At 43.5% G+C, this 72,089-nt stretch overlaps 1 long non-coding RNA gene across 2 annotated transcripts; it reads right to left on the bottom strand.

Moving 5' to 3' along the window:
* Positions 1 to 48,538: 48,538 nt before the first annotated feature.
* On the bottom strand, positions 48,539 to 66,949 carry LOC310826999. Of its 2 annotated transcripts, none has more exons than XR_014556118.1 (4): positions 66,729 to 66,948; positions 66,064 to 66,118; positions 61,002 to 61,162; positions 48,539 to 48,673 (listed from the first exon to the last, which is right to left on the bottom strand). It is a non-coding gene; the product is annotated as an uncharacterized lncRNA (long non-coding RNA). The 2 variants fall into 2 exon arrangements; XR_014556117.1 differs by lacking the exon at positions 48,539 to 48,673 and adding an exon at positions 51,684 to 52,315 and having other exon boundaries at positions 66,729 to 66,949.
* Between the last annotated feature and the right edge of the window lie 5,140 nt (positions 66,950 to 72,089).

Below are 72,089 nucleotides of genomic sequence, written 5' to 3'. Positions count from 1 at the left end.
CCAAAGTTTGACTTCCTTCCCCCTCTTTCTGTGGTTCCTTAAATTAAATTTAAAAAATATCTTCTGCATATCCAAATTCATTTGACTTGCTCGTTTAATTATCGTATTTTTCACTCTATAAGACATACCAGACCATAAGGCACAACTAGTTTTTGGAGGAGGAAAACAAGAAAAAAAATATTCTGAATCCCAGAAGCCAGAACAGCAAGAGGGATCGCTGCACAGCTTCTGGGATAGCTGCGTGAAGCCTCTTCAGGGCAGTGGGATGAAGGCTCTCCTTGCCCTGAAGAGGCTTTGCACTGCTAAGCCAGAAGCTAGAACAGCAAGAGGGAGTGCTGCGCAGCGATCCCTCTCGCTGTTCTGGCTCCTGGGATAGCTGCGCAGCCTGCATTCGCTCCATAAGACGCACACACATTTCCCCTTACTTTTTAGGAGGGAAAAAGCGTGTCTTATAGAGTGATAAATAAATGTTGGAGATAAGCAGTGTCCAGTGCACAGCGGAATGATGAAAAGTACGTGCCAACATGCTCTATATTACTTTATTTACACTTCAAAGCTGGTAATTTACAGAAAAACATTTTCCCTCTGCCGGAGCAGAGAAAGGCATCCTCTCTCCTCTAAAGCACGGAGAGAATCACACCACTGAACTGCAAAGAACAGTGAAAAAACAGGAAACCAGTGTACGTCACATCCAGTCTCCTTTCCCGTGAGAAAACCCAACAGCACTTGACTGTTGAATGTAAACATTGTCTTGTGACAAGCACTTCGCTGCTCAGTGAAGGAAGCAGAAACCAACATCCTCCCCCTTTCTGTGAACATCACTGGGCAGCGTGTTCGTACAATATCAGTACAAACCCAACTTCTGCACATAGGTACAGTGTTGATCCCTTGATACAATCTTGGACAATACATCAGCAGGAATTTCATTACCTGGCATATAGGACACCGTTACGAGTCCCTTTTGAATACGTTCCCTAGCATGTTGCAACTTTAATTGCAAGTGCTTCGTGCTTTGCTTACAACCTTCAGAATTCAGCAAAGCCAAACATGCTTTGTTGTCCTGGTAAACCTGGATTGGACATTTGACAGGAATTTTTATGTCTTTGCACAATTGTAACAACCATTCACAATCCTTAAGTGAATAAGACAGTGCATTCAGTTCAGCTTCACAAGTACTTAAGCTAACTGTTGTTTGCTTCTTGCATGACCAATCAAATAGACCCTGATTGTACTTATAGCAAACTCCAGACGTACTTTTCCTGTCTGTGGTGTCACTTCCAAAACTTGCATCTGCAAATATCTCAAGACCACCAGACTTCTGATTGTTAAATCTCAGTCTGTAATGCATAGTGCCTTTCAAATACCGCGCTATGCGTTTCAGAGCTTTCCAATCCTTAACAGTAGGATTGTTGACTTGTCTGCTTAGCAAATTACAGCTAACAGCAATGTCTGGTCTTGAACATCTGGCAATGAAGTTTAGCTTGCCTAGCACACTTCTGTACAGTGTAGTGTCAGAAAATGCTTCTCCAGTGTCATCTACCTGATAACCTGTTGTCATCGGTGTGTCTACAGGGTTAGCATCCATCAGGTTTAGTTTGCTTAACACATCAGCAATTTTCCGTGACTGGTGTATTAGAATGTTACCATCTTGATCTCTCTCTATTTCCAGAGATAGGTAGTTGTTTACCTCACCAAGATCTTTCATGTCAAAGTGCTCTTTCAATTGAGCTAGGGCATTATTGTACATTGTGACATCCTTCCAAAAGAATAAAAGATCATCAACATAAAACAAACAATACAGTTTCTTTTGCCCCTCCTCTTTGACAAATACACATGGATCAGCTTTCCCTTGCTTAAAACCTAGAGAAAACAATACTTCAGTGAGTTTTGTGTGCCAACACCGTGCACTTTGTTTGAGACCATAAAGGGACTTCTTCAGAGCACAAACAAATCCCTGTTTTACCTGTACGCCATCAGGTGGAAGCATATAAAGTGATTCATCTAGAGATCCGTACAGAAAAGCTGTATTCACATCATGGTGACTAATGTGTAGATTCTCTTCTGCAGCTAGCTTGAGCATAAGCCTAATGCTCTCATACCTCACGGTGGGTGAGTAGGTCTCGTGATAGTCTTCACCTGGTACCTGTGCAAAACCTCTGGCTACCAATCTGGCTTTGTGTCTGACTATCTTGCCATTTTGATCTGTCTTCGCTTTGAAGACCCATTTGCTTCCAAGCAGTTTCATTCCTGGAACTACTGGAACAAGGTCCCATGTCTTGTTCCTTTCCAAGGAATCAAGCTCAGCCTTCATGGCATTTAACCATGGCTCAGCTTCCTTTGAATCCAAATCCTGGATTTCTTGGAAACTTGAAGGTTCAAACACCTTCTTGGAGCTTTTAACAGCTGTTACTGCTATCTTAGCAAACTCATCAGCAAATCTCTTTGGAGGTCTGCCTTTTGTTGCTCTCTGTGACCTGCGAATTAGCCTTAAGTCTTCAACACTCTCCTCTTCCTTCTTAGGAGAAAAGTGACCTATTGTGAACAATGGTTCCTCTAATTCTTGATCAGAGCTTTCAGAGGGTCGCATAGAGGCTTTCGCACTCTTGAAATCCTCTGAATCACCCGATTCAGTTTCAGACTCAGAATCAGAACCTTCATCAGTGGGTGTGGGTTGTTGCGGTTGCTTTTGACTATCCTCAGTTTCATCACTGTCATCAGGATAACATTGGAAAATTCCCACATTCTCCCCCCACTTGGCATTGTACTCAACACTTCTTGTGAGCTTAATTTCCTTAGAGTCAGTCATCATTATTCTGTAAGACCCTTTCTGATAACCTAGAAAGATACCATGCAATCCACGCTTGTCTAACTTGGAGTTTTGTGGTGAGTGAACCCACATGTCAGAACCAAAAATTTTCATGTGTTTGATGTATGGCTTCTTGCCAAACATCTTCTCATAGGGGGTACAACCAATCGCTGAAGATAACCTGCGATTATAACTGTAAGTGAAACATGAGAGAGCTTCGGCCCAATAACTCTCTGGAAGATTGGCATCATGCAGCAAGGTTTTTAACCCTTGAAGCAATGTCTGATTTGCTCGTTCCGCAAGTCCATTCTGCCATGGCGAGCGAGGACTAGACAAATCGTGTTGAATTCCTTTCTCAGTCAGAAAAGCTTCAAACTGCTGAGAAGTGAATTCTCCCCCGCGATCACTGAAAAGAGTCTTTACCTTCTTACCATGCACATTTCCCAACCAAGCACAGAATTCCTTGAACCTTGGAAAAGCCTCTGATTTCTGCTTGAGATTGTACACATAAATATACTTGGAAAATGCATCAATGAGAACCATGAAGTACCTGTTTCCACCCAAAGAGGGCGCTAGTGGTCCAACCAAATCAGCATGAACAACCTGGTATGGTTCTGTAGCTTGCCTACTAGACACCTTACCTTTCGCAGCCATTTTTACCTTGTTTGCTGCGCATGCCTTGCACTTCATGTGGTACCTGCAGGGTTTAATAGTCATACCTTCAACCAAGGCAGGCATTTTAGATACTGCCTCAAAATGCAAATGACCAAATTTTCGATGAAAATCGTGAATACATTCTGCATGCAAACTTTTGTTAGAACCTGCAATGCAACAAGTGTCATCCTGCACAACATCATCAAAATACAAAACATACAAACGATCAACATATTCAGCATGCAATACATAATCATTTTTCTTTGTGATGATGCACCTTTTGTTCTTAAAGGAAACGTCAATTTTCCGCTCATTCAGCTGTCCAACGCTGAGCAGATTATGCTTGGCATCTGGCACATAAAGCACATCCTGTATCGATAAGTCCAAACTGTGAAGAACAACAGTTCCGTAGCCTTTACTGGGAATTGTGTGGTCATCCGCCTGGTGAATCGCACCTTCCTGCGGTGTAAAAGACACGAACAGTCGCTTATCGTTGCACATGTGATGCGTTGCAGCCGAATCAACAACGAAGAAAGATCTAGACGTCTTCTGGACCTCTGCAACCTTTGGAGTGAAGCGTGAGACCATTGCCTTGTGCTGCGTTGTCCTGGACACCGGACTTTTGCCTTTGCCTCGGCCTTTTCCACGCGATGAGCTTTCGCTGCGCTGCTCTGTCTTGGCCCTGGGATATCTGCATTCCCTCTTCATATGGCCTAGACGTCCACACGTGTAGCATTTCACTGCCTTCAAAGCTTTGGCGCCATCTGGTGGTTCCACTGCACTCTGGGATGACGTCTGTGAAGACTCCCCCTTGCCCATGCAGCTATCACCCTGGCGGTCTGCTTCATTCTGAATCATGGCAGTATCACAGGCTACTGTGAGTTGAGCATTTGGCTGATTGGCATCAAATTCCCCACTTGCCTCATCCAGCCTTCTGCAGCTAGCCATCATGACTATGGCATTAGCCTTCTGCGTCATCTCTGCTGCTTTAAATCAGGCTGCTTTATACATGCTGCGTCTGTGTACAGTGGCTTCAATCCAAAAGCAAATTCAAAAGTACTTTCGATTTCCAGCCTCTGCCTGTGAGCCTGTGCCTTTCTGCTTAACTGCTTTGCTTATCTGCAGCTGCTTCAAACCGCATTCCAAAGGCAAGGTCAAAAGTGAAAGTTCTCTCTGCTGTCTTAAATTCATGCTGCGACACTGCTGCAGCTGCTTTACTTTCGATTTCCCCCAGCATAGGAAAAATTTATCCTTCTAGCCTTTTGCCTGTGCCACGGCAAAACCGGCTATAAAAGTTCAAAGTCCAGCCATAAAGCCATTAATTAGAAGCTGGCAGGCTGCCCGGAGCTGTAGCACATACCTCATCAAATCATCTTGACGTGCAGAGATATCGTCCGATCCGGCCCTCTGCATTCCGATCCTTTGCCGGCACTCCAATTCTTTGCTCCTTTGTTCCTTTGCCAGGAGCCCGACTTCTGGAGTCCATTCTCAAAACACTGCGTTTTTCTGGGCCCATAACCAAATGTTGGAGATAAGCAGTGTCCAGTGCACAGCGGAATGATGAAAAGTACGTGCCAACATGCTCTATATTACTTTATTTACACTTCAAAGCTGGTAATTTACAGAAAAACATTTTCCCTCTGCCGGAGCAGAGAAAGGCATCCTCTCTCCTCTAAAGCACGGAGAGAATCACACCACTGAACTGCAAAGAACAGTGAAAAAACAGGAAACCAGTGTACGTCACATCCAGTCTCCTTTCCCGTGAGAAAACCCAACAGCACTTGACTGTTGAATGTAAACATTGTCTTGTGACAAGCACTTCGCTGCTCAGTGAAGGAAGCAGAAACCAACAAAATAAGGTATCTACTTTAAATATAAACTCTTACGAAACTGCAAGTTATTACAATAATCCTGCCAATGTTCTTATCTGTTTGCAATTTATCTGTCAATATTCAATAAACCACTTCCATTCTTTTATAAAAAGTTTGTTATCTTGATTTCTTATTCTTCCGGTAAGTATTGCCATTTTTGCATATTCCATAAGTTTGTGTACCCATACTTCCTTTTCTGGGACTTCTGCTTCTTTCCATTTTGGGGTGAGTAGCATTCTTGCTGCTGTAGTAAAGGTAAAGGTACCCCTGCCCGTACGGGCCAGTCTTACCAGACTCTAGGGTTGTGCGCTCATCTCACTCTATAGGCTGGGGGCCAGCGCTGTCCACAGACACTTCCGGGTCACATGGCCAGCGTGACAAGCTGCATCTGGCAAGCCAGCGCAGCACACGGAACGCCGTTTACCTTCCCGCCAGTAAGCGGTCCCTATTTATCTACTTGCACCCGGAGGTGCTTTCGAACTGCTAGGTTGGCAGGCGCTGGGACCGAGCAGCGGGAGCGCACCCCGCCGCAGGGATTCGAACCGCCGACCTTTCGATCGGCAAGTCCTAGGCGCTGAGGCTTTAACCCACAGCGCCACCCGCGTCCCAGGTGTATACATTTCTATACAATTTAGGTAGTTCTGTCCCTATAATTCCCCCCAAAAAAGCTTCTGGGTTTTGTTTTAGTTTTTTAAAAATGTTATTTAAATATTTCCACACACTTGTATATTACATACACAGTTTTACAGGTCTGGGTGCACACTGAAAGCTTCATGGGTGTATATGAAGTACGTTTCTGAGCACAATTCAAAGTGTTGGTTTTGACCTTTAAAGCCCTAAACGGCCTCGGCCCCGTATACCTGAAGGAGCGTCTCCACCCCCATCATTCAGCCCGGACGCTGAGGTCCAGCGCCAAGGGCCTTCTGGTGCTTCCCTCATTGCGAGAAGCAAAGCTACAGGGAACCAGGCAGAGGGACTTCTTGGTAGTGGCGCCCGCCCTGTGGAACACCCTCCCACCAGATGTCAAGGAGATAAACAACTACCTGACATTCAGAAGACATCTTAAGGCAGCCTGTTCAGGGAAGTTTATAGTGTATGACATATTAGTGTATTTTTGGTCTTTGTGGGAGCCGCCCAAAGTAGCTGAGGAAACCCAGCCAGATGGGCGGGGTACAAATAAATTATTATTATTATTATTATTATTATTATTATTATTATTATTTCCCAAAAACCTAGTTAGTGATGAGGATAAAGCACTTCTGTAAACTAAGCAAGAAGAGAAGGAAATGCACATTGCCTTTTCACCTTAGACAATTACTAGTTTTGGATATATATCCCTAGAGGAAAAGAAAACACTCTGTATTTCTACACTGTTGTTAAAATCAATTTCTAAAAGGAAAACAAAACCCAGGATCCCTTTCATTCTTTTATTATGACTGCATGTTTTGCCAACAATATGTTTATGGGTGGCTGGAAATATTCCTGCTATTGATGTTTTTGAAGCAGCGAGATAGATTCGTTTAGCTTTGCAGTTCCTCAAACTGGCCCCCCGCTGAGGAATATTATCAAGGTGGCAGCTTCCGCCGTGAAGATAGCTCATTGCACAGAGCTCTTGGAGCACTGACAGCCATTTGTAAAATATGCTCCGCGAAACTCCTCCTGCACCCAATATACACTGTGTGACACTCAATTTATGTTGTTTCATGAAGCCATCATTCATCGCTAATTGTTTCTGTTTTCCTTTAACCACAGTATAAGCCATACTGTGCAGCCTTAAGTACCATGATGCTCAAAGGCTGCAAGATAAAAAATTTAGGCATACACATAAATCCAGTTAGGGTGCTCCGCATAAGGAATCAGGCTCACACATGCAAATCAGGGTTGTTGTTCTTGTTGTTGCTGCTGCTGCTGTTTTAAAAAAGCAGGAAGCTGTGACTGTCGTTCTCCTTGTGGGATTTGAAATATACTCGGAGTCCTGTAGCGATTTCATGCTTTTTATTGTGGTTTGCAAAACAGTGACTGAATTGCCCCCCCAAACCTCAGGCTTTTATATACATTATTTACACAATGAGTCCCGTCTGATTGCCTGATTCTGCTTCCCTCCTGGAGCCTGATTGGTCTTTTCCTGCAGGCCAATCCGTTGTTCCATTCTACGATCCTACCAGCCTAATAGGCTGATTAACTTCCTCCTGGAGCCTGATTGATCTTTTCCTGCAAGCCAATCAGTTGTTGCATTCTAGGATCCTACTTGCCTATTGCTCTAGGATCCAAGCTTAGTACATAACAGGATTGCAGATGTACGGTATTTAAAACACTACTTGCATAGCGGACCACACTGTGACAAGTTAGATAATAAAGGTCTAAACCAGGGGTTCCTAATGTGCAGTTTGCAAGTGTTCCACACTAGCAACTCAGTGGTGTAGCAGAGCTTCGTGGGTGTGAAAAACGGTGGGCTCAGGAGCATTTCCCATTAATTCATGGAACCTGATGGTCCACCTCGAAAGTGAATGAGACAACTGGAGGAAGCTCTCCCTTCTTCCAGTGGAATGAAGCCATAGCTGGCAGCAATGGATAGGAAGGCCCCAAGCAGGGACAAAGGAGTGGAGAGTCAATACATGGGGATGAAGGAAGCCATAAAAAAGGAAGAGGCTAGGAGAGACAGCATGCAAGAGAAGGGGAATGATTCCAAGTGAGAATTGCTAGGCACATCCAACACATATTCATATTGATTTTTCCATTGTATTTTATTGCTTCTTTTATTTCTTATTGTACCTTATTGGATTAAAATTTGAATTGCATATATTTCTTTTTTAAAAAAAATACACAGTGCATTACAATTGCTAAACAACATGCAGAAAAATCATGGAAATTCCTAGGTATCAAAAAAGGTTATTTATGTATGCCACAACTGCAACTCGTGTTTTGTTAGCCCCTAAATAGAAAACAAGCGAAGTCGCAACTAAAGAAGAATGGCAACATAAACTGATGGAGTATGCACAGCTTGCGGATCTAGCATACAGAATAAGACAACAAGAACAAGGCAAGACACAGTGATAGCAGCAAAAACCTTTATTGAAATACATAATTGGATAACAGGGGCAAAGCAACTGCTTATATACATTTCTGATGGACTGGGCCACTCCCATTCCCAACGTGATTGGCTGTCTAAACTTCCCAGCTGTGAAACATGACTCAGAGTTTAAAGGCCAATGGCAGAGGCAGAAATCCTGAAATGTTCTTTGATTGGATATTGTTATGTACTGAAGTTCTCACCCTGGGCCAGCAGGGGGATACTGTAGATAGTTATGCAAATGAAGGATCGAAAAGTGACGTTCAGTGATTGGATAGTTTTGTATGCAAATGAAGGATCGAAAAGTGACGTTCAGTGATTGGATAGTTTTAGAAAATGGCAACAGTTACATTGTTCTGGAGCTCTATATAAGCAGGCTGACTGAGCCCCTCAGCTTAGTTCTGTTCTGGCATCTGAATAAAGAAGAGCTGTTTGAAGAATCGCTGTGTCGTCTGATATGTTTGCCCACAACTTAACAGATATCATGTATCGAATCAGAACACAGAGGCCCAGAATCCTTAGTCCAGACCATAGCTGTCAACGTTTCTCTTGTTTTAAGGGAAATTCCCTTGTTCCAAATAGGATTCCTCGCAAGAAAAGGGAAAAGTTGACAGCTATGGTCCAGACTCAAGCTTAGGCAAACATAGACCACTGAATACATAACAAAATCCTTTTTGAATCTGCAGTTATAAAACTCACCACAAATTCACCTGTTTGTTTCGCATTATACCCAGGTGTGTGTGTCACAGGGAAATGTTTGAGCGTTTTCCAGACTTATACCTTTAACCAACATTAAAGCTTCTTTGAAGAAAAGTTGGCCTTACATCTCTGCCAAGGCCGCAGCCCTGCAACTAGCGGAGCATATAATGGAAAGGGTGGAGGAGGGTTCTTAATGTTTTAAACCATCTTTATTACAGAAAAGAAGATATGCTCTTGCTGGACTAATTGAATTGCTATCTGATGGTGTCATTAATAGCTAAAATTTCCTGGGGGTGTATATTATTGACGATGGCCAGCGTGCAGTTACAGACAGTGATCGTTCTAAAATCATTTGGGGCCTCAGCAGCATTTTACAGGGGTTTTGCTTTAAATGCATATTAATTGGAGAGAAATGTTGTGCAGCCAGCTTTAGAAACTTAATTTCCTGCATCTTCTATACAACCAGGTAGCATCTTGTGGGCATTTTTAACTGGAGATCCAATATCAAAGAATCTTGTTCTACGCAGTAATGAAGTCTCATGGCCTCTGCGTGCAGATTGCCTTGTTAATTATTTTCTCTTGAGGCAGAGGGAAGCAATTCTTTCCTAGAAAGATCCAGAAAATCACCTGATGGATTCTTTCACCCAATATTTTAACATTGTCCCTTTAATGTGACAGATGCAGCTCACAGCTTCTTTCATGTTAGCATTTATATATGTATTTCACCTTCTCAAATAAGAAGGTCTGGTGGAATAAGCTGAAGACTGTTCAAAGCAGTGCAGATGAACAGTTTCAAAGCTTTCTCAAATGGTACACCTGGGGTGAGAGATTAAGATCATCCTCTCTCTTTAGTTCCCAGCTACCTATATTAGTTTCTCCTTGGTATACATATATGATTTAACTCGCACCCGTCTGGATATTATAGGGACTTTTGTACATATCCTTGAAAAAATAAATCAGACTGAAGGCCTCTCCACAGAACATAAGAAGATGCCTTATATTGAAGCAGACCATTGGTCCATATAGCTCATTATTGTCTCCACTGATTGGTGGTGACTGTCCATCTGTACCTAGAGATGCCAGGGACATCTTCCCCAGCCCCTGGGGTGGGTGGTAGGGTTTGGTCACTGTCTGAAGTACCACCATGCAGAAGCCTTGAGCAAAGGCTTCATGCGAAGGCTGTAACGCTTGAACAGAGACAATATTCAGTTGAGGGTCTGCAAAGGTTGTGGCAGTCCACAAGGCAATCTGACTTGCAGGTTTTCTTTGGAGCAAAATATAATGCATCTATTAGATCATAACTCCCCCTGCATGCGTAGAAAGGCTCTGGGAGATTGAACAGACGCAACTAAGTGTGGGTCCAATGGTCAAAAAAGTGGTTTCTGTATGTGCCATAGAGAGAACTGAGGAACAGATGGGGCTCATCAACCTGGGAAGGTAGCTCATCTATAAAAAGGGAAATCTGACCCCTTACGGGGTCCTTGCCAAGGGATCACATCATCCAGTGCTTTACCAACTGCACTGGCTCCCGGTGGAGGACAGGGTCAGGTTTAAGGTGCTGGTTTTGACCTTTAAAGCCCTCATACCTATGGGACCGCCTCTCCTGGTATGCCCCGCAGAGGACCTTAAGGTCCACAAATGACAACATTTTGGAGGTCCCAAGTCACAAGGTGGTTAGATTAGCCTCAACCTTTTCAGTACTGGCCTCGACTTGGTGGAACGCTCTTTCACAAGAGACTAGGGCCCTGCGGGATTTGACATCTTTCCTCAGGGCCTGCAGACAGAGCTGTTCAACCTGGCCTTTGGTTTGGACTCAGTCTGACCCTTATGTTTCCCTCCCCTTATGGTTTTGATTTATGGACTACCATTAAAATGAGGCTGCATTTTAAATTGTATTTTAACCTGTACAGTGGTACCTCAGGTTAAGTACTTAATTATTTCCGGAGGTCCGTACTTAACCTGAAACTGTTCTTAACCTGAAGCACCACTTTAGCTAATGGGGCCTCCTGCTGCTGCTGCGCCGCCGGAGCACGAGTTCTGTTCTCATCCCTGAAGCAAAGTTCTTAACCTGAAGCACTATTTCTGGGTTCGCGGAGTCTGTAACCTGAAGTGTATGTAACCTGAAGCGTATGTGACCTGAGGTACCACTGTATTTTAATAAATTGGTTTGTGTGTGTTTGTGTGTGTGTCCCATTATGTTTTTATTGTAATTTTACTGGTGTTAGCTGCCCTGAGCCCGTCTCTGGCCGGGGAGGATGGGGTATAAATAAAAGTTTGTTGTTGTTGTTGTTGTTGTTGTTGTTGTTGTTGTTGTTGTTGTTAACCTCTGCTGCATTGTGGAATAACTTCAGGAGAAGAAAAGGCTAAGGAGTAAACCCTACACAAATCTGGTGGACTCCCTAAGATGGTTGCGTTGCATGCCTCCTTCCAGAAACTTCTGCAGCCAAGCTGGTGCTCTGCTTTCTTTTGAATGACATCAGTGTGCAACTGCTTTGTCTTGCGCCTCAGGGAGGCTGATGCTGCTAACACAGAGGTTTGACTTCAGCTCCCGGGGCGCACTCCATTGTCTCTTGAGACAGACGGGTGCCAACAAGAACAAATGAGATCATGCAATATCCGGCAACAGAGGTTGTGGGTCATGTGCGACAACTCACTTACATATTGTACATTTCTTGCACTAAAAAACAGCTATGCAAAGAGTGTTTTCTATACTGCATTATGAAACGTTCTTCAGAATTTCTCTTACAGTCACTCACAGAAATTAAACGGACAATATAATATCTGCTTTGGTCTTGTTTTTACCTCAACAACATATAAAGAGTTCCATTCATTCTTATAAGTGTTTTGAAAGTTTCTCTCGGACTAAAAGTCTCCATTGATAGGCACCACATGCCCATTCCTGTGGGTATTCGAGCATGACAATTCCAACTCTAAAAATAAATCTCCACACGCAACATTCCCTGAAGCCTTATGGAGTTCTGCCTGCCCTCCTTTTGCTGCCCAAGCAGCAAAATCATTTTCTTTTTCACTTGTAAGTGAAATACCTGGGAGTGATTGTCAAACTATATAACTAGTGGAAATAAGTAATAATGGTAGCCATCAGACCTGTGTGCAGTCATTGCCACAAAAAGCACAGTGTCTTATGTCTCTTGAAAAGTAGGCAAAAAAAAAATCCCTACCTTGACAAAGGAAGTGGCAGAAATCTTTTGGGAAAGATGCCTACTTGTTGCAGAGGCAAGGCCAAGGAAGTATCTCAGATGTACCCACTGCTTTTTTCCAGGGGGATGTAGGGGTATGCATACCCCTAAACATTTTGTGAGTCTAAGTTTGGCCTCATTGAGGGGCAGTATTTCAATATGAATAGGAAAATGAGAGGACAGTGGTACTTCGGGTTAAGAACTCAATTCATTCTGGAGGTCCGTTCTTAACCTGAAAGTGTTCTTAACCTGAGGTACCACTTTAGCCAATAGGGCCTCACACTGAGCCATGCAATTTCTGTTCTCATCCTGAGGTAAAGTTCTTAACCCAAGGTACTATTTCTGGGTTATCGGAGTCTGTAACCTGAAGCATCTGTAACCTGAAGTGTCTGTAACCTGAGGTACCACTGTACCCCTAAACATTTTTTTTAGAAAAAAAAGCACTGGATGTACCTGATGGTTGGTTATCATGCCAAAGGTTCAGATTTGGATGGAGGAATGACAGGTGAAGCACTGTTTCTCAAACCCTATAAAAACAAGACCTGTTCAGGTGTTCCAGCTCCCCACAGCTCTCTCCATCACAGCATCACCTCTTGGCTCCATTATGTCCACATGTAGACATAACTGGCGGGAGCTGGACAATGTTGGGGTCTGGTTAAAGGATGTTCTCTTCCCCCACCCCCACAATCCTTTCCTCACACTTTCAATAAACACCAAAGTTGTGTCTCTGTGTTGTGATCCCATGATGCAGGCCACGAAGCAATTGTATGAGCAGAACCAGTTACAGTTTTTCAAGCAGAGTTCAAAGCAAGTATGGAGTTACCTGCATCTGCCACCTTGTCAAGAAAGTCGTCAGCACTGCTCCCCCATTACAACCAACAAAATATAGGCAAGTTTGCATAAGCCACTGTAATGGGAATTGGGGTTGCTTGTGCGTAAGTTGCCGCTACTCTTGGCAAAGTTGCCTGGTTAAACCTTTCCCTGGCTGCACAGCCCTTACTCCGCGGCTGTGTCAGTCACTGGCAGAATCCATCAGTGGGCGTTTCCTGAACTTCTTCCAGCATAAAAGTTCTTTGACGCCAAGTCTCCGCCTACTCTCCCTGCGCAGAAGTCTTCTGTGCAGGGTGGGCGTGGCCAGTGGAGGACCTGTGCTCTCCCCGCTGGTCTCTGTAGAAGAGTCCTGGAGCCATCTCTCCAAAGCCCTCCCCTGCTCCCCTTTCTTCCTGGTGTCACACTGATTTCCTTCCTCAGTAGCTGAGTTCCCTCTCTCCCTGCTGGGCCCTTCTCCGGCATTGCTGGGGAGCCTTACCTCCACTCCTGGCTCCGATGGCAGTTCCCTGACAGCCACTACAGTTTCAAGGGGCTTGCAATGTCCCCAAACCTTAATCCTATGAATTGCTATATTGGTGCTCACTGAAATTTGTGTTCCTCGGTCTCTAAGGAGTTGCCAAGTGCTCAAATATCTGACAATGACAATCTGTTAGGAAGCCTAACAATGCCTTGAAGGTTCAGCTTGTGTGCCAAGCCTACAGTTTTGGGGGAACACATTACCCAGGCAGGTGCGAATGGAGGTCCTGCAAAAGAGATGAAATAAGGATACAGATATTGTGTGAAATTGGGCCAAATCTTTATTGACTACAGACAAATTTTGTCAGCCACCACTAATCAGTCTGTTAACCCCCGTTGTTATCCTAAGGTAACTGTGCAAAATATTAACAGCAAAATACATGGCATTTTATTTTATTTATTTGCCAGACGTAGGACACCCAGTAGCAAATGCTCTTATACCAAAGGAGAAAAACATTAAAAGTTGGGGAAGTGGAATTCAAAAATCTGACAGCTATATAAAAGCAGCAATTAAACAACAACAAAAAGCCACATGCTCTTTCTGACTATCTTGTCCTATTTGTGAAACCCTGAGCTCCACTTGTCAGAGATAGTCATTTAGCTATTGTTTACCTCTTTGCTTTTCTCTGGGTGAAAGAAACAGGAGTCATGAACTCCTAATATTGCCAGGAGTTGTTGATGCTTTTTCCTGTCATTTCCACCATGAATTTGCAGACAGGCAGAGGTTGATAAGAGAGGAGGGGGTGTGTTATCCTAGCTAAATGTGCCAACAAGCCACAGATAAGCAAACTTCCTGTCAGCCAACTGCAAGATGGGTGCAATGCAACTGGTGCCTTATCCAAAAAAATCCAAATCTATTTGCTGCCCTCTAATAGCATTCAAAATGACCTCGGCTTAGGTCTCATTCCACTTACAGCAGGGCCAGCCTTTGGTCGTTCAGTCAAGTTGTTACACATCCCTTCCCTTAACACAATCTGCTAAACTTGGCTGAGTGCAGAAACATGATCAGAAGCGACACATTCATTGAAGCTTGAGCCAAAAGCCTGCTCAGTCCAACCATGTTTCAGTAGCCACTCGTGAGAAATCATTCGCTAAAACCCTCTGGAAGTCCAGCATGTGACCTAAAGCCCTATTGTTATGAGTTTGTGGGTGCCAGACACCTCAAAGCCCTGGATCTAGCAAGTGTTAAAACCTAATCAAGCCAGGCTAGCTTCCTGACCTACTGGATTCAGCAAGTGCTAAAACATTAGCCAAGCTTGCTTCCCAAGGAGGTAATCACCTGGGCGATGGGCCATTAAGAGAGGGGGGAAAGGAAAGATGATAAATGGGTAGGCCTCCTCCCTCAACATGGATAGTGAGAAGGGGCCCCTGTGCTATAAAGTATAAGTGAAGCAACAAGCTGAAGGGGGATCAGAGAGCAATGTTAGAATCCAAGGTTGCAGCTGTGGGAGAAACAAGACCCTTTGGGGATGTTAATGCTGGGAATCCCTCCATCATAGACTCAGGTTGTATATAAGTGTAAATAAACCATAAAGACCCCACAGCCTCTGCTGTGCCTCATTCCCAAAAGGAAACACAAACCCCAGATAAACACCTGGAACCTCTGGAATCTTGGGGTGGCATGCAAAACTATTTTACCTCTGAATTGAATAAAGCTAATAATAATTATGACAATGATTTATTATTTATACCCCGCCCATCTGGCTGGGTTTCCCCAGCCACTCTGGGCGGCTTCCAGCAATATATTAAAATACAATAATTCATCAAATATTAAAAGCTTCCCTAAACAGGGCTGCCTTCGGATGTCTTCTAAAAGTCAGATAGTTGTTTATTTCTTTGACATCTGGTGGGAGGGGCATTCCACAGGGAGGGTGCCACTACCGAGAAGGCACTTCCAGACTGTCATTATTTTGGATTCAGTAATATACAGGCCACTTCATGAGAAGAGAAGACTCCCTGGAAAAGACCATGATATTGGGCAAGATTGAAGGCACAAGGAGAAGGGGACGACAGAGGACAATATGGTTGGACATGAGTTGGACATGAAGCTACCAACATGAGTTTGACCAAATTGTGGGAGGCAGTGGAAGACAGGAGTGCCTGGCCTGCTCTGGTCCATGGGGTCATGAAGAGTTGGACATGACTAAACAACAACAACAATATACAAGCAAATTCAAGCTTCCCAGTTATAGCTAATGGGGAGGTCCTGCACAACAAATCCACTTCCCCAAAGATTGGACTTTTTGTCATAAGGAAATTGATGGGGCAACGCGCCGAAAAGTGTGTGATAAAGGTTGCTTTGATGAGATGCCTTCCCACCTCCCCACAAACAAATCACAATGAATACTCAATAACCAGGTCATCTGCAAGCGTCTCAGTCTCACCAAGCAGACATGCATAGGATTGAACTGCATAATGCATGCTATGCATAGCTGAAGAAATGCCTTTAGACACACAGATGGAGCCCATCAGCCATTTTTATATTCAAAACAACTCATCACCGTTTACATGCCACAAAAGTGGCATTTTCCCATTTTTAAAGTCTAAAGCGGAACTATCCCTGTACTGATATAGCTGTGCCAAATAATTGCTTAATTTCCCTCTCTTGTAATACTTGGGGGAGGGGGGTCTTTAGCACATTCTTGGCATTTAGTATTGGTATTGTATACCTGATATTTCATGTTTCATTTCAGTACTTTGACCGTTTATTTAGATTTGATGGTTGACTGATTTGATCCTATTTCACAGATAGCATATAACCTTTCACTGTACAGTGGTACCTCTGGTTAAGAACTTAATTCATTCCAGAGGTTCGTTCTTAACCTGAAACCCTTCTTAATGTGAGCTACCACTTTAGCTAATGGGGCCTTCTGCTGCCGCCGCACCGCCAGAGCACGATTTCTGTTCTCATCCTGAAGCAAAGTTCTTAACCCGAGGTACTTCTTCTGGGTTAGCGGAGTCTGTAACCTGAAGCATTTGTAACCCGAGATACCACTGTATATGATAATTGACTGTATGTGATAATTGACTTAGTAAAGGCAAAAAAGAAAAAGAAAAAAGGTAAAGGACCCCTGGATGGTTAAGTCCAGTCAAAGGGGTTGTGGCGCTCATCTCGCTTTCAGGCTGAGGGAGCTGGCATTTGTCCACAGACAGCTTTCTGGGTCATGTGGCCAGCATGACTAAACTGCTTCTGGCACAATGGGACACTGTAGCGGAAACCAGAGCACATGGAAACACCATTTACCTTCCCACCATTTATCTACTTGCACTGGCGTGCTTTCGAACTGCTGGGTTGGCAGGAGCTGGGACAGAACAACAGGAGCTCACCCCGTCACGGGGATTTGAAATGCGGACCTTCTGTTTGGCAAGTCCAAGAAGCTCAGTGGTTTAGACCACAGTGCCACCTGTGTCCCCAACTAACTTAGTATCTAGGGTGGAGGGGGATGAGGAAGTATAAACCCACATGGGATACATCAAGTGCTTGGATCCAAGCTGCAAGAACAGCAGCGTGAATCTACATTGTAGATCCTTTCCCATATAATAATTAAACAAATACAGTTTCTGGTTTCATTAGGAGTCCCCACTGCCCATTTTGTCAGACGGGTTACAAGAACTGCCATGGAAATCAATGGGAAATCTAAGATTTGACAGGAGAAGCAACAGTTGGAGGCAGCCATACTGTTCTGAAAACCAGTTGCTGGAAACCACAAGATGGAAGAATGCTCTTGTCTGGAGACTGCACAGGGTTCGTAGCAACTTCCTGCCAGGCCATGTAGCAGCCAGAGATTACACATCTGAGCATGGATTAAGTTTGCTTTACTTCTGTTGTGCCATATGGGTCACTTTAAGAAATAAATTTTGTATCTGTGGATTCACCTGTTACTCAAACCAATATTGTGCTTGTCCATACAATCCTGCTTTGTAACAGTCGTTGCTTACTGCAACCACTACTATCCTATAAGATCACCATCCTGTAATATTACATATGGTATGTATAGTTGTTTATGATTTTTAATATTATTTTTGCTGTAAAAATATGTGAGATTACAATATTGTATGTATTTGCATTACCTAGAGCCTGTTCTACTGGTGAAGCCTAGGATGGCGAAACAAGGCTAATATTCCGAAAATCCTTGTCTTAGACTCTGTGAAAGGATTCTGTGGGACTGTAACAACCCTTCATGTAGATTATTGGACTCTATGAACAGACAGGTGGAATAGACACTTATACATGTATGGACCTTATGCATGAACTGACTAGAGAATGAACTGATCTACTGGGTCTTCTGCTTTTTTCGTTGAACTTTATGAAACTTCCGTTGAAATCTACAATTTGATACAATGAATAGTATACCTTATTTATTCAAAAGTACAGCCAGTTACGTCTTGTGTGTTTATTGCGTGGCCCTGGGTGACATCCTGCCCAGCCGCACCATGTTGGGATGGCATCCCATCAGACCTCCTCTGCCCCTCAAAATTGGGGGGCTAAGCCCCATCCCGGTGGACATTGGGGGGTTGTAGAAGCCTCAGTCCCATAGATTTGATGTGCCTGCTTCCAAAATAGAGAAGGAAGTGGTGTTCGCAGAAGGGATATGAAGAAGGCAATGCTAGCTAGAGCACCCCTACTCTTCCAACATCTGATTCTAATCCCAAAAGAATAATGCCTTCATAAAGCTAAACACTTTCTTCAAAAACTGATGAACACAACCGGCAAGCTGTAACATGATGGGATGTGTTTATCTCAGCAATTAGTGTTTTTTTCTTTTCTTTTGTGACTAGTATAAGCCCTACTGAGCAAATAAGAGGCTGTGATAAGTTAGTTACAAGCCCAGAGCAATGTTGCTGAGGCAGTGGCAACATTTACTATTTGACAATTGACGTACAATTCTAACATCTGGCCGTATGTGCATGCCAGCAAGCAACGAGCGTCAGCATTTGACAATTGTCGACACCTGAAAAAAGTTCCTGCTAGGATAAAGAGGAGCTATTGGAAAGAAGAGGTTTCATATGTGTCAGCTCTGACAATATGTTACACATTTTAACCTACTTATTGCTTCCACTGCTCTTCCTTTCTGTGATTTTTGGATTCCAGAAAGCGACAACGCCAACAAATTCCATTCCAAGGAGGAAGCAGGTCAATATTTGCTCAGGTTGGAAAATTCTTTTTGTTGACTCGATGGCCAAGTCAAGACTTTGCTGTCTGCTCTGCAAAATGGTTCAGGATGTCATGAAATGTTGCCTGTTAACCAGCTCCTGTCTTTATGTTCAGGGAACTACCCTCGACAGTGTCAAGCAGAACCAAGTTTGGCATGAAGCCAGACGAAAGTTGCTTGGGATTCAACAACTGTCAGTATAATAAATGTGACCGTCGCTACAAAGGCAAGACCTATTACTTGCATCCATCTTTGTCCTGCATTAGCTCTACATCTGTTCCACCCCATCACCAGTGTTTCTTAACAGTGGGGTATTTTAATTGTCATCCCAGCACAAAACAAACTTGCCTAAGTGCCATTGATTTCAGCTGATGTTACTCCCAAGCAAATGTGCTTTGTATCAAAGCCAATATAGGACTAGGTGTCCTTTTTGTTGCATTGTCATGATCATTTGCACTCATTATACTATCAGGGTGGTTGTATGCAACCCAACTCTCAATACCACTTGTCCCTGCAAAAGGTTTGGGATGGGCAAAGCTGCTCCATTGCCAATCAGTGCATGTCCCATAACTTCTACTGAAATCCCATTTTTTTAATATCTCAAAGGTTCTTGCAGGAGGAGGCGTTGCCCTGCTTTTGTTGCACCATAGCCCCTCGGGACAGCAATAATGCAGTAGCACTGGGGAAGCATCCCAGAACAATGAAGAAAGCAGAATCAATCCACTGCTAATGCCCTATTATTGTGACACAAACACATCAGAGATAAAACACCAGTCTGGAGGGGCCCGCAGGGCTGTGGTTGTTTTTTACACAAAGCTCCAGAAATCTTTGCTGTGATGTGAAAAGAACTCTAACCTGGCAAGAAAATAAACTTGGTTGCAGATCGACCCAGAAAGCCCCACTCCCAGAGGGAGAAACCAAAGCAACCACAGGTCTAAACAAACCAGACAGGACAATGTTCTGAGATTTAAGTTGGCCACAACGTTTATTGTTGAATCCTGACAAGACAGAAGTACTATTTTGGGGGGACAGGGAGCAGGCAGGTGTGGGGGACTCCTTGGTCCTGAATAGGGTAACTGTGCCCCTGAAGCACCAGCTGTGCAGCCTGGGAGTCATTTTGGACTCACAGTTGTCCATGGAAGGGCAGGTCAGCTCTGTGTCCAGGGCAGCTGTCTACAAGCTCCATCTGGAACGCAGGTTATGACTCTATCTGCCCGTCGACCGTCTCGCCAAAGTGGTGCATGCTCTGGTTATCTCCCACTTGGACTACTGCAGTGTGCTCTATGTTGGGATTCAAGCCCTTCTCGTGAGAAGCTGGCAGCAGTCCAGGCACCCGGCTTGAATTCCTGTTGACCTCCCTGGCTGCATTCCCCAGCAGACGCAGGCAAGGTCTCTATCAGCGATTCTTCTCAAACGTGAGAAGAAAACACCCCTCTTTCCTGCCTCCCCCCCAGGCAGGGGAAAGAGATAGACAGAAACCTATTTACATGCTTTTATTTCTGTCTTTGCAGCATTACAGAAAACACGACTGCTCTCTCCATACTCCAGCAGTGTTCTAACAAACACTCCCTGTACATTCTGTACAGCTCATATTACACTGTGAGGTAATTCCGGTGCTGCGCACTGTGAAATGACTGCCCCTCTGTTCCCACAGCAGTCCCAACATTCCAATCATGTTTACACTTCAAGCTAGGACTTTGCAGCTGCATTGCTTCATTATCGTAACATCTGGTATGCAGCTGTCTACAAGCTCCATCTGGTACGCAGGCTATGACTCTACCTGACCGTTGACTGTCTCGCCAAAGTGGTGCATGCTCTGGTTATCTCCCACTTGGACTACTGCAATGTGCTCTATGGGGGGCTACCTTTGAAGGTGACCCGGAAACTGCAACTAATCCAAATGCAGCAGCTAGAATGGTGACTGAGAGTGACCACCAAGACCATATAACACTGGTCCTGAAAGACTTACATCGGCTCCCAATACGTTTCCGAGCACAATTCAGTGTTTCCACATCATTCAAAGTGAACCCCCATTGTTCAGCCCGGACACTGAGGTCCAGCTCTGAGGGCCTTCTGGTGGTTCCCTCACTGCAAGAAGCGAGGTTACAGGGAACCAGGCAGAGGGCCTTCTCAGTAGTGGTGCCTGCCCTGTGGAACATCCTCCCATCAGATGTCAAGGAAATAAACAACTCTCTAACTTTTAGAAAACATCTGAAAGCAGCCCTGTTTAGGGAAATTTTTAATGTTTGATGTTTTATCGTGTTTTTAATATTCTGTTGGGAGCTGCCCAGAGTGGCTGGGGAAACCAACAAATAATAAATTGTTGATGTTGTTGTTGATGATTACAGATGTAAGTAGGCTTTGATCAGGCATTGGGTATATATCCATTATCAGCTTCCAGATGGAGGGCTGGCCAATAAGCAGGGACCTAGGCTCTATCACTTAGCCTGCTCCCCATAGGGCAATTTCAAACTCCAGGATGGAGGCAATCTAATGGCCAGCCACCATGCTGAGGTCATTTTGCTCCCCCCCCAGCGGTGTGAGGGGCCGACAGGTTGGGCCACAACTACTGCCCACCTCTGGACCAGGTAAGTAGCCATTCTATACAGAAGAAGAAGAAGAGGAAGAAGAGGAAGAGGAGGAGGAGGAGGAGGAGGAGGAGTTTGGATTTGATATCCCGCTTTATCACTACCCGAAGGAGTCTCAAAGTGGCTAACATTCTCCTTTTCCTTCCTCCCCCACAACAAACACTCTGTGAGGTGAGTGGGGCTGAGAGACTTCAGAGAAGTGTGACTAGCCCAAGGTCACCCAGCAGCTGCATGTGGAGGAGCGGAGACGCAAACCCGGTTCACCAGATTACGAGACTACCACTCTTAACCACTACACCAACCCCCATTCATGGGGACAGAATCCTCTATCACTTCCCAAGAAAATACCTTTTTGAAGAGTCTACTGCTCTTAACCACTACACCACACTGGCTCTCAAGGAGCCAATGCTTACATAGTTGTGAGGCCAGTGGGAGCGGTTCTGCTCTCTGCCCCTGCATCTGAATCAGAAATTGTTGCACCATAAGAGCTGGACTGCAGAGAGATTTTTCTAAACTATTCTGCTATGCACCAGATCCCATCCACAAGCAAACTTGAAAGTAACATTAGCAAATCAGCCACGTTGTCTCACCCTATTAATTTTATTTTTTTTTTAAGAAAAAGTCTATACTCCTTTTGAAATGTGTGGCTAGTCTGGAAAAAAGTCTGCATTGCATCATTTCAGACCACTGAATTCAATCAGCAATAAATTTGTTCACTGTTTTCAGCATTCCTGTTCCATAAGCAGTACATCTGGCTGCTCTTTGTAGCGGGAGAAATTAGCCTGTCTGAAAGAGAACTTGCCAAAGTCAATGTTAAAAATACTTCCTTTGTCTCGTATTTGACACACACCTCAATTTGCGAAAGCCCAAATATAGAACATTGAATGAGAGGAACACCTAAAATGAAGCGCAGTGGGAAAGTTGAGAGAGTGCAGCTCCTTGCAACAGATTGCATCAGCACTAATGGGAGTCAACCCCATCACTGTCCATGGGCAAGCAGAAATAAATTGGAATACTACATCTAATAATAAGTGCATCAGATGGGCATATCTATGACGCTTGTGTTTAATTTTTTAACATTAATGAATGGCCAAAAACAAACAGATGGCATTCTTAAAATTAAACTATATGAGAGATGTTCTTAAGAGGCAAGTACTTGCCCATGATGATGCAATTCCCCTGAATGTTTATGGTACCAACTATCCTGAAATATAATCAATAAGAAAATTATTGTCAGTCATACATACAGTGGTACCTTGGTTCTCAAACGCCTTGGCACTCAAACAACTTGGAACCCAAACACTGCAAACCTGGAAGCAAGTGTTCCGGTTTGTGTACATTTTTCGGAAGCCGAACGTGCTCCATTTTGAGTGCCACACTTCCATTTTGAGTGTTACACTGAGATCTGTCTGTTTATGCTATTTATTTTGCATTTTTGTTTTTGTGGCTCTTTTTGTTTTGTTTTTGTGACTGTGTGGAACCCAGTTCAGATACAGATTGATTGATTGTGTGACTGCAGTACATTGTTTATTGCTTTCATTTTATTGATCAATGGCCTCGTTAGATAGTAAAATTCATGTTAAATTGCTGTTTTAGGGGTTGTTTTTAAAAGCCTGGAATGGATCAGTCCATTTTGCATTACTTTCTATGAGAAGGTGTGTCTTGGTTTTTGAATATTTTGGTTTTGGAACGGATTTCTGGAACGGATTAAGTTTGAGAACCAAGGTACCACTGTATCTGCCCATGTTATTCCAGTCCTGCACCATCAAAAAATAAAACCTCTCTAATCTTAAAAAGTGTCATCTTTACACCATAACAATAGTATCCTTAGTTTAGGAAAATGCTGGGTGCTCCTAGACCTAGTGGATTGAAAAGACCAATGACCTGACTGTGTAAAGACACACACACATTTGGAAGCAGTCCTCTGAGTATAACATGAATCTGCTTGGACATTGCTCCCTAAATATAGCCATTTATCTCAATTCTTCTTCTTGGAACAAACTGTTCCAAGATATCTACGCTGGAGTCTCTCGTCTTCTTGCCGAATCTCATTGTTATTCTGGTGCAAACAGACAGCAGAGACACTTTTAAGAGAGTACGCTGAATGTGGCATTTCCATTATGCTTGATTACACAAGCTATAGCTATGAACAAATCCCAATAAATAGAAGCTGGCACAAAGGAGAACCCTGTTTTCATCCCATTACCATCCTCCAACCAGCACTGCCAGCTCTGACAGCAGGAACAGAAATTAAATGCTAGGTGAAATAAGCAAAATGCACAACTCAAAGTGCGTAGTGGCAAATTTGCTTCCGATTGACAACTGAGTCATTAATGGGCTGAATCCAGTCAGAAAGACAAAAGTGTTGTAGGCTATTAACACAATTTGTCATTATCTCAAACAACTGCAAAGCGTACCCTTTCTTGTTTTTATTAAGTGTGAATATTGTGGATGGAAATCGAGGCAGAATACATTTTCCTGATGGATTAGCCACTATGGGAAAAAAGAGTGCAAGAGATCATTCTGAGAGAAGTTCAGGATCATTGTGTGTAGTTGACTAGCCTGTCAATGTTGTGGCAAAGTTGCTCGCTTCTGGCCTAATCCTACAAGCCACTGAAAAACTGCTGGCAGGGTTGGAAATTGGAACCGAATGAGTCCTGTCATGAGGATTCAATTGCCCCCTTTTACGCCAGCCATTGCCCAATTCTGCCTTATATAGTCAGTGATGCAGTGTTGTGTTTGTATATTGGGGGAAAGCCCAGGATCCTGTCCCTAGCCAGCCATCCTGCTTAGGTAAGTTACTGTCTTCCCTACCTAAGCAGCATCACAGGCTGGCTAGGAGGATGAATGTTCAGAGAATTTGTGGAATACTTTGTAGCCTGAAAAGTACTATAGAAATTAAAAGCATAGCTTTGCTTAATGCCTCACAGGTAAAATAAAAGCCCAGTCATATAGTGTAAAAGCAGGCATGATTCATTTTGATCATCTCTTTCCTTATTCCTCTCTACTCTTCAAATTCCTCCTCCCAGGTCTCTTTTTATGTCTTCCTTGTAAAAGATCTTATGGCTTCTGGGGAAGTGCCAAATGCCATATTTTCCTGCTATGCATAAGCTTTGAAGCTGGTCGTGGGAGCAAGTAGGAATGGATGGCACTGTCAATTTCAGTTTGCTTAATTTCTCATTTTTCCAATTTTAAGTTCAGTTCTATCATTTCCACACCAGTTTGTGGAGATGATAGATAGATGATGATAGATAGATAGATAGATAGATAGATAGATAGATAGATAGATAGATAGCTGATAGATAGATAGATAGATAGATAGAGATGATAGATTATAGATAGATATAGATAGGTGATAGATTTAAAAGTTCTCATGAAAATTCATCAGAATTTTTCTGCAAATTTCTCCAAATATTTTTATAAGCAATTTCCCTTAATACACAAACTTCTTCAAAGCAATTTCCCCTAATATCATGCACCTTTGTATATTTTATTCAGCCATATACACATTTTTATTTACAGTACCTGGTGGGACCACTGCATTGCAAAATTCAGAGAAATTCGCATTTCAAAGGATGACTGTGTTTTGACTGGTGTATTATTTCAGAAAGTACATATTAGGCGAGTTTGCCTTTAAATGCAAACTGAATCACATTGCCCCCACATTCCTAGTACCGAGATGTAAAGGAGCTGTTTTTGTGTCTGTGTGTCTTTGAAAATGAAAAAGACCAGCTATAAGCTTGTGGAAAATTGCAGGCAGTTCTTGCTTTACTTGAAGAAGAAGATCAGTGGCTGCCTGCCATCTCCTGTTGGCCCCTAGTTCTGGTTCTTAGTTTGAAAAACACTCATTACGGGCAGCAGCGGAGTGTGTTTTCATGGCGCCCAGGAAGGGTGTCCACAGGGAGACATTGTGCAGAGCACGATATGAGGAAGACTCAACAGGGCATGCATGTGCCCTTCCAATCAGTACACATCAGATGGGTTCTCTGAGAGAGTGGGAAAAGGCTGTCAAGATGGAGGCGCCGCTGGTTGCTTCCCCTAAAAAAAACAAAAGGGCCAAAAAAACCCAACACACCCCACTTTCAACATGGGTTGCCTTATGTTCGAGTTTTCCCGGATATTTACAATGGGAATTGAAAATTCTACCTGAATACCATTTTTGGGTGCTAAATCTCAGCGATGCCCAGGATTTTCCAAATGTATGACAGCCCTAGAATGTATCCTAGGTCTTCATAGTGGAAGAGGGATGGTCATTGGTCTTAGCACATAGATATTTCTGTCTCTATGTTTTTAGAAGACATCTGAAGGCAGCCCTGTTTAGGGAAGCTTTTAATGTTTGAGGGACTACTGTGTTTTAATATTTTGTTGGAAGCCGCCCAGAGTGGCTGGGGAAACCCAGCCAGATGGGTGGGGTATAAATAAATCATCATCATCATCATCATCATCATCATCATCATCATCTAAGTTGCCTGATTCCTTATCTGAGCCAAGGCTGTACTCTGGGCTGTCACGAATCTTTCCCAGGTCACTTGCTAGCAGTACTATAGTGTACTGAAACATATCTGAATAAACACCGAAGAGACATCTGACTTTTTCTTTCATTTGTTTGCATCCACTTTCCTGCAGATCTGATAAGGAGCGATGGAGCATTGCTCCAATAGCAGCAATCTGTGTCACATGCACTGTAACCTAATTAAACATAATTGTGTCTTGGGTCCTGATTTGATTTAATTCATCTCCAGAGTTATTTATGTAGCTGAAGCACATTTCCTATTTCATTCAATTAAACTTAATTAAGAAGGTATCATTATACTGAAGTTTTTATCTTTCCATTTTTAAAAAACAACAACACCTATCTTGATAAGGCACAAAGCACTGGCTTTAAATAATTAGAGGCTGTTATTGTTTAGCTTTGCTGAATAACAAAGGATTTTATGGTTCACAAAATATTCTCATTTGGCTTTTTGCATATATATACATGTTCCAGATGGTTTAAGAAAACTGAAATTTTATTGAGGTCCTTTTCTCCAAAGACCTAGGCTTCAGCACCAGCAGCAAAGGCCAAGGCCTATAATTTAGTAGCAGTGCATGTTTTGTATGCACAGTAATCTCAGGTTCAAACTCTAGTTTCTCCAGTTAAATGATTTCTAGCAGGATAATCAGTGAAAGCAAATTGGGAACTTTAAGAGCTCTTTTCGGCCAGAACTGACAATAATGGGCCAGGGGTTTGGTCCACAGTGATTCAATTTGTTGTGCCACCTCCAAGAAGCAGGGAGATCTGTATGGAGGTGATATAAAGGTATAGGTAAAGGGACCCCTGACCATTAGGTCCAGTCGTGACCGACTCTGGGGTTGCGGCGCTCATCTCGCTTTATTGGCCGAGGGAGCTGGCGTACAGCTTCCGGGTCAGGTGGTCAGCATGACTAAGCTGCTTCTGGCAAACCAGAGCAGCACACATAAACGCTGTTTACCTTCCCGCTGGAGCGGTACCTATTTATCTACTTGAACTTTGACGTGCTTTCGAATTGCTAGGTTGGGAGGAGCAGGGATCAAACAACGGGAGCTCACCCTGTCGTGGGGATTCAAACCCCTAACCTTCTGATCGACAAGTCCTAGGCTCTGTGGTTTAACCCACAGCCACCTGCGTCTCTTATGGAGGAGATATAGAGTGGGTTAATTTTACCTGATTCATACGACTGTTGCTAATTGTGTGGTGGGTGGGATGCAGCACGAGACATCACGTGACACGTCACGTGATGAGCCCCCCCCAATATGGGGGGCAAGTCAGCACCCCTGAACTGAATTAAAATGCAAATTGAACCAAATTTCTTCTCCATCCGTATCACTTGTTCACAAAACGTAGAATGTTTAAACCAGGCATAGGCAAACTCCAGCCCTCCAGATGTTTGAGACTACAATTCCCATCATCCCTAGCTAACAGATCCAGTGGTCAGGGATGATGGGAATTGTAGTCCCAAACATCTGGAGGGTTGGAGTTTGCCTATGCCTGGTTTAAAGTGAGGTCTTAAGCAGGTCTGTGACGTTAACATATGAGAGTGGTGGAGGTGAAATAGTTAAACAGGTTACCCAATCAGAACCCAGGGGTGGAGTCAGAGGGACTATAAAACCAGCTCTGGGAGGGGCGAAGGAGGAGTTTGTTGGGAGTTGGGTGGTTGGTTGGAGTGGGAGTGAATTGGGATAGAGTCTGTGGGGAGGTTGAGTTAGTGTAGTGAAATAAGCTGAGTCAGGAACAGTTAGGAGCTAGGAAGACAACTAAATATCTGAGAGGTGGTTTAGTGAGTGAGAGCAGGTAGCGGAAGTTATAGGTCTAGATAGGCACCCCATGAAATTGACCGATACCGTTTATGAAACCATACACTTGTTAAACTGCAATAAATAAACAGGTGTTTATGTTCCAATTTAACCCTGACTGGACTCAGTATTGTACCAGGTAGGGCCTGGGTGGTGGCAACAAAAAATAAAGTGGTGGCACAGGGATCAATAGATGGTGAAACCTCCGGAGACCCTGTGTGATCGCCACAAGGTCAACAACTGAGAAAGAAAGTGTTTCTCCTGTCTCCACACAGACTCTTCAAGTATATAAGTTTTAAACTTTAAACATATATCAGCCCTTTCCTAGCCAAGCACCCATTTCCTACACTTGCTGGACTGGGAAGAATGTGAGAAAAGGAAAATACTGAGTTTGCTGATAAGGCCGAAATTGCTGATAAGGCTGCCGCAGTAAATGAACAAATAATGCACAGAAAAAGGCCAAGTATAGCAATAAAAGTAAGCAGACAATAAAATGAAAATTAAAAATATACCTTTCTCCTGCAATATCACATCTATTGTATAAGGGAACAAGGCTTCTCTTAAGACCAGTCAAGAAATGGTCCAGTAAACCTATCTCTATGCAAGCTTATTCCAAAGTCAATAGACTCTTCCGTGTAACAACACTTGGCATTTCAGAACATCTTGCTAAACACAAACCCTTTATCTCAATGCTGATCATTAGATGGAGATAATTGAAATACATTGCACTAAATAGCAGCTCAATGAACTAATTGTAGATTTCAACTCAGGCTAAAATGCGTTACAGCATTCCCCAAGATAGGATGATTTCTTGGCGGCCAGCAAAGTGAAGGGGCTATTTGCAGAACTGGGAATAGTTAATTCTAGTTAGATGTAGAAAATGTGGGTGTCGCAGCAGCATGTAAAGAGAAATGGTTTAAAATCTTGCATTCATTCTCTGATATATTTAGGGCCTTGAAACGTATCACTCTGCCTTTAAAATCTGCAGGACAGGTTGACAGGGAGAGATTTGGAGAACGCGGCTTCATCTCTCGTCATTCAAACGCTATGACAGGTGAAGCTAAACTTGGAACACAGCTATCAAAGACTCAGACACTTTACTTAGTCATAATTGGCAGCTGTGTTGCAGCTTCACTGTGAAAATTCTGCTTTTTAAAGTAAGTGCTACATAATTACTCTTTTTTTATTAAGAGCATTATTGGCTGTACTGCAGCAGTGGGAGAGATATAAATTATATTCAGCAGGAGGAACTGGTAAAGAACAAGGGGGTGTCTCATGATTTGGGGTGTAGTGGCGGCCATTGTGATGGACAGGGTGGAGAGCAAGTAAATGAACAGTAGGTGGAGGTGGAGCCAGCGATAGGCAGAGCCACCACCTGATTGGTTGCAACTAAGAAGGCAGGAGCATAGGGCTGGCAGGCTAAGGTTGGTGGGAAAGGGGCCCAATCCTCCACTGTTTGGGCGTAGACAACTGAGGTGTGTGTTTCTTCCTAAGTTGAAGAATAGATGTGAGTTGCCTGTAGAGTCAGAAAAATTCTGGGCTGCTTCAGCTGTTGCCTGACGTGTCACCAGTTGAATCTACTAGGAGTTTGTATATCTCACTTGTATACCATGGCCCTCCTCCAAGGAACACAGAGAAGAAAACAAGAACATCTGTCATTTGTCCTGCTAACAGCCCTTTGAGAAGTAGGTTAGGCTGCTAGAGAATGACTCCAGGAAGGTCATGCGGTGAGCTTTGTGTATAAGTAGGGATTTGTATGTGGGGCTCTCAGGTTGTAGTCCAAACATCTACAGTGGTACCTAGGGTTAAATACTTAATTCGTTCCGGAGGTCCGTTCTTAATCTGAAATTGTTCTTAACCTGAAGACCACTTTAGCTAATGGGACCTCCTGCTCCTGCTCCCGCGCTGCCGGAACACAATTTCTGTTCTCACCCTGAAGCAAATTTCTTAATCCAAGGTACTATTTCTGGGTTAGCGGAGTCTGTAACATGAAGCGTATGTAACCTGAAGCGTATGTAACCCGAGATACCACTGTATATGAAGCTGCTGGGAGAGATCATCATAGGATTTGGGCTGCGTATTCATCAGTATGCGGATGATACCCAGCTCTACCTCTCTTTCAAATCAGAACCAGTGAAGGCGGTGAAGGTCCTGTGTGAGTGTCTGGAGGCAGTTGGAGGATGAATGGCAGCTAACAGATTGAGGTTGAATCCTGACAAGACAGAAGTACTGTTTTGGGGGGGGCAGGGAGTAGGCAGGTGTGGGGGATTTCCTGGTCTTGAATGGGGTAACTGTGCCCCTGAAGGACCAGGTGTGCAGTCTGGGAGTCATTTTGGAGTCACAGCTGTCCATGCAGGTCAGTTCTGTGTCCAGGGCAGCTATCTACCAGCTCCATCTGGTACACAGACTGAGACCCTACCTGCCTGCAGACTGTCTCGCCAGAGTGGTGCATCCTCTGGTTATCTCCCGCGTGTACTACTGTAATGCGCTCTACGTGGAGCTAGCTTTGAAGGTGACTTGGAAAGTACAATTAATCCAGAATGTAATAGCTAGACTAGTGACTGGTTCTGTTAGCTAGGGATCATGGAAGTTGTAGGGCAAAACATCTGGAGGGCCGCAGATTGGGGGTGCCTGTTTTAGGGGGTGGGGAATAGGCTAACTCTGTCATTAGGATCTGGTTTTAATAAGTTATTGCAATGCATATTTCATGTAAACTGCTTAGAGGTTTCGATTGAGTAGTATATAAATCTTATTAAAAGAGTAAAAAAAAAAAAAAAAGGTCTTTGGCATCCAAATAGCAAGGCAGACCTGAAGTCTGCATAGTTCAGCTTCACGCTGCGCAGAGTCAAGCCGGCAGTAAAACGAACTGAATATTCTGTTGGCTGCTGCTGCTCCCGCTTCAGCAGGCCTTCTAAATATTCAGATAATCCTTGCTATGAAAGAGCTGTCTAGCCTTGCTCTTTGCTTTCTCCTGCTGCTCTGTGTTTCACAGCGCACTGAACTGAGTATATCTGGCTCATAAGCAAAGAACGGGGCTGCTGCCACCTCCTGCGTCTGAGAGCTATCTCAAGGCACTCAGAAATACATTAGGTGGGAATGGAAGTCAGTTATCACAACTGCTTTAAAAAAATATATTATTTAATCATTTTTCGATACAAACATCAACTGCAAAAGACACATACAACAAAAACCATAATAACAATAATAACACAATTTAACAGTTCAGATTTGAATACATTGATATACCTATGACTACACCTTTTTTTAAACAATATTTCCCCACCTCTCTCTACTCCCCCTACTTCCCACCACTATCCGCCTCATCGCTTAAATATTCATTCCAGATTTCTTCGGATTTATCCATTCTTATTTTGCGTTGACATGCAATTTGTTCGTATGTAGCTAATCTGTCCATATTATCAATCCATGTGCTCAATGGAATCTTTTTGCAGCTCTTCCAACTCATCAAAATAAGTTTTTTTTGCTTCTAATATAGTACATCCATTTTTTTGTTGACCCCTTGAAATCTCCCATGTTTCCGGAATATGATTTAGAATTAAATTCAGTTCCCCTAAATAACAAAATTTTTTTTATTACTCTTGCTATAAATATCCTCACCTCGCACCAAAATGATCTTATCATCAAGCAGTTAATCAACGTATGTACTAAGTTCTCATTGTTACTCCCACATCTCCAGCAATTGTCTGCACTTGTTATTTTCTTTTGGTATAGTTTTGCTGGAGTCCAGTGGACTCTGAATATTATTTTCTTTTGAATAAGTATTATTCTTAGATCCATAGAGACTATTTCTGTTGATTTTATACTTGACTCCTATATATCATTTGTTATCTGTACCCCTAACTCTTCACTCCATTTTTGTCTATCATACTCTAAATCATATTTCTTCCTGTTGAGTAGTATTTTATATAGTGCAAGTGTAGAGTTTTTTGTTTTTGTTGCAGTTCACAACATATATATATATATATATATATATATATATTTGCTTTCGTAGATTTTCACGGGTACAGGAATGCAGGTTTTGGTGTCCTCGGGTGTCTTCCCGTGTAAAAGTTGGGGTGTCTAGGCGACGTTTCGACGAGGTCTCACTCGTCATCTTCAGGCTGGTGCTTTCGGCTTCTTGTTACTGGAGTAACCAGCCTGAAGATGACGAGTGAGACCTCGTCGAAACGTCGCCTAGACACCCCAACTTTTACACGGGAAGACACCCGAGGACACCAAAACCTGCATTCCTGTACCCGTGAAAATCTACGAAAGCATATATATATATATATATATATATATATATATCTCATTGCCCTGCCTGCAGTTCATCTCAGCATAAAGGAGAAGACCATGATCAGACAGCCTGCCTACTGTCCAGAATTGAATGGCTGATGGGCAACTTCCCAGTCCCTCCGTTCCTTCTCACAATTCTGTTATTTTTAAACCAGACATGGACCAGGCAGCCCTTCAGTCTGAGGCAGGGCCGTAGCGTGGGGACGGTCAGGGGGCACATGATTTTGAGGGGGCACAAACCACACTGGGATCTCCACCCTGCCTGCCACTGGGGGTTTCTGGGCCCTGGAGCCCAGCCTGACCTTGCCGTCGCATCTCTGGCCCCCTCACTGAATGACTGACCAGCTATTGTTGGAGAGATGTGCCTGTCAAGGGCCGTGTCAGCTGACCGGATTCCCACCTTTACAGGTAGGTGGCGCAGTGCAGCCCCCATGAACCCTCCATGCCCCGTGCCTGCCTAGTGGTGGCAAGGGTTTGGCTTCCACAGTGAGCTGTTGTTCCCCTTCTGCACCCAGCCTCTGGTCCCGGGCACAAGCAAAGGACGCTACACCACTGAAGTGGGGACACCTTCAGATAGAGCAAGGTTGTCCAACAGGTCAATCACATTCTACTGGTAGATCCCTGGGAGGTTTTGGTAGATCGCAGTCTATCGCTGGGTCCCTTTCTTTAGCGTTGGTAAAATCGAATCCAGCCCTGCCCCCTCACCCTGCCTTCCATTGGTGCACAATCTGCAGAATGGAAAAAGGAGTTTACTCAGTGAGGCTGTTTGTTTCCCCAGAGATTTGTTGGTGAGTGGCTTTTCTTCTCCCCCCCCAACCCCCCCCCCTAAAAATGGAACAAAATAAAATAAAATAAAAATCCCTTCCAGTAGCACCTTAAGTTTGTTATTGGTATGTGCTTTTGTGTGCATGCACACTTCTTCAGATACACTGAAACAGAAGTCACCAGACCCTTATCTATAATGAGAGGATGGGGAGGGGTATTACTCAGAAGGGGGGTGGGAATGGGTGATTGGCTGATAGGTGTGGTAAACCTGTTGACGACTGTTAACAACTGCCATTCGTCTTACAGGAAAAAGCAAGGGGTGAGATGGCTAAAAATAGCTTTATCATGTATAATGAGATAAGAATCCAATGTCTCTATTTGGACCAGGTCTCCCCATGGTTTTAAGTTTGGTAATAAGTTGCAATTCAGGAACTTCTCTTTCCAGTCTATTTCTGAAATTCTTTTGTAATAAGACAGCTACTTTGAGATCTTGTATAGAGTGTCCTGGGAGATTGAAGTGTTTTCCTACTGGTTTCTCTGTCTTGTGATTTCTGATGTCAGATTTATGTCCAATTATCCTTTGGCGTAGGGTTTGTCCTGTTTGTCCAATATAGAGAGCTGAAGGGCACTGTTAGCATTTGATGGCATACACAATGTTAGAAGATGAGCAATTAAATAGTCCTGAGATGGTATGTTTGATGTTGTTGGGGCCAGCAATGGTGTTGTCCAAGTGTAAAAACGGGTCTTTCCTTTTTCTCCTCCCTAAAAAAAGCTCAACAACTTTTTGACCTTAACCCCTAAAAATGGGGGTAGATCACTGACAGTTTTTAATTCTGTAAGTAGATCGCAGTCTCTTGAGAGTTTGCCACCCCTGAGATAGAGGACTGGAATCTGGTAGTCCTTCAGACAGAAAACTGTTTTCCCTAAAGTAGGACACAGAGATAAGTAGAGGCAATCCAGAGGTGCAAAACCTTTCTTTCTGTGCCTCGGGACTCTCACCAGGCTACAGCTCTCACCAGACTTGTTTCGCACACCTCTTGTGTGTTTTTGGTTGGCTGGAAAGTCTCTCTGAACCCTTATAATGCTTCCTGATTGCCTGGATCAAGAAGGGTGCATGAATGTGTACAGAAACTAGCCTGCCGAAATAGCTAAAATGACCGGAAGAATCAGAAATCAGGAAGAGCAAAAATTTAATAAGGAATGGGGAAATTTTTTAAACTTATCTTAAAGACCATTGTAAACAGTTAAAACCATTAGTGGGATTGGAATATCACTTGTAGTTTAATGATGGATTTTGGATACAATGGAGAGAGAAAAGATTTGGATTATTGTAAAAGATCCAAGAGGAAATGATTAAGAGTAGGACCCACAAAGGGGAGGAGGGAAGTGCAGGAGATTCCTTGGAATCTTGTTTTATTGTTGTATGTTGGATATGTGACTGTAAAATTTTAATCTGAAAAACCAAATAAATAAATTTCGAGAAAGAAAGAAAGAAAGAAAGACTAGCGTGCTGTACAGAGTTATTTGCTGTGCCCACTTTTGGATCTGGGCCTGTCCACCACTAAAAAGCCCCCCCCCCCCCAATGAAATGTGGCCCTCTAGCTGGCAATGGTTCCTCCACACCTGGCGTAACCCTCCTATGAACAAACATATAAGCTCAGATCGCCTAGTGTAGAATCCTGCTGGAGTTGTTATCCTCGCCATAAATGGTGCAATACGTTTACTGGGTTGGGGTGAGCAAGTTCCTTCACTTCCCTGTAGATCATGGAATTATGAGTCATTCTTCAGTCTTCCCCACAGACACCCCCGCCACTGCCACCGCCGCCGCCTCTCCAGTTACTGTTAGCTTTTGAGCCTCGGCTCTGTTTCCATCTGCCTGCATGGAATCAGCGTAAAAGGAATTTATAAGATGCCATATTCGGTGAGCTGATGGTAAATTGCAACACTGCAGCAGGAACCCTTTCCAGCAACTTCAAAATGTGTCACAGCCTAAACATCTGTAATCCAAAGAGTGTCTAGCTGTGATATTTATAAATCAGTTCAAAAGCTAAAGGGCAGCCAGCAAAGGAGGGAAGCAAAGTTCCTAAACTCAGAGCTGCCTTTTCTCGTTATAAATGGAAATAATCATTTTTGCCCCTTCTAATTATGCATTTGCTTTGTGGTTGGGCCTCCTGACAAGCAAAACCTGTTGTAAATCACTAGTGAATTGTCATTCCCAGATAAGTTAACACAAAACCCATCTTCTGCAGAGAACTCTTTAACAATAAATTCTGCAAAGGAAGCATTAAAGGGGGAAGGAAAGAGGGAACCTTTAAAACTTTAATTTCCAGTTCATGAAATATCCCTCTGTGTGATTCTAGTTTCTATTTTTGATTTCCTCTGGTATGAAGAGACCAATGATTTGGGGAAATGACTCAAAGGGGCGCTTTGGATACATTATGGTGCAGTTTTGTGTGTGTTTGAAAATGCTGGGGGGAAATAAGAGTTTGGAGCAACTGAAAATTTTTTGCTTCTTATGCCCTGGTTTCTACATGTGCCCTAAGACAGAGAACAGTCACACTGTGAGTAAATTCTTACAATTACTCCAGCAAGCATTATTCAGTTGGGTAGTGCTTGCAGGAATGATCCTAAAACATTATTTGGAGAAACTACATTTCTTCTTTGTGGAGGGGAGACATTTAGAGCTATGGAGGAATCATATGGATGAAGTAGATGTTGGTTTCTGCTTCCTTCACTGAGCAGCGAAGTGCTTGTCACAAGACAATGTTTACATTCCGCAGTCAAGTGCTGTTGGGTTTTCTCACGGGAAAGGAGACTGGATGTGACGTACACTGGTTTCCTGTTTTTCACTGTTCTTTGCAGTTCAGTGTGATTCTCTCCGTGCTTTAGAGGAGAGAGGATGCCTTTCTCTGCTCCGGCAGAGGGAAAATGTTTTTCTGTAAATTACCAGCTTTGAAGTGTAAATAAAGTAATATAGAGCATGTTGGCACGTACTTTTCATCATTCCGCTGTGCACTGGACACTGCTTATCTCCAACATTTGGTTCCGGGCCCAGAAAAACGCAGTGTTTTGAGAATGGACTCCAGAAGTCGGGCTCCTGGCAAAGGAACAAAGGAGCAAAGAATTGGAGTGCCGGCAAAGGATCGGAATGCAGAGGGACAGATCGGAACGGAATCTGCTCTGCGCGTCAAGATGATTTGATGAGGTATGTGCTACTGCTCCGGGCAGCCTGCCAGCTTCTAATTAATGGCTTTATGGCTGGACTTTGAACTTTTATAGCCGGTTTTGCCGTGGCACAGGCAAAAGGCTAGAAGGATAAATTTTTCCTATGCTGGGGGAAATCGAAAGTAAAGCAGCTGCAGCAGTGTCGCAGCATGAATTTAAGACAGCAGAGAGAACTTTCACTTTTGAACTTGCCTTTGGAATGCGGTTTGAAGCAGCTGCAGATAAGCAAAGCAGTTAAGCAGAAAGGCACAGGTTCACAAAGCAGAGGCTGTTTTTGAATTTGCTTTTGGATTGAAGCAGCTGTACACAGACACAGCTTGTATGAAGCAGCCTGATTTAAAGCAGCAGAGATGACGCAGAAGGCTAATGCCAAAGTCATGATGGCTAGCTGCAGAAGGCTGGATGAGGCAAGTGGGGAATTTGATGCCAATCAGCCAAATGCTCAACTCACAGTAGCCAGTGATACTGCCATGATTCTGAATGGAGCAGACCGCCGGGGTGCTAGCTGCATGGGCAAGGGGGAGACTTCACAGACGTCATCCCATAGTGCAGTGGAACCACCAGATGGCGCCAAAGCTTTGAAGGCAGTGAAATGCTACACGTGTGGACGTCTAGGCCATATGAAGAGGGAATGCAGATATCCCAGGGCCAAGACAGAGCAGCGCAGCGAAAGCTCATCGCGTGGAAAAGGCCGAGGCAAAGGCAAAGGTCCGGTGTCCAGGACAACGCAGCACAAGGCAATGGTCTCACGCTTCACTCCAAAGGTTGCAGAGGTCCAGAAGACGTCTAGATCTTTCTTCGTTGTTGATTCGGCTGCAACGCATCACATGTGCAACGATAAGCGACTGTTCGTGTCTTTTACACCGCAGGAAGGTGCGATTCACCAGGCGGATGACCACACAATCCCCAGTAAAGGCTACGGAACTGTTGTTCTTCACAGTTTGGACTTATCGATACAGGATGTGCTTTATGTGCCAGATGCCAAGCATAATCTGCTTAGCGTTGGACAGCTGAATGAGCGGAAAATTGACGTTTCCTTTAAGAACAAAAGGTGCATCATCACAAAGAAAAATGATTATGTATTGCATGCTGAATATGTTGATCGTTTGTATGTTTTGTATTTTGATGATGTTGTGCAGGATGACACTTGTTGCATTGCAGGTTCTAACAAAAGTTTGCATGCAGAATGTATTCATGATTTTCATCGAAAATTTGGTCATTTGCATTTTGAGGCAGTATCTAAAATGCCTGCCTTGGTTGAAGGTATGACTATTAAACCCTGCAGGTACCACATGAAGTGCAAGGCATGCGCAGCAAACAAGGTGAAAATGGCTGCGAAAGGTAAGGTGTCTAGTAGGCAAGCTACAGAACCATACCAGGTTGTTCATGCTGATTTGGTTGGACCACTAGCGCCCTCTTTGGGTGGAAACAGGTACTTCATGGTTCTCATTGATGCATTTTCCAGGTATATTTATGTGTACAATCTCAAGCAGAAATCAGAGGCTTTTCCAAGGTTCAAGGAATTCTGTGCTTGGTTGGAAAATGTGCATGGTAAGAAGGTAAAGACTCTTTTCAGTGATCGCGGGGGAGAATTCACTTCTCAGCAGTTTGAAGCTTTTCTGACTGAGAAAGGAATTCAACACGATTTGTCTAGTCCTCGCTCGCCATGGCAGAATGGACTTGCGGAACGAGCAAATCAGACATTGCTTCAAGGGTTAAAAACCTTGCTGCATGATGCCAATCTTCCAGAGAGTTATTGGGCCGAAGCTCTCTCATGTTTCACTTACAGTTATAATCGCAGGTTATCTTCAGCGATTGGTTGTACCCCCTATGAGAAGATGTTTGGCAAGAAGCCATACATCAAACACATGAAAATTTTTGGTTCTGACATGTGGGTTCACTCACCACAAAACTCCAAGTTAGACAAGCGTGGATTGCATGGTATCTTTCTAGGTTATCAGAAAGGGTCTTACAGAATAATGATGACTGACTCTAAGGAAATTAAGCTCACAAGAAGTGTTGAGTACAATGCCAAGTGGGGGGAGAATGTGGGAATTTTCCAATGTTATCCTGATGACAGTGATGAAACTGAGGATAGTCAAAAGCAACCGCAACAACCCACACCCACTGATGAAGGTTCTGATTCTGAGTCTGAAACTGAATCGGGTGATTCAGAGGATTTCAAGAGTGCGAAAGCCTCTATGCGACCCTCTGAAAGCTCTGATCAAGAATTGGAGGAACCATTGTTCACAATAGGTCACTTTTCTCCTAAGAAGGAAGAGGAGAGTGTTGAAGACTTAAGGCTAATTCGCAGGTCACAGAGAGCAACAAAAGGCAGACCTCCAAAGAGATTTGCTGATGAGTTTGCTAAGATAGCAGTAACAGCTGTTAAAAGCTCCAAGAAGGTGTTTGAACCTTCAAGTTTCCAAGAAATCCAGGATTTGGATTCAAAGGAAGCTGAGCCATGGTTAAATGCCATGAAGGCTGAGCTTGATTCCTTGGAAAGGAACAAAACATGGGACCTTGTTCCAGTAGTTCCAGGAATGAAACTGCTTGGAAGCAAATGGGTCTTCAAAGCGAAGACAGATCAAAATGGCAAGATAGTCAGACACAAAGCCAGATTGGTAGCCAGAGGTTTTGCACAGGTACCAGGTGAAGACTATCACGAGACCTACTCACCCACCGTGAGGTATGAGAGCATTAGGCTTATGCTCAAGCTAGCTGCAGAAGAGAATCTACACATTAGTCACCATGATGTGAATACAGCTTTTCTGTACGGATCTCTAGATGAATCACTTTATATGCTTCCACCTGATGGCGTACAAGTAAAACAGGGATTTGTTTGTGCTCTGAAGAAGTCCCTTTATGGTCTCAAACAAAGTGCACGGTGTTGGCACACAAAACTCACTGAAGTATTGTTTTCTCTAGGTTTTAAGCAAGGGAAAGCTGATCCATGTGTATTTGTCAAAGAGGAGGGGCAAAAGAAACTGTATTGTTTGTTTTATGTTGATGATCTTTTATTCTTTTGGAAGGATGTCACAATGTACAATAATGCCCTAGCTCAATTGAAAGAGCACTTTGACATGAAAGATCTTGGTGAGGTAAACAACTACCTATCTCTGGAAATAGAGAGAGATCAAGATGGTAACATTCTAGTACACCAGTCACGTAAAATTGCTGATGTGTTAAGCAAACTAAACCTGATGGATGCTAACCCTGTAGACACACCGATGACAACAGGTTATCAGGTAGATGACACTGGAGAAGCATTTTCTGATACTACACTGTACAGAAGTGTGCTAGGCAAGCTAAACTTCATTGCCAGATGTTCAAGACCTGACATTGCTGTTAGCTGTAATTTGCTAAGCAGACAAGTCAACAATCCTACTGTTAAGGATTGGAAAGCTCTGAAACGCATAGCGCGGTATTTGAAAGGCACTATGCATTACAGACTGAGATTTAACAATCAGAAGTCTGGTGGTCTTGAGATATTTGCAGATGCAAGTTTTGGAAGTGACACTACAGACAGGAAAAGTACGTCTGGAGTTTGCTATAAGTACAATCAGGGTCTATTTGATTGGTCATGCAAGAAGCAAACAACAGTTAGCTTAAGTACTTGTGAAGCTGAACTGAATGCACTGTCTTATTCACTTAAGGATTGTGAATGGTTGTTACAATTGTGCAAAGACATAAAAATTCCTGTCAAATGTCCAATCCAGGTTTACCAGGACAACAAAGCATGTTTGGCTTTGCTGAATTCTGAAGGTTGTAAGCAAAGCACGAAGCACTTGCAATTAAAGTTGCAACATGCTAGGGAACGTATTCAAAAGGGACTCGTAACGGTGTCCTATATGCCAGGTAATGAAATTCCTGCTGATGTATTGTCCAAGATTGTATCAAGGGATCAACACTGTACCTATGTGCAGAAGTTGGGTTTGTGCTGATATTGTACGAACACGCTGCCCAGTGATGTTCACAGAAAGGGGGAGGATGTTGGTTTCTGCTTCCTTCACTGAGCAGCGAAGTGCTTGTCACAAGACACATATGAGAAATTATCCCATAGGTATAATAAAAGGTAAAGGACTCCTGGATGATTAAGTCCAGTCAAAGGCGATCATAGGGTTGTGGCGCTCATCTCGCTTTCAGGCCAAGGGAGCCGGAGTTTGTCCACAGCTTTCTGGGTCATGTAACCAGCATGACTTAACCGCTTCTGGTACAACGGGGCACCGTGATGGAAGCCAGAGCACATGGAAATACCATTTACCTTCCCACCACAGTGGTACCTATTCATCTACTTGCACTGGCATGCTTTCAAACTGCTAGGTTGGCAGGAGCTGGGACAGAGCAATGGGAGCTCACTCCGTCGTGGGGATTCGAACCGCCGACCTTCTGATCAGCAAGCCCAAGAGGCTCAGTGGTTTAGACCACAGTGCCGCCCACACCCCTCCCCCGTAGGTATATGCTATGGCTTTTAAGACTGATTCGCCTGGGAGATGTGACTTCAAGAACAACTTGGATATCACACTGGTGGTGCAAAATGAGATTTTGAGTACCTCACCTTGTGCAGAAGCCTGGTGGAGGGAAGGGGTTAAATCAGCTTTCTAAACCTTTGTCATTGATATCTGTGAAAACCGGATTCAGCTGTGCAACTGTTCATCTAGTTCTTTTTACCTGGAGAAAGGAAGTCTTCATTTTACCTGGAGGCAGGCTGCATGCTTTTACCCAGTCACTCACGGCTGCACTGCACCAGAGATTAAAACATCAACAGAATGAAAGTGGTATAGTATGAAAGAATTAGTTTGAGATGAGCAAACTTGCTCAGTACAAATTCCATGAAATAAGCTGACCTGCCAGCTTAAGCTGGAGTGGATTTTTCCATGGAGTTTGAAGTCTGAGTAGCTCCTACAATGGGAATCCATCAGGTCTCTCGAGTCTCACAAATCTTGCCAGGAGCTTTTAAACCTAGAAGCCTCAACAGTGAATGCGGGGCAGGGTGTGAGTGAAAAAAGAAAAGGAAATTATTTCATCCCTATCTGAGGCACCATTGTCAGTTTTCGTTATAAGAACTTGTTCTGTCAAACCCATGCCGCTCCCACACCCGTCTATCATACAAATCTAAGAGCCATGTGGTAGAAAGTATACTGTGGTAAAACTAGCATACATATAACTGTATGCTAGATATTGGCGGAGAAATGCTACGATATGTGCGAAACATTCCCCAGATGTTAGCAGAAGGACACCAGTGTTTTAAGTCACAATTTCCTGTATCCCATGAGAGCGAGCTACAAAGCCCTGCTTCAACAACATCTCTCAGTGGCATGAGTGATCTGAGTCTGTTATGTACTGAGTTGAATAGGATCCAAAATGCAGCAGTCTGATTGGTCCTAGAACAATAGGATCCAGAATGCAGCAGTCTGATTGGTCCGCAGGAGCCACCCAATCCAGCTCCAGGTGAAAGTGAATCCACAACCTAATTGGCCTACAGGAAAATCCCGGAATTAGCCAATCACATGGGTCCCATTGTGTAAGTAATGTATATAAAGCAGACATTTCAGGGGAACTGGCATTCCTCACTACTATGAGCTGAATAAAGAGCATAAAATCCACACTTGACTCCGAGTATATTTCAGAGTCCAACAAGCCCTTCCAGGCAAGGGGCTCCATGTCAGGGACCATCCTGAGGAGGGCTGCACTGAGGAGCAATGGTGGGAGCCACCCCCTCCCCCTGATCCTGAATCTTCCCAGGAGCAGGAGGACAGTATAGATTTTGAACAGCGGTTTGCAGAGGGACATAGTTCAGAAGGCAGAAGCTGGGAAATACTGGGTGGGGAACACCCAGGAGAAGAAACACTGGAAGAGAGAGAGTGATCAGATTCATAGTCTCTGGATAGTATTCATCCCACCTTCTCCAAAGTCACGGAGAGCTCAGAAAGCATCAGAACACAAAGTGCAGAGGCTATAACCTCAGATTACAAAACGTTGGAGTGATGTAGATTAAGAGGGATGGGGTGGATGACCCTTAATTGGGAGCACTGCCATTTCTAGGAGATGTGTTCTTTGTTCTCTCGCTGTGATTATTAAAGATTCTAATTGGTAAGAGGTTCCTTTCGTTTGGTCTTCTTATCTACTGCCACGGGGGAGGAAGCCAATTCCCCAAAGCCTGACGTTGCAAGAGGCTCCATCACTGATAAGGGCTTCCCTGCTCTTTCTTATGGGAGATGCAGCTTTCTGTGTACAAAAAAAGTTATGCACTGCTCAGTTCATCCATGAAACTGAATGGGAAAGTTTGTGAATTTGTAGGCACTCATACACTATTACATTATAATCCAGGTGGAATGTCCAAGGGGACAGTCCTAGGTCTTCGCGTCCTTCTCTGCATTAGGTCATATAACTGATACAATGTTTTAAAACTTCCCTTCTCATCTGGCATCAGTGATGTGCTCCTGAATTAATGGCTTTTCAAGGTGAAGGGCAACCTGTCTGTTCTCTCCTTCCTGGCATCAAGCCGCAACCAGAGAAAACCTGTCATATCAGTTAAAAGGCACTGTATATTAAATTGAAGCAGTGCTCCGGGGAATCTCACATGCCCCTCTTAGCTGTCGAAAAACGGAGGCTTGCATTTTTCAACAGGAGAGTTGGATCGCTCAGGTGTCATTCCCAGTTACGACAGGCTGGGGGCACACTGGAGGAGGAAGAGGGGTGCGGGGGGAGTGCACCGCCCCCGGCAGTGCGATCCCGGTGGGGTGCCATGGCGGCTGCCCCCGCCTGCGCTGGGTGCCACACCTCTGCAGGCAGTGTGCCATGCCCCCAGGACACACGCCAGTCCTGCCCCCACCTGCTCTCCGCTCCCCAGTGCTGGAGCATGAAGATCCGCCACTGGGGGGGGGGCAACAGCACCTACTGGACACTTGAACTGATCCAAATGTTTTCAAAAGCAGCACCAGGTCATTCTTTTTCCGGTTGCTTGTGGAAACACGGTGGGGTACTTTCCATGTGGACGCAGGTGGCGTTGTGGGCTAAACCACAGAGCCTACGACTTGCCGATCAGAAGGTCAGCAGTTTGAATCCCCACAACAGGGTGAGCTCCCATTGCTCAGTCCCTGCTCCTGCCAACCTAGCAGTTTGAAAGCACCTCAAAGAGCAAGTATATAAATAGGTACCGCTCCGGCGGGAAGGTAAACGGCGTTTCCGTGCGCTGCTCTTGTTCGCCAGAAGTGGCTTAGTCATGCTGACCACATGACCTGGAAGCTGTACGCCAGCTCCCTCTGCCACTAAAGTGAGATGAGTGCCGCAACCCCAGAGTCGGTCACGACTGGACCTAATGGTCAGGAGTCCCTTTACCTTTACTTTCCATGTAAAAAGACGTGAGTCGGATAGCCCCTTTTCTGCATGTGTGGGAAGGAGCAGAGTTGCACTTGTTAGTCACACCACTCCCCCCTCTCTCTTACACACACACACAATGGCCAACCCCCTTACAGCAGATGTTCGTGGTGGATGAGACTGCATCTTCCCTTCCACCGGGAAGAATTTGGGATGCTGATTACTCCCATCTCAGCCTCTAAATTACCTTGTGGGAGCTGGAGAGATGGTATTGTCGGCCATCTTCTGTGGCACCCCAAGCAGAGCCCTGCTCCAGACATTTTTAATGAATTATTAGAAACATTATTAAGTCCTCTTATCATTCATTAACATACGCTTAGGTACATCGGCAGTTTCACCAAGAAACCTATCACTTGGGATGTGGTAGACTCTCCTTCCTCAGAGGTTTTGAAGCAAAGGTTGGATGGCCATCTGTCATGGATACTTTTTAGTTGAGATTCCTGCATTGCAGTGGGTTGGACTAGATGACCCTTGGTGTCCCTCCCAACTCAATGATTCCATGACCATATTTTTTTACATGACTTGCCATCAGTTCTGCCAGAAGAGGATAGACTTAGTTAAAGCAATGTAGGCTACTCAAATTAGAACCAGATAGACTAAGGTTACCAGACATCCCCGTTTCCCAGGGACAGTCCCCAGATTTACACATCAGTCCCCATACAAAATCCATTGAAGTTGAAAAGTGTCCCCAGCTTCATTGAAAAGAAATCTGGTAACCTTAAGATAGACCACAACCAACCAGGAGTACCTGCTCAGCTCCTTTCAGCGTATTCTTGTGTCCTTAAGAGATGCTGTCCTTTGGCATCCACAAATTCTCACCAGGGAGGACCCCATGGGCAGCTGTTCTATGGCAGAAGAGCAACAGAAGTTTAAGTTAAGTCTGCTGCAACTGGATTTCTTATGGACAGGGCCAATCCTGAATGTGTTGGATTTGTGACCATTACACTCATTTGCCTTCAGTAGCAGTGAAGCTCTGCTGGGCGAAATACAATTGCCTCTGGTTTATTGTTTGGGAATCCTGCAATGTGTTTAAGCTTTTACTCTGCTAACTATACATTGGAGTTCTGCTCTGGAACAATGTTGAGTAGAATTCCATGACAGGGCCATCATAAGGCGCATGGGAATTTGGCCCTCAAGTGGGAAACATTCCTCACCCCTGCTATAGATTGACTCGATCTGATCAAAGTGAAAGGCGGGGGGGGGGGGGAGACCAAGATAGAGGAAGACCACTTTTCCTTATCTGTTGTTGTTTAGTTGTTTAGTCGTGTCCGACTCTTTGTGACCCCATGGACCAGAGCATGCCAGGCACTTCTGTCCTCCATTGCCTCCCGCAGTTTGGTCAAACTCATGCTGGTAGCTTCAAGAACGCCATCCAACCATCTCATCCTCTGTCATCCCCTTCTCCTTGTGCCCTCCATCTTTCCCAACATCAGGGTCTTTTTTCCTTATCTATGCATCCTCATTTTTGTTGCCCTTACGATGATGGCAGTTTTATTGTAAAAGTAATACATAATTACACAGGGATACTAAAAATAACCCGTGTATTTCTGAGTTCATCCTTTGGGACTCAGCTCAGCTGGGACCTGCTTTTGCCATCTAAATTTTGCTAATCGACTTTGCTTATTTAGAAGCAATCAGGCCAGATAAAACTTCAGTTTGGCTCCTGGAATCTTGATGGTGGCAGAGGGAGTCTGAAAGTAAATAAAGAAGCAGTAAAAGCCTTGGATTTAAAAGGACACAAATGTGAAATCAATGAGATGGAAAGAGGCAATCCACCAGCATCAGGGTTCCAATTAGACTTTCTAGAGCCTTTTAAAATCAAGCCCATTCATTCTTCCCTTTCTGAAACCACTCCTGAGTGATTAAGTCAGATGCTGTCAGAAAAATACCTTGGGGGTGGGGAAGATCTGCAATTGCTATTTGTCTCAAAGATGCTTCATGCAACTCTAGGCTACCATTCTAATCCCATTTACCTAGGGGTAAGACCCACTGAATTCAACAGGACTTACTTGTCTGAGGAGGCATTTGTGCAGAAAATTAGGAAATAGATTTCTCAGCATCAGTCACACTTGCGTTGAAATGGAACTATTCCAATGCCAGCGCAAACACTCGGTGGTGCTTATCTTTTATAGAAACCCTTAAAAGATTTTATATTGATTCCTGAAAGAGTCAGTTTTCTTTTAGCATATTTTAAAAATGCATAATATTTTTATAACATCCTTTAAAGATGGTCCTCAGGAGTGTTCAGCCCATGAAAATAGAACAAATGGGTGGGAGAATGGCAGTTCTGGTCTTTTAATTTATGAAGATGAATTTGTTACCTTACCTGTATGTGCATAATAAAGATGTCCATAGTTGCACCTGCATGCAGAATCTCACAGCAATCCAACTATTTTAAAAATGTAAATAAATGTAAAGGTAAAGGGACCCCTGACCATTAGGTCCAGTCGTGGCCGACTCTGGGGTTGTGGCGCTCATCTCGCTTTATTGGCCGAGGGAGCCGGCGTTTGTCCGCAGACTGCTTCTGGGTCATGTGGCCAGCATGACTAAGCCACTTCTGGAGAACCAGAGCAGTGCACGGAAACGCCGTTTACCTTCCCGCTGGAGCGGCACCTATTTATCTACTTGCACTTTGACGTACTTTCGAACTGCTAGGTTGGCAGGAGCAGGGACCAAGCAACGGGAGCTCACCTCGTCACTGGGTTTCAAACTGCTGACCTTCTGATCAGCAAGTCCTAGGCTCTGTGGTTTAACCCACAGCACTACCCACGTCCCTTCCTCAAAAAGAATAGGATGGTCACCCTGGATTGCGTATCATCTCACAGGAATCTTGATTATTATAGGTCTTGAACCTCATTATCCCGGTCCTTCACAAAACAAACATAGCAAAGGATTCTGTCCATGTAAACTGAGCACAGAGGGTGTTGCATAGAAACTAGTGACAACTTTGCAAACAGGCATGTCAAAATGGCAGTCACAGTGCTATTTGAATTTGAATTGTCAAGCTGGGCAGATGGAGCTGAACAAACGTATGGAGCACCACAGTCCACAAGATAGGCCTACTTGTGGATTTGGACTTCATCACTGAATCAGAACCAAAATCCACTGCCTCAACAGTTGCCCAAGCTCCCATTAGCCCAACTTCTTGAAGCCACACTTTAAGATCTCCTCCACTTCTGGTGGTGCACTGGTGTAATTGGTTATGGTAGCATAAGGGGCATATTGGCCAAGAAGATCTAAAGCTCCATAAGTGTAATGGTTCTAGGGGGTTGCTCGTGCGTAAGTTGCCGCCACTCCTGGCTAGGTTGCCTGGTTGAACCCTTTCTCTCTGGACAGCCTCTGACCCGTGGCTGTCTCAGTCGCTGGCAGAATCCGTCAGTGGGCGTTTTTTGAACTTCTTCCAGCAAAGAAGTACTTTGACGCCAAGTCTCTTCCTACTCTCCCTGAGCGGAAGTCTTCTGCGCAGGGAGGGTGTGGGCAGCGGAGTACCCGTGCTCTCCCCACTGGTCTCTGGTGAAGAGTCCTGGAGCCTCCTCTCCGATTCCCCCATCTGCCCCCCTTCACCACTGGTGTTACGCTGATTTCCTTCCCCAGCTGATGAGCTGCCTCTCTCCCTGCTGGGACCCTCTCCGGCATAGCTCTGGAGCCTTCCCTCCGCCTCTGGCTCCGATGGCAGTTCCCTGACAATAAGCTTCAACTGTACACCTCTATATCTGCAAGGGCCAACTAGCTCTCTTCAAATTATCTTGCATCCTTTTGGCTTGCATGAAGCATTCCCAGACACTGACAATGGGCACCACTGATTACCTGCAGTTTTCTGTGCTGCAGGAGCCCCTCCTTTTGTATTGGGAAGCTGGATTACAGTCATTATGTATACAAGTCTGTTCTTTGTGGCTGACTCTTCTACACAGGATGATTCAGCTTCCAAGTGGTTAGAAGCAACTGAGCAATAATTGAAAACACTGATTTCATTAAAGCTACCTTTGTCAACTCGCAGAAATGACATTCAATGCCTCCATTATAAACAGAGCTTGAATTAGCTTGTGAGTTATGACACCTTCTAACTGCCCCAGGCTCATTGTGTTAGCAGTGTACATATAACGAAGACGCCATCCTTCAGCCAAAGACAATGCTCTCCATATTCTTGAATCTTTGTCTCGAAAGGTGTCTAAAATGTGTATTTTCCCGCATTTCTCAGTACACTTATCTCCACCCTGTCTGCTCCCCTGGTGAGTTTTCAGAGCTCTGTGTTCTAGTAGCCATCTTCCATAGTAACAAATTCCACCCGCCTCCAGACATCTTTATTGAAAGTTCAAAAAGTACATAATTATATATGAACTAAAACATGATGAGATGTAAATAAAAGAGAGAGAGAGAGAGAAAGAAAAAGAGAAACAACACCTGTGTAGAAGGGAAAACAAAGAGAGGAGGGGGGACCCAAAACTGTGTAGTTTACAAAGTTGTTGTTGTACTTCACCGGATCTTCATCTATTGCAGTTTTTGTAAGAATGGATTCCAAATATCATTGAATTCGTCCATGGCAAGTCTGCATTTATATGCAAGTTGTTCGTATGTTGCAAGTTTGTACAGGTCTTCGATCCAATCATAGAAGGGAGATGCATTTTTCTTTTTCCAATTCATCAGTATCAGTCTTTTCCCATAGTAACAAACTTGATGGATGTGGAAGATGGTGAGAACTCAGTTAGTGGATTCACAGCTCCAAAAACTCAACATTGATTCAATGGTAAACATTATTCATTTCATTCAATCCCACATGAAGTTTGTAAGAGGGGGCAGGTAAAGGTAAAAGGACCCCTGACCATTAGGTCCAGTCGTGACCAACTCTGGGGTTGCGGTGCTTTATTGGCCGAGGGAGCCAGCGTACAGCTTCCGGGTCATGTGGCCAGCATGACTAAGCCGCTTCTGGTGAACCAGAGCAGTGCACGGAAACGCCGTTTAGCTTCCCGCCGGAGCGGTGCCTATTTATCTACTTCACTTTGACGTGCTTTCGAACTGCTAGGTTGGCAGGAGCAGGGACCGAGCAACGGGAGCTCATCCCGTCGCGGGGATTTGAACCGCTGATTGGCAAGTCCTAGGCTCAGTAGTTTAACCCACAGCACCACCCACGTCCCTGTAAGAGGGGGCAGTTGATGGCAAAAAAGGAGAATGATCAGACCCTAAAGCTGCTTTGGTTCATTCTGTAGTCTAAAGACCTGCTTCCCATGTTTTTGTAATGTTATCTTAAGGTACTGTTTCCATCGCCTCACTTTTCACTCTTCCATAGATGTATAACACCAAACACTTGAACATCTGTAAAGTAACATCAAAGGTGTCTGAAATCATGATAGAAGTGAATTGGAGTCCAGGAAAAGGTAAGTGCATGTGAAACATTCCTGCCTGAATCATGCAAATTTCGCAATTCAGCAAAACAAACAGAATGGATTTGGTTTCTACTGCTCCTCTCTCAAACAGCTGCCTATTAGAAAATGTAAACATGTAATGACAAGTGTCAATAATTTATCTGGAAATATCAAATAGTCTGAAAATGTATGGGCTTCAGGACTTGTTTGTTTAGGGCATTTTAGCTTCATAGATGGACCGTGGGGATTTAAAGAGGTCCTAGTTTGACACTCCACAAGGGAGCCTAATCTCTTAAGAAATATTTTTTTCCAGAATGCATCCTGTCTGTACACTGATTCTGAAAACTGTATGTACAATCTAGCATTGTGGCCATCACTCTATGAAAATGCAGTTCACCAACGTGGAACAGTTGTAAGATTGCCTGGAGATGGCTCCCACCCCCTCACAAATTAAAAGAGAATGTAATTTCTACTTGGCAAGCAAGCTGTCAAGAAAATGCATTAAGGTTCCTATAGTACTCTGAATGCCTAGTTAAATGTTCTGTAGCATTAGCATTATTTTAATTTCTTGGCTGTACATCACCCTAAGGTCCCAGTGCAGGTTACAACATTTAAACACAATGTTTAAAACAGTTTAAAACAACTTATAATCACAAAAGCAAGGTGGGCCAAAAAAAGCCCAGGCATCTCAGGTGTCAAAATGTATTACTGATAGAGTAGCAGCATCTTTTCTGCTGCATACTAATAACTGTCTTAAAAAAGCCAGACGGAGACAAATATGAACCACAATCCTGCATGCTGTTAAACTGGTGGGGGCAGCACATTTCTATGCATGCCTGCTCAGAGGTAAGCCTCAAGGAAGTCTATGGAACTGACTCCCAGGTAAGCGTGTGAAGAATTGGAGCCCATGAATTCATGCAGAATTTCAGGCACATCTCATCTCTGAGAAACACCTAATCATATATAATTATTATTATTATTATTATTATTATTATTATTATTATTATTATTAATGAGCTTATTACTGCTGCTCTAGGAAATTGCTTTTGCATTCATCTCTTTGAGCTGCCCAGAGAACATATGTTATCGGACAGCGATAAGAGAGAGGAAATGCAATTAATAAATTAAATACCGTATTTTTCGCTCTATAAGACGCACCAGACCACAAGACGCACCTAGTTTTTGGAGGAGGAAAATAAGAAAAAAAATATTCTGAATCTCAGAAGCCAGAACAGGCAAGAGGGATCGCTGTGCAGTGAAAGCAGCAATCCCTCTTGCTGTTCTGGCTTCTGGGATAGCTGTGCAACCTGCATTCGCTCCATAAGACGCACACACATTTCCCCTTACTTTTTAGGAGGGAAAAAGTGAGTCTTATAGAGCAAAAAATATGGTACATAGATGCTGCAAGGGAGTTCTGCAGGCTAACATGAAAGGAAGGATAAAATTACAGAGCTCATAGCGAAGAAAACAAGAAGATTCTTGCTGGTTCACGCCAAGGGCCCATCTAGTCCAGTATTCTGTTCTCACAGCCAGGTGCCTTGGGGAAGCCTGACAGCTGTACATGGGTACAACAGCACTCTGCCCCACCTGTGAATCCTGGCAGCTGGGGCTCAGAGGCATACTGTGACTCAACCAGGGTATAAAGACACCACTCTTTCAAGTGACGCGACTGAAAAATGAACTGTTCTAGCTTGAGAAGAGATAATCCCTGGAACGCATCCTAGTGCTATTTCCAGCATGACAAACGAATCTTGGGTGACAGCAAAATATTCATAACAGTGCAGGATAGCCCTAAGGTTGAAAATCCAGTTGCGCAACAACTCCGAGGTGCATAATATTTTGGTTTTTTAAAAAATAAAATAAAATAAATGTATTGTAAAGCAGCATAGGGATGTGGGTGGCACTGTGGGTTAAACCACAGAGCCTAGGGCTTGCCGATCAGAAGGTCGGCAGTATGAATCCCCGCAACGGGGTGAGCTCCCGTTGCTTGGTCCCTGCTCCTGCCAACCTAGCAATTTGAAAGCATGTCAAAGTGCAAGTAGATAAATAGGTACCACAACAGAGGGAAGGTAAATGGCGTTTCCGTGCGCTGCTCTGGTTTGCCAGAAGCGGTTTAGTCATGCTGGCCACATGACCTGTACACCAGCTCCCTTGGCCAATAAAGCGAGATGAGTGCCGCAACCCCAGAGTCGGTCACAACTGGACCTAATGGTCAGGGGTCCCTTTACCTTTACCTTTAATCGCAGCATACAGATAAGCCAGTCAGTACCCAGGCCCTCAAATGTAGAAGAAGGGAGGCAACTGTCCTGGTAGAATGTTTTCATTGCCGTCAGCCCATTGGTTTCCTCCAGGAACAACGTGATCTGTGATTGTCGACGCACTGGCAATGGTTCTATAGACACTAAAGTGTGGGTCTCACTGTTGTTGCAATGAACATTGTGTTCTCCCTCTCCTGTCCTAGTATGGGTAAGAATAGGATTTGGTGGCCATTGTACGAGCAAGTTGGCAGCCTATTTCTGTCCCCAGCCACACATACACAAACACACACACACACACACACGCATATAGGATTGCTTGGCTAGCACAACATGAAAATCTCCCCCTTTTTTCCTTTTCTCAGTTGACAATCTAAACATTATTAGGATCAGGTAGTTCAAAGACACACTTTAAGTGTTTGAAAGACCAGGTGATCCAATAAAATATGCGTTCTCGATTTCCCTTGCCTTTCTCGCAATGTTTTTAATTGCTAGTAGGCATTGTGAGCATCTCATCATAAAGATCTGGTTAAGAAAAAGGAAGGGAAACTAGCATTAAAATGTAAGACGCAAATCATGTACTAATGCTCTGTGTCTAATCCCCCCTTTTGCAAATTCTGGAATCACTTTTAAATAATATTTGGTTCATGTAATACTGATGAAGTTAATATATGTATCCTCATTTGAATAATCTCTGCTTCTTATTTAAACAATGCTCAAAGCTGCTCATTCTTCTTCGGGGTGATATTCAGCTCTGCAGAAATACTGGGAGAAGAACTGCCATATTCTGCTTCTACTTTTGCTTGGTTTACAAAGGTCATGGAGGTTAAGCATGGTGCCAGAATTTGTAATTACCTGGTTCAGCTGAGCACTCTTACTTCTTTAATCTTTAGAAATAAATCCAACTTTTCAATGAAGTATTGCCAGAGTAAAGCATTTCAAATATCAATAATAAAATCAATAAATAAACAATAAGAGCCAACAGATACTTTCAAAGAGGAGGGGCAGTCAGTCACTGGAACTGGAATATTCAGCAATCAAAAGCTAACCTGAGGGTCAAAGTAGACATGACAGTTAATTGCATGAATGCCATTAATATGCACATTTTTGTTGAGTAAATAAGAAGACCGAGTTCCACTGGAATAATGAGGGTGCGAAGGGCAAGCTTAACTCTTTCTCTCCCTGCCAGGGTTCCAATAAAAAAATTGTACACATTACAAGGAGAGTCTTCATCGGTGCTGCCAGTGCTTCGCCTGAAGCGAAGTAGCAGTTTAGGTCAGCTGCTGGAAGAGAAGATCATCTCCCATGGTCCTGATGCTACTTAGGCATCTCTGTGGCTGCCATTTACAGAACAAAAAAATGTGCACATTGATTGTGTTGACATCTCTGGCTGTGTACATGCTATATCTTTAAAGCACATTCAAAGCACGTTCTTTCCCTCACCGTAGTTTACCACTCACGGAGTCACAGTTCCCGGAAACCCATAGCAAACTGCTTCCAACACACATTAAAGGTGGAATTTGTACCTAGCCATAGAAGGCGCTTGCAATCACCGGTTACTGCTGGATCGCAGCGCCATTTCCCCAAGAAGTTCCTGCTTGATTTTCAGAGGCAGCCCCAACCCACACGCTGAAAACATGTAATCAGTGCTTTCAAATCTGTCGGGGCAAATTATCTCTGCAGTGCTGAATATTTGCTTCTTGTTCCATTTCTTGGAACTCTGTATGGAACCCTTTGTGTTAAATCCAATTGTCCAGTGCTAAGAAATCAGAGTCGTCATGCACTTTTATGAATGCTCTTCCCAATCCAGCGAAGGGTACGTGTGCAGATAGGGCTCTAACTTGATCAGTTTGCTTCTTCTTCTTCTTTGGTGATCACTTTAGCCAAGTAAGATTGTCTTCCATGATCATGGTTTTAACACTGAGTCTGTAAGTGACTGTGGAGGACAATTCTGGATCCACACGTCCTTCCACAGTGGGGACAGAGGTTTCCAGGTGGGAGTTGATCACGGTGAGGGTTTGCCAAGCATGCTTTCCTCTTTGCATGTTTCTCCCTTTAGTCCTGAGTTTGAGCGTCTTTGAAATCCATTGCACCTTTGGTCAAGGCTGTTCTCCAATTAGAGTGCTCGCAGGCCAGTGTTTCCCTGTTGTCAGTGTTTACACTACATTTTTTTTAGATTTGCTTTGAGAGAGTCTTTAAACCTCTTTTGTTGATCAGCATGGAGGTAGTCTGAAAAGCATGTTGTCCTTCATGGAGAGCACATGTTGCGGTGGGGTCTAACAGGACACCCCCTCTTGGTTACTGAGCGGGACCATTTGGATGGCCATGACTGAGATTGGGCCAATTTGGGTTGCTGGGGAGATTTTGATGTTACCATTTAGAGGGTTGGCCTGAAGGTTATATATTCTTGGCACACAGCTTTTTTCAGTCTCTTTTGCTGCGTGTATTGGATTGCCCAGCCACCCTCCCTAATTTAGGGCTGTTGTGTTTGACATTGCTATGCCTGTCATGGGGTTGTCTGCTTTTGGGCAGGGGCCTGGTAGGAATTTTGTCCATTTAGCAGATTGGCTGGTACCATTTGGTTTTTGCCTACTGCATAGCAAATCATCACAACTTGTAAGGTTGCGGTTAGGCATTGGTTAAAATTTGGTTGGTGGAGGGGATGTGGTTGGCTGTGCCTGCCCCTCCAATGCTGCTGCTGCAAGGGGATTCCATTAAAGGAATCCAGGGGTTTGCCATACTTTTGTCCGTATCCCTGGCAAGGGGCTAGGGTTGTGCATGCCCCTGGGAGCATGCAGGGAGGGGTGACGGTATGGTGCCCAGCCCCATTCTCTCCCCAATATTGTTTTCCTTTACTGGCTTTCACTGGAATCCGGAAGTCAGTTCTGTCCCCAGGCAGGCTGGGACAGATAGTCATAACCAATGCCTAAGCAACCACACACATTTATGTATTTAAATGAAGTTGTGGCCAAAATTATGCCAAAAACCTTAAACAAAAATTCTGTGTGAATTGTGATTTATTTAGGGGGTGGCTTGGGGACCTCGACACACAACACCTTTCTTTCAGGGAAGAACAGGCGGAGAGGTGTTTCTCTCTTTAATAAACAGCAGTTGCCACTATATTTATAGTTATTCCAAATCTGTACATGTGGGATCTAGATCGGTGACATTCTTGAGGGGAGACAGGCCTTCCAACGTCCTTTTAAATAAACGGGCAACTTAAGGTACAAGGATGTGTGAGCACAGAGGTGCCAGGTTGCCCCCAAGGTTGAGGGGGCCCGGTGTGCATCACATCTGTGTGACATCACACGTGCAATGAATGTGCGATGTTGTATCCTCTGGAGGAGGTGAAGCGCCATGGCAGATCCGGGTGCTGGAGCTGTGACACGCAACATGCATTGTACACAATGGGTCCCCTCAAAATTGAGGGGGCTGGGCCTCCTTCAAACAAATATTGAGGGGGCTAAAGACCCTTTGGCTTGCCTGTGTGAGCAAGACCATTATCAGCAAAGTTCATTGCTCAACTCCAGGTTTCTAACTCATGTTTTTAGTAAGGAAAACAAAAGCAAGTTAAAGTAGCAGGAGAAATCAGAACAGCTTAAAAATACAGTGGTAAATAGAGGACTTCCGGGACGCCGCGGCCGCAGAAAAGGAGTGCGAGATAACTCCTCCGGGGGAGTCTCGAACAGCATGGAGATTTAGAGGGGTCGCGAAGGCTACGTGAACCCTGAAACCACAGGAGGGAATCCTGCGGGACAAAGTACCTTGCGACGCTGCTTGTGCTCGCCTGTGTTGCCGGCGTTTAACAAGGCTGGAGCTGCAGCATAAAGGGGAGGCAACAGACTCCATGCTGTGAAGCCTCAAGCTCCGAGGGAAAGCGGCGGACCTCCAACAACAGCGGAGAAGCTGGGAAGTAGCTATAAAACACTGTGGAAAAAGCAGTGGGGACAAAAGAAATATTGGAAAACACTTAGATAAGATTAAAGGAATGTTTTGATCCGAACCCAGCGGAGAAGAAATAATTGGTGAAAAGGAGGAGGAGTCCACCCCTGGCGGTAAGGTGAAAAAAGAGTATAGCGAGACGCTGGGAGAGAGGAAACAAGAAGAAGAAACAAGCCGCCAAGTGAGTGTGGTGGAAAGACCTCAGACACAAAGTATAAAGAGTCGGAGGCAAGGTAACAGTAGTGTAACAGCGAAACTATTAAATGGACTAGAGAGAGGGGGAAAAGACTTTTCTGTTTCATCGGGACGGAGAGCGCTATAGCCAGCGCGGGTTTCGGTGGAGGATTTCTGCTTTTAAATCTCAGGTTTAAATCTCAGGTTTGGGGAGAGTTGGGACTTAAACGGAGTGTGGAATATAGGCACCCTCTCAGCACTCTGTGAGACTGTGTTTAAAGACTGTGAGACTGTGTTTAAAGACAGGGACTGTGAGACTGTGAAAGATCGTCATATTGAGCAAGTTAAAGGGGACCCGCCTTCGTCATCCCAATCTGATACGTTTTTTCGACCTTCAGAGATGGCTGCGACTCTCTTCGGGATTTAAAGAGACATACACCCCGGGACTTAAAGTTAAAGAATACGTCTTCGCAGGACCCTGCCCACGAATTTGGGAATCCCCTGAATTTGGAAGTGCCTTTGGTGGTTCAGGTGTCTATTATATTTAACCATAAGACTTTGAGGATTTAAATACGTGTCTTGATTTAGGTACAGTTAAAACTGTGCTATCATTATTTGATCTCAAATAAGGGCTAATTCTTGCAGTGTACCAATTTAGTTAATTTTGGACCCTTGTTGTAATATCTGAGAGACGTTAGCTTTGTTACCTCTATACCTTATCCCTACAGTATATTAGGAGGAATCAATCTTAAATATACAAATGCCGAACGGTTCTAAGAAGGGTGTGGTAACACCAGGGGAAAGGAGGCCTTCAAAACAAGAAGAGGGGAAGGAGGCAAGAGAAATTAGAGATTATGATAGTTTGATGGCCGAAATAAGAAAGGAATTTAAAAATAATGAACAGTATATCGAGAGAAAATTGATAGAGGTACAAGATACTTTAGATAAGAAACTGGAGGGAGTGGTGGGGGAATTGATAGGAAAAGTTAAAGATCTCTCGGTAAGAACCAAGGCTTTGGAGGACTCAGTGAAGAGGGTGCAAAAGGATACGAAAGACAGCAAGAAAGAGATGGACAGGATTAGACTAGAAGTTAAAGAGATAGGAGTGACACAGGAAGAGTTGTTGGATAACATGGCTATGACGCAGATGCGACAAAATCAATCTAATCTAAAATTTAGAGGAATATCAGAGGATTCAAATGAGAATATTTGAGTTAAAGTGGTGAAAGAGCTGACAACATGGTTAGATAGAAAAGAAGAAGTGATAAACCATTCCTTGGTAAACATATTCCGAATAAGAATAAAATTGGCCAAAGCCAGAGGGAAAAAACTGCCAGGAGATGTAATAGCCATGTTTAATTCATTGGAGATAAGAAATGAAATTTTGAAACAGAATTACGTTAAAAGGTTATATATTGAAGAAAACCCAATTATTATTTATAAAGAGATTCCTTCGAGATTTCTTCGAAGGAGGGACCCATATAAAAAATTAACAAATCAATTGAAGAAAAATGGGATCTTGTACAGATGGGAGTTTCCGGAAGGTATCTCATTTTATTTCAAGGAAAAAAAGTTTAAACTGTCTACCATCTCAGAACTTCAAAAATTTGCAAGGAGATACGAGAAGGACCTGGGGAAAATGATGGGGGAGGAGGAGGTGGAGAACCAGCAGGGGGAAGAAAGGGGGGGGGAATGAAGAAGAAGAAAGAGAGGAGAGTTCAATAGGAGAAAGAGAAGAACTAGAGAAAGGAGACAAAGAACTGTAGATTGTGCATAGGCCTGATAAGTTAATTAATATTATATAACAGATGGCGTTAAAAATACTAAACTGGAATGTGAATGGGCTGAACAATAAAAATAAAAGGAACCAGGTTACACATGTACTATTGAAAAAGAACTGTGATTTAATATGTCTCCAAGAGACGCATATAATAAATAAGCATAAGAGATTATTAAGCAATAAGAGACTGGGACTAGATTTTGTGACATCAGATAGGGTGAAGAAAAGAGGGGTGGTAATTTATATAAAGGAAAAATATGACCCACAACTATTGTATAAAGATGATCAAGGGAGAGTAGTCATAGTTCAGATGGTGTTTCAGGGAGAAAAAATAATTGTTGTGGGAATATATGCTCCAAATGATAAAAAATCCGCCTTCTATTCTGAATTAGGAGACAAATTGATGGAATGGATGGACCAAAAAATGATATTAATGGGAGACTTTAATGGGGTGGTGTCTCCAAGCCTAGATAAGTCAACAAAAAAACAAGAGAAGAAGGAAGGTAAATTACCGCGATCCTTTTTTGATATGGTAAATAACCTGGGATTAATTCATGCTTGGAGACTCAAAAACCCCACTATAAAACAATATACCTTTTTCTCAAACCCAAATCAAAGTTGGGGGAGAATAGATAGCATTTGGATTTCGAAGGAACTGACTCAGAATTTAACTAAATCGGAAATTCTTCCACGAACTATATCTGATCACAATGCGGTTTCCATTGAGTTAAAAGGTAAGGATATCAAAACAGCTAGATGGAGAATGAATGAATTTCTATTTAATGACCAGAAGATTGTGAATAAGGCAATAGAGACAATAGAAGATTATTTTAAATGGAATTTAAACGGGGAAACTGCTATAGAGACGGTGTGGGACGCAGGAAAGGCAGTTATGAGGGGCTTTCTAATACAGAAAAATAGTCAAGTAAGAAAAGAAAAAGAGACAAAGAAGGAACAGATCCTAACACAGATTATGGAAAATGAAAGAAAGTTAACTATCAACCCCAGTGAGGAGACCGCAAAGCAGAATATAAAGATACTACAAGCTAAATTTTCTACAATAATTGACCAAGAGGTAGAATGGAAAATTAAAATGATGAATCAGAGGACGTTTGAATCTGCAAATAAGATAGGCAAATATTTGGCGTGGCAAATAAGAGAAAGAAGAAAACAAAACACGATTAGTAAGATAAGGGAAGGAGAAAGGATTGTGGAAGAACCAAAAGAAATAAGAAAGATATTCCAAAAACATTATAAGGATTTATATAAAAGAGGTAAGGAAACAAAACAAGAAATAGACTGCTTTTTGCAAGAACATCACCTAAAACAAATTTCAAAAGAAGAAAAAGAGATATTAGACCAGACAATTACTCAAGGAGAGATAAAGAAGGCCATTAAAAAGATGAAAAGTGGGAAAGTGCCAGGGCCAGATGGCCTTTCGGCCAAATATTACAAAACGCTAAGTAACCAAATATCCCCAGTGTTAGGAGAAGTGATGAATAATATATTAAAGGAAGGAAGGATCCCGAATACCTGGAAGGAAGCATATATCCCCTTGATCCCTAAAAAAGATGCAGATACCTTGGAAGTGAAAAACTATAGGCCAATTTCATTATTAAATAATGATTACAAGCTATTTGCAGATATAATGGCAGAAAGATTAAAAAAGGTCCTGAACAATAAAATACATAAAGATCAAACGGGCTTCCTCCCAGGGAGACAATTAAGGGAAAACGTAAGGAACTTGATAGATATTATTGAATATTTGGATATGAGTATAGATAGACAAGTGGCCTTGGTGTTCATAGACGCTGAAAAGGCGTTTGATAATATCTCGTGGGATTTCTTGAAGAAAAGTCTGGAAACGATGGGAATGGGAGAGAAATTTAGAAAAGGCATAGAAGCAATATATAAGGAACAGAAGGCAAAATTGATAATAAATAACACCACAACAGAATACTTTAGCATATATAAAGGAACTAGACAGGGCTGCCCCCTGTCTCCTCTATTGTTTATAACAGTATTAGAAATATTGAACGAGAGACTGAGGGGGGCAACAGAAGTTGAAGGAGTCAAGGTAGGAAAGAGGGAATATAAAATCAAGGCCTTTGCAGATGACATCGTATTAACCTTAGAAGACCCAAAAAATAGCGTAAAAGAAGCTTTACAAAAAATTGACGAATTTGGAGCCGTGGCAGGACTTAAGGTAAATAAAAATAAAACCAAAATGTTGGTCAAAAATCTAACAAAGGAAGAAATGATAGATCTAGAACGAAGGACGGAAATTGCGGTAGCTAAGAAAGCGAAATATCTTGGAATATGGGTCACAGCTAAGAACATAAATTTATATAAGGATAATTATGATGTCACCTGGAGGAGTATAAAGAAAGACATGGAAATTTGGGGGAGGATGAAACTCTCCTTTTTGGGGAGGATAGCTGTTGTTAAAATGAATATTCTGCCTAGAATGCTATTTCTATTTCAAACTATCCCCATACTTAAAGGCTTAAAACAATGTAAAGAGTGGCAGAGAGCCTTGGCGAAATATATTTGGCAGGGGAAAAGGCCACGGATAAAAATGAAAATTTTGATAGATAAAAAAGAAAGAGGGGGCTTTTCTCTCCCGGACCTAAGTCTATACTATGAAGCGGCTTGCATACTCTGGTTAAAAGATTGGATAAAACTGGAGAATAGAGACCTATTGGACCTGGAAGGTTTTAATAATTGGTACGGATGGCATTCGTACCTTTGGTATGGGAAAGTGAAGGTCCACAAGAGCTTTTTAAACCATATTTTTAGGGGACCGATATACCAAGCATGGGAAAGGAATAAAAACCTCCTTGAAAGAAAGACTCCCTGGTGGATTTCACCAATAGAGCTTTTAACGGTCAAGAAAACAAACATGGAGGAGAAAAACGCCACCTATGAAGAAATGTTAAGAAAAACAGACCAAGGGCCCAAACTCAGACCTTATGAAGAGATAAAAAGCTTATTCACTGGTTGGTTGCAATACCACCAGGTGAATGATTTGTTAAAAGAGGATAAGAAGAAGTTGGGTTTTGATGATAAAAAATCAAAATTTAACATAGAAGTAGTAGAAGGCAAAAACAAAACCCTATCCAGAATCTATGATATACTATTAGAGTGGTATACAAAGGACGAGGAGGTGAAGGAGGCAATGATTAAATGGGCAATTGACTTTGGCTATAACCGATTTCGAAAGGTGGTCGGAAGTGTGGAATTGTAACATAAAGTTTACAGCATGTATGGCACTGAGAGAAAATGTTTGGAAGATGTTATATAGGTGGTACCACACCCCTGTGAAATTGGCCAAAATGTATAGATTAAAGGATAAGAAATGCTGGAAGTGTGGTGAGGTGGAGGGTGACCTATATCATTTATGGTGGACATGTAAAAAGGTGAAAGGCTTTTGGGAATCAATTTATAATGAGCTTAAAAAAATACTTAAGTACACTTTTCCCAAAAGACCTGAAGCCTTTTTGCTGGGAATGACGGGCAAAGAAATCAAAAAGGAAGACAAGACGATATTCCTCTATGCCACCACAGCAGCGAGAATTATGTTGGCACAATACTGGAAAGTGGAAACCATCCCCAGCATAAATGACTGGCAGATTAAAATGGTAAATTATGCTGAGCTTGATAAATTAACAGGTAAGATAAGAGATCAAGATGAACAGAAATTTCTGAAAAATTGGAGTAAATATTGGAACTATATTGGAATAAATGTCTAATGTGAACTGGCAGGGTTAGAACAATACTACCAGCGAGTGAATTTAGGATTATAGATTAAAAATCAAATACGTAATGGAAGTAGATATTCGATACTTACCAAAAGGGTGGAAGGGAGTTCAGGGTGGTTTTTTTTTTTCTTCATGATGTAGCTAAACTATTTTCTTTGTATAGTTGGAAAAAGGAAAAAGTTGGCTTGTATATCTCTGTTGTAGTGACCCCTTTTTTGTAATCTTTTCTGTGTGTATATATATATATTGTATTTTTATTTTTATTTTATTTTATTATATGTCTGTTTTGTGTATAACTTTAATAAAAATGTATTCAAAAAAATAAAATAAAAATAAAAATACAATTAGCTACAGCTTCTAACTGACCTTATATGGAACATTTTCTAAGTTTCCCACTTGCAAACAGGGCAGCATCCTTTGGGGTGGCTAAACAGTCATCTACCAGAAATTGCTGGACTACAACTCTCACCATGTCTGACCATTGACTATGTTGGCTGGAGCAAATGGAACCTGGAGAGCAGCAACATCTAGATATAATAATATTAATAATAATTTATTTATACCCCACCCATCTGGCTGGGTTTCCCCAGCCACTCTGGGTGGCTTCCAACAAAGTATTAAAATACAGTGGTCTGTTCAACATTAAAAGCTTCCCTAAACAGGGCTGCCTTCAGCTGTCTGGTAGATGTTGTTCTCTTTGACATCTGGTTGGAGGGCATTCCACAGGGCAGGTGCCACTACCGAGAAGGCCCTCTGCCTGCTTCCCTGTAACTTGGCTTCTCGCAGTGAGGGAACCGCCAGAAGGCCATCAGCGCTGGACCTCAGTGTCCGGGCAGAATGATGGGGGTGGAGATGCTCCTTCAGGTATAGTGGGCCGAGGCCGTTTAGGGCTTTAAAGGTCAGCACTAACACTTTGAACTGTGCTCAGAAACGTACTGGGAGCCAGTGTAGGTCTTTCAAGACTGGTGTTATGTGGTCTTGACAGCCGCTCCCAGTCACCAGTCTAGCTGCCACATTCTGGATTAGTTGTAGTTTTTGGGTCACCTTCAAAGGTAGCCCCACATAGAGCGCATTGCAGTAGTCCAAGCGAGAGATAACTAGAGCTATCTAGACAGAGGCAGGTAAGCTGCTCCTCGCTTACATGGATAGTCAAATGGAATTCCAATGGAGGCTGAAGCAAGCAAGTAATCAACTATCATGAGGGCAGATGGGGACAAAAGCAATATTTGGACCACCCTATTTTGTGGTGTGTTCCAGGAGAGGCAATGACTGATCACAGGGCAGCAAGTATCCAATCAAAAGGCAGCAAAATGGTGTCTGGGATGCCTACATATAGATTGTTTTTTGGACACATTTACCTCACTTTTCTTCCAATTTAACCGCTATGCCACAACTTCCCCCGTAGGACTCGGGCAATTGTAGAATTCTTTGCCGGAAATCCCTAGAGAGACAGCCACACACTGCTCTGGGGAAGGTGAAAGGAGCCCTTTTAGGTTTGCAGTGTAAGTTTGCCTTACAAGGTAAAAGCTGCATTTGAAAGTAGTTCAGGGATTCAGAAATCGTCAATGAAAAAAAATGGGCCTTGATATTCTAGGCAGCAGTCCAGAAGGAAATTGGATCCCGATGAAGTGAGGGAAATATCCACATTTCACACTGAAAAGATTTGGGAGGCATGTCCAGTGGCTGGACAAATTTATCAAACCGGGAGATTGTTTTGCTCAAGATAAATAAGATCCAGTATATGTGGTAGCCTCTGGAGCCAAACAAAAGCATAATCCTCTTCCAGAGGCAGAGCAGGATTTACATTTATTTTGTTCAATTGTGTTATGTACCAAGGACACTGGCTTATTTACTGAAATGTCAGCACAACTTATTGAGAAGTAGCCGCTATAACACAAATTACTCCCTTTGGTAGAAGACACAGGAATCACCAGCAACACAAAGCGTTACTTAAACTGGACATCAGATTGCAGTTTTCTCCTCTCATGTTTAAAGAATGAAAAGCCTGGATTTTCAAGTTTGCAAAAGCTAACTCTAAAAAGCCCTTTGCAGAGCAGTAACTTCCTGCAGAAATCCTGTACTTTTTATGAGGTAAAGGTAAAGGGGCCCCTGACCATTAGGTACAGTCGTGACCGACTCTGGGGTTGTGGCGCTCATCTTGCTTTATTGGCCTAGGGAGCCGACGTACAGCTTCCAGGTCACGTGGCCAGCATGACTAAGCCACTTCTGGCGAACCAGAGCAGCGCATGGAAACGCCATTTACCTTCCCACCGGAGTTGTACCTATTTATCTACTTGCACTTTGATGTGCTTTCAAACTGCTAGGTTGGCAGGAGCAGGGACCGAGCAACAGGAGCTCACCCTGTTGCGGGGATTCGAACCGCCAACCTTCCGATCAGCAAGTCCTAGGCTCTGTACTTTTTATACAATACCCCAAAAGTTCTGGGTGTTGGAGGGGACGTTGTCCTGCTTTCGTTGTACTATAGTGCAAGAGTGCCCCTCCAGATCTGGTAATATTGGGACAGTGGCCTAGCATGCGTTTGCAGCACCCAGGGCCGTGTGGAAGGTGGAGTGGGAGGAAGCGAAACAGATGCACATGGACATTCAATTGCCTAAGGGGATGCAGCTGCAGAGATAAGAAAAGAAGAGTTGTTCCGTTGTCTGGAGAGGTCACTTCCTGGTTCGCATGTAGAAGCCGTTTTCAACAGAGCCCAGCAATGGAAGCACACAGCTGTATTCACTGGGTGTCAAAATTTTATGCCCCTAACGAATTTTGCACCCGGGGCAACTGCCCCTGTGCCCCCATCCTGCTATGCCACTGCATTGGGGAAGCACTACAGAACAACAAATGAAGAACAATGATATGTGGACAGCCCAGAATAAAACTATCACTAACACACAATTATAGAATCACTAAGGTGTTGCAGAATATTCCCCACACAAAAAGTGAGTCAGGAAGGATCCTACAATTGCACTGTTAGAGCTGAAACTAAACCAGTAACTCTCTCTGTGTGTGTTGGTGTGGGAAATCACTAAGGGCGAAGGGACACGGGTGGTGCTGTGGGTTAGACCACAGAGCCTAGGGCTTGCCGATCAGAAGGTCGGTGGTTCGAATCCCCATGATGGGGTGAGCTCCCGTTGCTCTGTCCCAGCTCCTGCCAACCTAGCAGTTTGAAAGCACGTCAAAGTGCAAGTAGATAAATAGGTACTGCTCCGGCGGGAAGGTAAATGGTGTTTCCGTGCACTGCTCTGGTTCGCCAGAAGTGGCTTAGACATGCTGGCCACATGACCCAGAAGTTGTACGCCGGCTCCCTCGGCTAATAATGCAAGATGAGCGCTGCAACCCCAGAGACGACCACGACCGGACCGAATGGTCAGGGGTCCCTTTACCTTTACCTTACTGGGAGATGGTTTAAATTCACAGGAAAGAGAAGGGAAGGGAAAGAGCACACACACACAATGGCAGGAAATGAAAGAGTTAAACATTCCTTCCCACTCCCCCCCCCCCATGGTGCTCTGGCTGGGGCACCTGCCATTTACATAACAAAAAATGCACATTAATTGCAGTTCCACAATTACAGCTTGGCCTTAAGTATGCATATCAAAAGTGCTGGTGATGTGAAAAATCTATTGAAAGGGCAGAAGTGGCAAGAACAGCTAGAAATTAATTTCTGAGAATTCAAAAGGCAGAATGGAATGCAATTAAGGCAATGCAAACTTAACATATGCAGTGAGAAAATGTTCCTGCACTTTTGGGCTGCAGATGAATGTTATAGCCACAAGTGCTGAGGCTTCCAAATTTAGGTTGGCAAGGCTCAGATATATTTTAGGGTCCATAGTTAAGGAGGGAGCTGTAAATACAGCTATCTCCAATAATTTTAATGTACAGTCTTTGCCTGAAATGATGTAGACTTGTTTCAGGTGCTGGATTTTTATTTTATGGCTTGCTGCAGCAGCAAATAAATACTTAGGGTGGAACTCAGCAGCACAAAAATTCCTAATCGTAACAACATTGAAAGGTCACGACATCTTAAGTTTTAGGCACAAACTTTGTCTAGAAACTAGTGCCAGCCTCTGAAGCATGGATTACACTTTCCCATATAGGTAGATACGAAATAACTCTCTTTTTCTCTGGTGCTCTAGCATTTATTACAGTACAAGAATATAGGAAGCTTTCTTCCCCCTACACCATCCCCCTTTCTCACCCAAAGGACCACAGCACAGGGAGAGTGCTTCTTCTTTGTCCAGAAATGGAATGAAAAACCAGCTGTGTTTGGGGAAAGCGTGACAGGATATGCTATTGTGCTCAAAAATGTGAGTTGGCCATGTTTGCCTCCCCAAAGAAGGTGAGCTCAGGACTAGGGATAGGTGAATCTGTCTGATTCAGTTTCTCACAGTTTCTCATTTTTTCCAGTATTCAGTTCTTCACATTTCTTCATCAGTTTGCACTTTAAAAAAAAAAATCCTCCTGGAGATTCAACAACATTTAAGTACATTTTTCTCCAAATGCCATCGTTCTGGTATGCCATTTTGCCTAATGTACATATTTCTGCAAGCAATTTCCCCTAGTATAATGCATTTTTCTGTTTTGTTTTCACTAGCACGAGCATTTATGCACATGTGCCCCAATACATGCATTGTTGTGTACATTTTTCCATTAAAAACTCCATTGCCAAATTTGGAGAAGAGTAAGTTTCAGAAGAAGGAACACAGATGGCGCTGTGGTCTAAACCACTGAGCCTAGGGCTTGCCGATCAGAAGGTTGGAGGTTTGAATCCCTGCGACAGGGTGAGCTCCCATTGTTCAGTCCCAGCTCCTGCCCACCTAGCAGTTCAAAAGCATGTCAAAGTGCAAGTAGATAAATACCGTATTTTTTGCACCATAACACTCACTTTTTTCCTCCTAGAAAGTAAGGGGAAATGTCTGTGCGTGTTATGGAGCGAATGCCTGCAGGTGGCGGGGGGGGGGATCTGCTGCAGTCGTGAGCAGAGGATCCATGGTTCCCCTTCCTTCCCTCCTCCGTGGTTACAAAGCATGGATCCACATGGATCCTCAGGATTTTTGCATTGGGCTATTCCAAACTCAGTGTCAGATCACATGTCTGTGGCCACAGCATGAACCACAAAAATCATATATCTACTATTTCATTTAGAATATTTTTTTCTGGTTTTCCTCCTCTAAAAACTATGTGTGTGTTATGGTCTGATGTGTGTTATAGAGCGAAAAATACGGTAGGTACCGCTCCGGCAGGAAAATAAACAGTGTTTCCGTGCACTGCTCTGGTTCACCAGAAGTGGCTTAGTCATGCTGGCCACATGACCCAGAAGCTGTCTGGGGACAAATGTCGGCTCCCTCGGCCTATAGAGCGAGATGAGCGCACAACCTCAGAATCGTCCGCGACTGGGCCTAACCGTCAGGGGTACCTTTACCTTTTAAGTTTCAGAGGGCCCCTTTGTTTCAGTTCACAACGGATGATTTCAGGAGCTGCAAATTAAAGAGATTTGCCTTTACATGCAAAACTGAATGTGAAAAGCACACACAGTTTTGTGCAGAAAATTGTGAGACTTGTTACCTTTGGACTTCATATATTGCCATTGGTTTATTGTGACATTGTGCGCCTTGCTAAATCTTAGAAAATGGCCAGTGAAAAGAACATGGGAGGAATCATTTTCTTTGCATTCAAAGATCTGGGAAATCTTAACCTCACCCAACATCTCATTTTTCTCTCTCTCCGGTTTGCTCCATTTCCACTGAGGTGGCCCCCTCCCTTACCTGGCTTAGCAGCAGCTTAAACTGAGGATACACCTATGGGAGAAAGCTCCTATCGTCATGGAAGATTTTACCCCAGACTGAAAAAGAGCCAGAATAAATTAAACCGAGTGAGGTTAGGCTAATGTGTATGAATTATGTATATGGGCTAATGGGATGGATGGCAGGGCATCACAAGGAAATTATTCCACAAAGCATCTGCTGTCAGCATACATGATGGGAAATAAAACTGGACTCTGTGATGAATTAATTTCCTGCATCTCCACAGCCCGGTTCTTATTTTTATATAAAATCCCCCCAACAAGGTGCAGAGTGATAAGGCTACCTAAGCTAGCCTTCCGAGCGAGGAAATTGCTAATATGCAAGCACATCGGCAGCCTGATCTTCTGAGCCACTCTCGTGCGCTGAAGCACTAGCAGATAGGATCTCCTGTCTGAAGGGTCCTGGTGCTGAAGCAAAAGGACAGCTCAAAGAGGTCCGTGGTCCTGAAACATGGACAGCAACTATCTCTGGAAATAGTGTACCAGTGTTTCTTTATCGTCTCTTTACTGCCGTTCTTGGGCCTCGGAATCTGCCTGAGGATTCCTGGGCCTGCGCCAGATCCTTCATTGTTTGTGACATCATGAATGACAAGCAGGTACTCGCTTATAGTTCAGCTTCTTTAAGGGAGTGTGAATCTGGCCAACTTTTATTTGAGTATCAAACAGAGCAGCAGCCAGCAACTCAGTTCTCTGTGGATGGAATTTGGTGAACCAAGTGCCTGCAGGAATATTTTCCCATAGCTGAAAAGATACATATCTGAACATATTAAAGTGTGTGGAAAGAGCTTCCGTGCTCCATTCAGAACCTTAATCTAAATGGTGTTCCTGGTTTGTTTTTGTTTTGGGGTTTTTTTTTAAGAATGTTGGTAGGCAAGCATAGTAATGGCAGACTCCCCAAGTGTCCCTAATTTCCAGGGAGAGTCCCGGATTTTCAGAAGCTGTCCCAGTTTCCGATTTGATCCTGGAATGTCTTGCTTTTCCTTAGGAAATTCCTATTATCATTGGAGAAATGTTGGAGTGTATGGAGTTATGCGACCCCGGAGACAAGGAGAAGAAGGCAGCCCTGTATAGGGAAGGGGTTTTTTAATGTTTAATGTTTTGTTGTTTATAAAGTGGCATTTCAGTTGTAGAACGTAACCTGTTACTAGAGGGGTATAAATAATAAAGTTGTTGTTGTTGTTCTTGTTACATAAAGGTAAAGGTAAAGATACTCCTGACCGTTAGGTCCAGTTGCGGACGACCCTGGGGTTGCGCGCTCATCTCGCTCTATAGGCCGAGGGAGCCGGAGTTTGTCCACAGACAGCTTCCGGGTCATGTGGCCAGCATGACTAAGCCGCTTCTGGCGAACCAGAGCAGCACACGGAAACGCTGTTTACCTTCCCGCTGGAGCAGTACCTATTTATCTACTTGCACTTTGACATCCTTTTGAACTGCTAGGTGGGCAGGAGCTGGGACCGAACAATGGGAGCTCACCCCGTCACGGGGATTTGAACCACTGACCTTTTGATTGGCAAGCCCTAGGCTCTGTGGTTTAGACTCCAGCGCCACCCGCGTCCCCTGTTGTTACATAGGTTGTCTCTATTTTCGTTGGAGAAATGTTGGGGGGTATGTGATGGTTAGCCCGGCACTTCAGCAAACTGTGCCAAATAAAATGTATTCTCCAGGAGAAGTAGAGCATCAGATTCTCAGTCAGATGGTTCATGTTTCAAGCCCCCACTCAGACAGGTGAGGGGAAACTTGTTGTCTTTCTTGGAGGAAGCATCTGGAAGTTTCTTTTGCACTTTGCGGAGAGGCATTTGATTTCCCCAGAGGAACCACACCAGGTTTCTCTTTCACCAGCTGTCCAGCTCAGAAACTGCAAGCCCAGGCCTCACACTACCCTCTCCTCCGCTCAAATGAGCTACCGGATAAACAAGACTACACAGTTGAATGGGATCGAATCAGGCCACAACTTTATTGACTACAGATAAAGTGGTTTGGCATAGGCATTGGGTAAGCATTTATTTTCTGGGCAGCCTATCGGAAATGACATCAGGGTGAACCTAGCAGCAGGAATTCCTATGACTTACATCATATAGGGGAATCCCTACAGGGACTGCTGCCTTTAGGAGGGATGAGGTCCAAGCCCCCCATCTGGGCAAATGGACAGAAACAACTTGGTCACAGATCTCTTAAACGGGATGCCCTATTTTTGGAGGAAAACACAAAGGTACAACCCATTCTCCAACCAAGCCTAAGGTTACCCAATGCCTAAAATGCAAAAGTTATGATGATTGCTATGAGGTAGGCAAAACCTCCAGGTCATGGCCAATTTGCCCAGTAGGCAAATTCCTACCCAGCCCCGAAAATATGGCGACCACCACAGCAACAGCAAGGTCAATTCAATGAGCAAAATTACAGGAGTGGGTGGGTGGGTTGATCAGACAAGGAAGAGCTGGGTGCCAGGGACTGGCGTGGGCTGAATTTAAAACCCCCGGAAGTGGGCCTGAGGGAAGTCTGATTGTTACCGTCTGAAATATAAATGACTAATTGGAAAACAGGCATAGAGGTACAGTGTAGATAGTCTGTTGTTTCAGGTCGTAAGACTTGTATTTATAACTGAAGTGATATTATTTTTAAGAGGTATTCCTGTCATTTGATCTGGAGAGCTTTTAAAAAAATGGATTACATTGAAACAGAGCCAGAGGTTTTAAAGAACAATGCAAAAGTACTTTTAAGCTTGTCAAGATAGCACTTTTTGTGAGTTAGTTCAGTATGTACTGCTAAGCTTGAATTTATAATAATGTGTCATGGGGTTAAACCTCTGTGAGGCTTTATTTTTAAATAACATCTGCATTAAGGGCTCCCTAAGTAAATAAAAAGCTTTCAGAAAAGTGCTACGTCCCCTGAGATGTCAAAACTCTCTCCACGTATTTTGATTAGTGAGGTCCATGCCTACCAGAAACCTACTCCATCTAACGAACCAAGTGAGGAAATTTCCTTTCCTTTGACACTAAGAAACTTGCCATGTGTTTGTTTCATTACTTCTCCCTTGTCATGCTCTGACCCATTTTAACCAGATCTAAACCCTTCCAGATAAACGTTATTCGCAGTAGCCAACGGCCATAGCAACATAAAACAAGCAATATATACAATTAAAAAGACAACAATGGGTAAAAAGGACAATCAAATGACCAAGATTATCGTTCAGATAGTGGCCCTTAATCTCACTGCACCCTCGATAAACCTAGCAACCTTTGCTGTTGTCTGATAAAAGAAAGAAGAATGTGGCCGCAGGTGGGTGGCCTGGGATGGTAAGTAAGAGTGGGGTGATGATCTCATTTCTCAGATCTTTATAAACGGGACAGGACAGGAGAAAATGAGCCACTGTTTCCAGATTGCCATCTCCACAGGGGCAGAGTCATTTCTCAGTTGGAATCTTTTGGTATCCGCCCTCAAGTACGGCAGAGGGCATCACATCCAATCTGGCCAGTGTGAAAGCACGTCTGTATTTTGGGATAGCTAATTTATACAAATATGGTGCCAGGGAATCAAACTGAGAAGGGGGAAAAAAGGCCTACCAAAGTTTCACCTCAGATCGTATAAACCCCTCCAGTGACCCATCTTTGTCACCTCGACCACTTACATCTTTTATGGATGGCCCCAAAGGAGCATGAGCATTAAGAGTGTCACCCTCAGTCAATTCATTTTCAAACCATTTCCTTCATTAATTCTCATCTCCATGGAAGGTGGGAAGCATTTTGATGTGAATCAATGCAGTATCACTTTTTAAGTGGTAATGAACCTTTGTAACTTACCCATTTCTGGTTAGGCATCATGGATGCATTTGAGAATCATATTTCAAGAGAATGAATGTGCGCACGAGAGAGACAGCACACACTCTTCATTTATTATAATTTTGTAAAAAAAAATGGGGTTTTTTTAAGGGCATTGGTGCTCCCAAAGAACCAGAGACCATTAAAAAATCTCTTATACGCAAGCCCAAAAAGAGCTGCAGACAGATGAAAGGGTAGGCTTAAGATCAAACTTCCAAGTAGGCTATTGACAGCACATTAGATTTATATCCTGAAGGAGAACAGCATGGAAGTAAAGTTGCTCACTCAGGAAATCAATAGGCTAATATCCTTTCTAGTTTCACAGACTTTTTACCCCTCTTGGGATCATGTTTTTAATTTCCCATATGTGCCCTGCAAACAGAAAGCGTTTGAAGTCCGGAGCCCGTTGTCTCTTTAGAATATTTTCATTTCACACAGTGCAGTGACCTCTTCAAATGTATGGTCACATCTGGTCATATTCATTAGCGGCTGGTGCATAGAATGGGGCTTGGTCACATGACAGCTTCCAAATCAGCAGGTGTTTGTCTTGCCATTCTCCAAACACCCCGACAGCTTTATGACAATCAAGGGCAGATAGAGAGTTCAAAACAAGCTTTGAGAAAATGAAACCGCAGTATCCTAGCCAAGCCATTCAGTAAATGTCCGTTCCCTTTTCCCATTCGGCTTTCGGAAGTAATGAAAGAACATATATTAAACATTTCCCACACACAAAAAGGTCTTTTCTCCAAAAGCATTTGATCTTTCATAAAGATAATAAAATTGAAGAGGGAGGCATCATCTAAATTAGAAGCTCCCCCATAAAATTCACAATAAGTCACTTCAAACCGAGGGACAATATTTCAAACCCCCCTTTGATTAGCAAATACCATAGACAGGGAACAGAGTAGCGACTGATTATTCTGTGCCAGATTTGAGCAGAGATGGATCAAAATGTAACTGCACCTGCCTTGTGCTCTAAACTCTAGAAAGACAAAGCATATACCCAATTCAGATGGCGTACTGAATCATGGTTGTTTAACTTAACGTACAATACAGCCCCCATACTTCCAGGATATCCTGGACATATGTGGGATTCGTCCACTGAAAATAGCATCTGGGTGGAATTTCTGAAAATTGGTAAAATGTCCTAGAAAACCCGGACAACCAGTACATTTCTGAGCACAAGTTGAAGCGCTGGTGCCAACTTTTAAAGCCCTAAACAGCTTTGAATGAGCATCTCCACCTCAAGGAGTGTCTCCACCCACATCGCTCAGCCCAGACACTGAGGTCCAGCTCCGAGGGCCTTCTGGTGGTTCCCTCATTGTAAGAAGTCAAGCTACAGGGAACCAGGCAGAGGGCCGTCTCGGCAGTGGTGCCCTCCCTGTGGAATGCCCTCCCATCAGATGTCAAGGAGATAAATAACTACAGTGGTACCTTGAGTTACAAACTTAATTCATTCCAGAGGTCCGTTCTTAACCCAAAACCATTCTTAACTTGAGCTGCACTTTCGCTAATGGGGCCTCCCGCTGCCCCTGGGCCACCGGCGCGTGAATTCCATTCTCATCCTGGGGCAAAGTTCTCAACCCGAGGTACTATTTCTGGGTTAGCGGAGTTTGCAACCCAAAGTGTTTGTAACCCGAAGTGTTTGTAACCCGAGGTATCACTGTACACAAGTTTTAGAAGACACCTGAAGGCAGCCCTGTATCAGGAGATTTGATGTTTTATTGTGTTTTTATATGTGTTGGAAGCTGCCCAGAGTGGCTGGGTATAAATAATAAAATTACATTATTATTATTATTATTATTAGCCTAAACGGAAACAAGGCGCTCC

Source organism: Podarcis gaigeae (assembly GCF_964106915.1).
Source record: "Podarcis gaigeae genome assembly, chromosome: 11".
Classification (NCBI taxonomy): domain Eukaryota; kingdom Metazoa; phylum Chordata; class Lepidosauria; order Squamata; family Lacertidae; genus Podarcis; species Podarcis gaigeae.
The sequence above is the reverse complement of the archived record's forward strand: the minus strand, read 5'-3'. Positions and strand labels throughout refer to the sequence as shown.